Consider the following 60948-nt stretch of genomic DNA (forward strand, 5'->3'; position numbering starts at 1 on the left):
TGAGTAAAGAAACTACCTCTGACATCTGTCCTATATCTTTCACCCCTCAATTTTAAAGCTATGCCCCCTCGTGCTCGCCGTCACCATCCTAGGAAAAAGGGTCTCCCTATCCACCCTATCTAACCCCCTGATTATTTTATATGTTTCAATTAAGTCACCTCTCAACCTTCTTCTCTCTAATGAAAACAGCCTCAAGTCCCTCAGCCTTTCCTCGTAAGACCTTCCCTCCATACCAGGCAACATCCTAGTAAATCTCCTCTGCACCCTTTCCAAAGCTTCCACATCCTCCTTATAATGCGGTGACCAGAACTGTACACAATACTCCAAGTGCGGCTTCACCAGAGTTTTGTGCAGCTTCACCATAACCTCCTGGTTCTGGAACTCGATCCCTCTATTAATAAAAGCTAAAACACTGTATGCCTTCTTAACAGCCCTGTCAACCTGGGTGGCAACTTTCAAGGATCTGTGTACATGGACACCGAGATCTCTCTGCTCATCTACACTACAAAGAATCTTACCATTAGCCCTGTACTTTGCTTTCCAGTTACTCCTACCAAAGTGCATCACCTCACACTTGTCTGCATTAAACTCCATTTGCCACCTCTCAGCCCAGCTCTGCAACTTATCTATGTCTCTCTGCAACCTATAGCATCCTTCGTCACTATCTACAACTCCACCGACCTTAGTGTCATCTGCAAATTTACTAACCCATCCTTCTATGCCTTCATCCAGATCATTTTTATAAATGACAAACAACAGTGGACCCAACACTGACCCTTGCGGTACACCACTAGTAACTGCTCTCCAGGATGAAGATTTCCCATCAACGACCACCCTCTGTCTTCTTTCAGCAAGCCAATTTCCGATCCAAACTGCTATATCTCCCACAATTCCATTCCTCCGCATTTTGTACAATAGCCTATTGTGGGGAACCTTATCGAACGCCTTGCTGAAATCCATATACACCACATCAACCAGTTTGGTCACCTTCTCAAAGAACTCAATAAGGTTTGTGAGGCACGACCCTCCCTTCACAAAACCGTGCTGACTATCCCTAATCAATTTATTCTTTTCTAGATGATTATAAATCCTATCCCTTATAACCTTTTCCAACACTTTACCAACAACTGAGGTAAGGCTCACTGGTCTATAATTACCAGGGTTGTCTCTACTCCCCTTCTTGAACAGGGGAACCACATTTGCTATCCTCCAGTCATCTGGCACTACTCCTGTAAACAATGACGAGTTAAATTTCAATGCCAAAGGCTTGGCAATCTCCTCCCTGGCTTCCCAGAGGATCCGAGGATAAACCCCATCCGGCCCAGGGGACTTATCTATCTTCACACTCTGTAGGATTTCTAATACCTCTTCCTTGTGAACCTCAATCCCAACTCGTCTAGTAGCCTGTACCTCAGTATTCTCCTCGACAACATTGTCGTTTTCTAGAGTGAATACTGTTGAAAAATATTCATTTAGCACTTCCCCTATCTCATCTGACTCCACACACAACTTACCACTACTATCCTTGATTGGGCCTAATCTTACTTTCATCATTCTTTTATTCCTTAAATACCTATAGAAAGCCTTAGGGTTTACCCTGATCCTATCCGCCATCAACTTCTCATGTCTCCTCCTGGCTCTTCTGAGCTCTCTCTTTAGGTCTTTCCTGGCTACCTTGTAGCCCTCAAGTCCCCTAACTGAGCCTTCACATCTCATCCTAACATTAGCCGCCTTCTTCCTCTTGACCAGAGATTCCACCTCCTTCGTAAACCACGGCTCCCGCACTCTACAGCTTCCTCCCTGCCTGACAGGTACATACTTATCTAGGACACACAGGAGCTTTTCCTTGAATAAGCTCCACATTTCTAATGTGCCCACCCCCTGCAGTTTCCTTCCCCATCCTATGCTCCCTAAATCTTGCCTAATCTCATCGTAATTGCCTTTCCCCCAGCTATAACTCTTGCCCAGTGGTATGCACCTATCCCTTTCCATCACTAAAGTAAACATAACAGAATTGTGATCGCTATCACCAAAGTGCTCACCTACTTCCAAATCTAACACCTGGCCAGGCTCATTACCCAGAGGTTGGTGACTTGACAGAAAAAACGTACAGGAATCCACAATTAATGCAATCATTAGATGATAGACAAATGAAACAGAGTAGATGCATTAGGTTGGCAATTAGCAGAAAGTTATTAATACTAATATAAATTAGAGAAGATGGGTTTGACTATACATTAGAGGATAATCATTCTTCTTTTTTTTTGGCCAAATCTCTGTTTGATTATTGCCAGTGAAATTTGTCATTATTTGTCATTATATTTTGTTACATACACTTTCGTGTAGTTGCTATTTGTGGCACAGTTTGGCTTGATGGAGCAAATTGTAAATTTCATTCCCAACACTATCCTCGTTTTAAATTTGAAAATATTTATATTCATGAACAAAACACAGCAAATATCACAGACATTTTCTTCAGTGTCCTTTTTAAGGATTTCGAAAATTATTATAATAAATGTCCACAGCTAATGTTAAAAGCTTAAGTCAGTTGACAAAGGATGAGGAGAAATAAATGAGAGATCGTAAGGATGCTCAGAGCAAAAGGCAAAGGGAGCAGACAAAGAGTTTTTATTTTCACAGGTAATTTTTGGTGTGGCACCTTATTAAAAGCACATAAAAATTGAAATGCAATGTATTTACCAGTTTGATATTATTCACAGCTTGTTACTTTCTCAAAGATCTCCAATAAATCAGTTAAACATTATTTTGCTTTCACAAGACCATGTTGATTCTGTTTAATTGCTGTTGAATTTCTCCATGTGCCCTGTTTTAACATCTTTAAAAAGTGTCTGTCTTTCAGACAATGTCACATGTTAAACTAAGTAGCCTGTAGCTTCCTGCTTTCTTTCTCCCTTTTTGAATAAAAGAATTACATTCGTTATCTTCTCATCCAATGAAACTTTGCCTGAATTAAGGGAATTTTGGAAAATCAAAACAAACGCCTCACTAATCTCACCTAACCACTTTTTATGAGACCCAAAGACAAAGTCTGTTAGGATCCAGGATCCTATCAGCTTTTTGCTCCAACTATTTGCTGACTAATAGTTGCTGAAGGTCCAGGGGACCATAGGGTTGTTCTCTCATTAATGAGAGATGACTTGTGGTGAGCTTGAGGATCATCATGCCTTAGGCAAGGAGTGAGGTTGAGTAGGTGGGAGTCTTCATGGTGACCTCAGTGAATTGGACCTGCACTACTGGCCACACTCTGCATCGCAAACCAGCCATTCAGTCAACTGAACTAAACATTCCTGTTGTTAAGTCTCACTTATCAGGTGATTATAATTGTTTTGATTTCCTCCCTCCCTTCTATTTCAGATTTCAGCTATTTCAGGGACGATCCTTATTTGCAGCTTTTTCTGGGATATTACTTGCTTGAACTGGCATGTAACATATGTGGCACACAAATGCCAGGGAATCCCCATCTCTGCCATCTACTAGGTGCAGATTAGGCGCCAGATGGTAAAATCTTCACATGTCTGGATGAGGGCACACCAGCAGCAATGGAGACACTCCACCGTATCCAGTGCAAGATAACCCACTTGATTAACAATAATTCTACCTTTAACACCCCAATTTCATGATGCACAGCAGCAATTTAACAGACCTCTCTCAAAAAAATCTCCCAAACTGTCATCTTGTAAATCAACAGCCTAGAAGTAGCAAACACCATCCACAAATTCCCCTCCAGACCACACAACATCTTGACCTCAAATTATGTTGCTGTTGTTTCATGGTTGACAGCTCAATAATGGAACTCCCCTCCTGACAACTCTGTGGGTAACCGTACACCCCTAAGTACTGCAGCAGTTCAAAAAGGAAACTTTGACCATCACTATCTGCAATTAGAGATGGGCCATAAATGTGGGGTAATGAATGATGCTTGCCTCCTATGAAATAATTTTTTCAATTTACACAGCGAAGTCAAAGAAATAAATGACTAGATAAGTTGATCAAGACATCACAAAAACCTCTTTGCTTCTTTTCCGTGCAATCTAATGTATAGATGAGCCAAGCAGTTTTGTTAACTTGACTGAAAGATTGTCAAGATGTCCAAGGTAACATTTTCTCAATGAGCCTAAGTTTTATTTGTTAAAGTTTTACAGAGGCCTTGAACCCATGACCATGTAACTCCAAGATGAGAGTGCTACTATTAAATCTAGTTGACACCATTCTTACAGCATGTTTGGTGGTGAAATATACCCATAGAACAAAAAAACATGTTGACACTAATTTGAGTAAAATATATGATACATTCAGTTATAGACAGTAAGGGCAGAGCATGGAAGTTTGAGGGATGAGTTTTGATGATCACTTTTGTTAGTTTCAGCTTTTTGTTTCCTCCCTGATACCATAACAAGTTTCATAATCTTACACCTCTACCTTGAATGTTATTAGCATTTTCCAACTGGGCACTTTACATCCTTCTGGATTCAACATTGAGTTCAACAACTTCAGACCATGAAATATGACCTCCATTTTGAATTCACTGCATTGGAAGACTTCATGAAACTATAGGATACTGAGGAGGCCTAGATAGAGTGGAAGTGGAGAAGCTGTTTCCACTAGTAGGCAGAACTAGTAATGGGATATCCCTCATTCTGTGATTATGTCCTCTGGTCCTGGATTTAATATGCATTCAAATACATTGTAAATCATTATAGCCCAAACACTGATTCCTGTGGCACTTCACTAATTCGAGATTGCTATCATGAAAATGTCCTCTAATCCCAACTCTTGCTCTTTTATTAGTTAGCCAATCCTTTATCCATGCTAATATACTACCCCCAACACCATGGGCTCTATCTCATTAAGTAGCCTCACATCAGTACCTCATCAAACACCTTCTGAAAATCTAAAAGTTAATTCCTTGTCCTGCTTGTTACCACCTCAAAGAATTATAATCAATTTGTCAGGCATGATTTCCACTTTGTGAAACCATGTTGACTCTGCTTGATTATGTTATATATTCCTCAGTGTTCAGTATTGTATCTTTTATTGTGGCAGTAACATTTTCTCAATGACAGGTGTTAAGGCTCACAGCTGGTTGCTTGTCTTTTTTTAAAATTTTTTTTTGTCATTCGTTCATTCATGGAATGTGGTTCTCACTGTCTGAGCCAGCATTTATTGCCTATCCCTAGTTACCCTTGATAAAGTGGTTATGACCTGCCTTATTGAGTCACTACAGTCCATTTGCTGTTGGTAGACTCTCAATGCCATCGATTAGCACGTTACTGGATTTTGACCCAGAGACACTGAAGAAAAAGTGGTATATTTCCAAGTCAGGACAGTCACTGGCTTGGAGTGGATCTTGCAGGTGGTGGTGTTCCCTCAATTCTTCTGCTGTTGTCCTTCTAGATGCAAATGGTCATGTGTTTAGAAAGAACTGGCTAAGGAACCTTGGTGATTTTTTGCAATGCACCTTTATAGATGCTCCATATTGTTGATAATGAAGGGAGTGAATGTTTTTGGATGTGGTGCCTGTCAGGCAGACTGAATGGTCTTGGAAAGCAGCAAGTTTCTTGGGTGCTGTTGGAGCTGCACTCGTCAAGATAAGCTGAGTATTCCATCACATTCCTGACTTATGCCTTATAGAAGTGGACAAGCTTTGGAGAACCAGAAGTTGAGTTACTTGCTCCAGTAATTCTGGTGTATAGTCTTTTCCTGTAGTCACACTATTTATTCCTATTCAGTTTCTGGTCAGTGGTAACCCCCAAGATGTGGGGAATTCAACAATGTTAGTGCCTTGAGTGTCGAGGGGTGATGGTTAAATTCTGTCTTGATGGAAGTGGTCATTGTTTGGCAGTTATGAGATGTAAATTTGCTTACCACTTGTTCCAAATCTGGATATTGCCCAGGTCTTGCTGTATGTAGGTATGGAGTGCTTCAGTATCTGAGGAGTTGCGAATGGTGTTGAACATTGTGCAGTCATCAGCAAGCATCCCACTTCTGACTTTTATAATGGAAGTTGTTGTGTACTTATGTTAGTGTGTTGGATTGTGAATTTAAAAGTGTGATCACATCATGTCATTGACATCAAATGCCATTTTGGATGGAAAAAGCTTAGTCCAGCTTGCTCTCTTGTAGAGTGAGCACCTTGTGTAATAAAGCTCTTGTATTAAATGTGCTCCCCCAGTCCTCTTTCAAATGTTGCAGAGAGAAAATCACTGATGGAGATGGTTTAGCCAAGGACACTACTCCGAGGAACTATTGCAGAGATGTCCTTGAGCTGAGATGAAGGGTCTCCAACAGTCACAGCCGTCTTCCTTTGTGCTATGTATGTCTCCAACCAGTGGAGAGTTTTCCCTTGATTCCTGTTGAGTCCAGTTTTGCAAAAGCTCCTTTACGCTACTCTTTGTCAAGTGGGACCTTGATGTCAGAGGCTGTCACTCTCATGGCCACCTCTGGAATATAGCTATTTCATTGATCAGGAGCTGAGTGGCATGATGAAACCCAAACATAGAGCTACTGAGCAGTGATTGCTCTGTTGATGATACCTTCAATTACTTTACTGATGACAGTAAATGATGTGTGGACTAATGACAGCTTACTGCAGCAGTAAACAGTATCTATCCCCTTACTTACACTGCCATTTTCTCCTACTGCAACATTTATATTCTTTTCCCCTCATTGGAATGGCTCCATGTACCATGATGCCATGTGAGTTTGCTCATCCTCACTGATCTCATTCATACAGACTGCAAGAATGTTGTAACTGTTGGATAGTTGGAGGTGTCTAGGCTTGTCAAATGCTATACCCTGGGTCCCTATACCTGGAACACCTACAGGTACACCTCATTGCTGCTTTGAACAAAGTGTCCAGGTAGCTCATAGAATCATAGAATCTCTACAGTGTGGAAGCAGGCCATTCAGTCCATTGAGTTTACACCAACCCTGTGAAGAGTATCCCACTTTTCCCATTGGCTAATCCATGTAGCTTGCATGTTCCTGGACACTATGAACAATTTATCATGATCAATCCGTCTAAATTATATATCTTTGGACTGTGGAAGGAAAACCCAGAGGACACCCATGCATTCACAGGGTGAATGTATAAACTCTACACAGTCCCCTGAGGCTGGAATTGAACCTGGGTTTTGTGCTGTGGGGCAGCAGTGCTAACCACTGAGTCACTGTGCTGCCTAAACTCACCCCTTCTATGTTGTGTAATTTCTGCTGCTCAGACATCAGCTGCTTGACTTGTGTCGGAATAAGTTTGGGCCACAAGCAGTAACTACACATCTGCATGTTCTTGATCACTTTAGTACCCAGCAGCTCCCCCACATACTACAGTAGTAATACATGTTGTGTCATGTCATCACCATTGTATTTAATTTAATAATTATTTGCTCTGGTATCACTGGTCTTTACCATTGAAGGCTCCCCTGCTCTTTACTTTTCATTGTAATTATTTTATTTACACCAGTATCAATCTTAGACTTAAACTATATTTAAGGGAGTAGAAAAAAGTGGCTAGAGATGTAAATACAGATTAAAGACCCGCCTTTTACTATATAACTAGAAATACTCACCAAGCACACTTGCACCTTCTTATGGTTCATGCTGTTGTCTAGCACTGGCCTCAGGCCAGGTAGACCTCTTGATCTGCATTTTTTTTACCCTTCCCATCTCACTTGCTTGAGTGTTAAGGATTGAAACACCTCTTTTTCTCTTCCTCCGCTTCCCCTCCTGAAGTGCTTAACTCCAGCACCTATTCTAAACTGCACTTTCAAGTGCTAAATTGCACTCAATTAACTACTTGTATATGCTCTAAGATTAAAGCCCTACTTGAGTCACTTAATGAGAATCCAGGCTCAGTGTATTCTTAATCAAGCATCCCTTTCACTGGATAACTTGAACAAATTTAGGTCAACAAATGATAAATACCTAGAGTTAAAATTAAAAGTAACCAGTTTCTACATGTCACTTCCTATATGTATTTCAAGTCTATTTGATAAAGCCTGTTAATGGTTGCGCAATTGAGCGTGACCTCATTTTATAAGCAGTTTTTTTTGGAAAGTCATGCACAAGTAAAATGGTTACCTGGCAATTGAGACAATGTGACTAGGTCTATATACAAGTCCCTGAATGTTTCTTCAACGAGATATTCCTTGCAACTATGGTCCTTATCAAAAGTGTTATAATACAAGCTTAAACTCCAAGGAGATGTGAGCAGAGCAACTTAGGCACTCATTTTAAGAATAAGTTCCTTCCCTCCCAGTCCTTGTTTTAGTGTATAATTTTATGATAAATGCTATTGGCAAAATTCATTCATATTATGCATGTTAACATCACTGGACATTTTTGAAGTAAGTTAATCTGGAAAAGACTCCCAATTGGAGAACAGGCTTCTTAAAAGAGATCATTAATTCAAGCATACAAGTATAATTGTTTACCAATATGGCATTAAAATATGTAGCGTCACATTCCTAATGCATTCTTTCACTTACTGATTATCAGTTCTACTAAGCGTGCTCAAAGCCTTGAAGTTGAGAGATTGGGGTTCAAAAACTGTTTTAGGATTGGAACACAATGTCGATTGGTACTTCACTGGAGTTATGGAGTAATTTTAAAAAGGCTCAATAAACTCATTTTATTTCTTTACTGTGGGGATTTGAACATTGGGGTCAAATTCATAATTAGAATTTTTAATCCACGAGAACGAGTCACACAGTTGTAATAATGAGATTACAAGGTGTAGAGCTGGATGAACGCAACAGGCCAAGTAGCATCAGAGGAGCAAGAAGGCTGACGTTTTGGGCTTAGACCCTTCTTCATGGTCTAGGCCCAAAACGTCAGCCTTCCTGGCCCTCTGATGCTGCTTAGCCAGCTGTGCTCATCCAGCTCTACACCTTATTATCTCAGATTCTCCAGCATCTGCAGTTCCTACTATCTCTGACGCATCTGTAATATTTATTTTGTCTCTTTCATTGATCACTCTTGATTTTGCCTGATTTTTATTGATACTGGGGTGGCTTGGTAATGCAAGTTTCAACTTGAAATGCATGCAGGAAGTGACATGTAGAAACTGACTACTTTTAGTTTAACCCCGACAGGAATATACCATTTCTAGAATTGAATTCGCTCAAGCTTGTGGTTCCACATGCATAAAAAGGCAAGAGTTTAAAAGAAAAACTTGGCATAAATTGCTGTAGAATTACTCTTGAGAAAATCAATCAAGTTTCCAAGACCTGGCCTATCCATCAAAGAATGTGCATTTTTTTCTAAATGTTGTCATGACATGAAGACTTGAAACAAATTGCTGGCTTTAAGAATAGCTGATGGATAACATTTACTTTGAATCCTTTATAAGATTATCCAGTGTAACTTCTTAAAATTGTAGTCATCATAGGGTCACTGATAGGAAACATTTAAAACTTGTTCAGAAAATTAGCAAATTTTTATTCACCTATTTTACTTGTGCTAAAATCTCACTCCAAGCTATTTGAAAAAACTATCCTGAAATGTTTTTTGTGTAAATTTTATTGTATTATTCTATAAACTATTTGTATCGTGCCTTTGTGCTGCAAATTTTAACTTGTGGCAAGATGTAAATGCAGGGGATTAAATCATCTGTACACATCGTTATAAGATTTGAGATACTTTAACTCCTGGACATTGTTTAAATTGCCCATAACTTCTGCCAGAAACTGACAGGCAGGACTCTAAATTGATTGGTGGGAGGCTGATGGGTGTACCTCTGGCATCTGGGAGATTTATCAAATGTTTCCAGCAAGGTAATTCATAAATGGAACAGCTAGGGAAATCTGAGGTTGATTCAATGGAGGAAACCTATTTTGTGAAGCTACAGAATCCAGCCCCTCCCCCAACCTCCATTTCCTGGACACCAAAAGCTCTTAAAGTAGGGCTTGGAAATGTTTGTATGCATCTTCTCTAATCTGGAAGATTCCTGCTAGCACTTTGCAGTTAAGATAAAGACTTTGTGAATCTTAAGCCAGTGATTGCAATAACATCTATGTTCTGCCAATATCAACGCGATGCAGACGTAGGAATTAACGTGGGCCAATGCTCATTTGGGTTAGCAGTCATGTTGTGTATGAATTCAGCTTAGTTAAAATCGGTGGGTCTTGTGGGAGATCTTTGTACAAAATTCCACAACAACCGCCCCTTCATTTTGGTCCCACATGCACCTTACAAGAGGAAGACGAGCAGTTTTCTAAAAAAAAAGCCCCCTTCCATTTGCCCAAATTCCAAAAGTTAACAATCAATGGCAATTCCTGCATCCAAATCCAGGAACAGCGTGCATTTTCCTATGTTTGTTCGAAGTGATGCAGGCAGCATACAGAGGCTACACATTGTGCTACTTTAAGTGATAGCGATGAAAGCACTGCAGAGTGATTGCACGAACTATAGTAAAGTATACAGCCACTTAAACTTGTTTCGACTATTTAAAGACATGACTTGAGTAATTAAAGACATGATGCATTCTGGTTACAGTAGAAGCTGAAGTGGAAAACTTAGTGCAACAACAGGCCAGAGAGGACCAAGGGTTTTAGATGCTTCGCAGGATAACAACAAGAGGAGAGAGCTGTCCTTTCCTCTTGAGATTAGGAGGCCCTACAAAAATATACGAGAAAGGTGTGGAAGAGAATGGAAGAGGCCTTGTCGTAGTCAGTGCCCTCAATCAAGCCGCAGAAGTTTAACGATGTCATACAAGTAGTCGAGGGCAATCTTGCATACCATATCTCAGCCAATTGGTTTTCCAGCATAATCTACTGTTCCTGGCTTAGATAAAGGTGGAACTGCTCCCTAATGTCTTTAGGCGGGTAAGCTGTCACGCTGGGGGCTTCTGTTCTCTGTACCCAATTTCCTCCTCCTTTGAAATGCTTATCTTTTTTGCACCTGCTCCATCTCCTGTCTGCAGCCTGAGGGGAGCTGCAGTTGAAACCGCTATGACTAAGTGGTGTGCACAGAGCCTTTGCTGTGGCTCAAGCTGCCATTTTTCTCCTAAATTAGCACTGCCAAATTTTACAACAAAATGTTTGGGTACTATTAAACATATTTGGATTTAAATAGAATTTTGGTTTTAACACAATGTATGCCTCCATATCAGAGATAATGGCGACTGCAGATGCTGGAGAATCCAAGATGACAAAGTGTGAAGCTCGATGAACACAGCAGGCCATGCGGGATCTCAGGAGCACAAAAGTTGACTCTGATGAAGGGTCTAGGCCTGAAACATCAGTTTTTGTGCTCCTGAGACACTGCTTGGCCTCATGTATGTCTCCATATGGTTGGTATTGGCGTTGGCTTGGTTTGTTGTTCAAAAGTAAATTGGTTTTGGTAGATGGATATAAAAGATGATTTAGATTCCGAAAATGTAAAACCAAACTCGAGTGGTAAAATTTCACTGAAATAGAAATAATTTATAATTTCGCGAAAACCTTGAATAGAGTATCACGTTTATAGAATAGCTAAATAGAAACAAACATTGGATTGCACTGCATTCCCAATCGATCTGACAATGTATTATGCAGGGCGTAAAAGAAGGGAAGGGAACTTTGGCGAGTTTGCAGTTTTGTTTTATGCAAAGAGCATGTTTTGTTTCTGAGCAAAACGAAAGTTGCTATGCCTGAATGGAAAGTAGCACATCATGCCAGAACAGCCAATCAAGTACACTGTAACATAGAAGCACTCACCCTGTAAGCAGTTAGAGGCAGTTTATTGCAACTTCCAAGTGATCAACCAGAGTTTTGTGGAAATCCACGTGCAAAAATGAGGGGCACTGGAATGCCAAGTAACATTAGAATTGTATTCAAAGCACACGGAGATGACGGATCCTTTGCACAGGTCAGTCATGTATCCTCCCTTCCTTCAATTAATTTGGTTTCAGATTTTTTTAAAGCAGAAAGATTTCTGGAAGGGATTTAATAAAGATTTACGGAGAAATAACTCACATTACCGTGACGAGATTTTTTTGGTAAAAATTTATACAGTAGTTTTTCTTTGCAGCTCTCTTTTATGTTTAAAATTGTGCAACAATTACCTTGAGCTGTATTTCCAGTTTTTCTTTAAGCAGTCCTTGTTGTTTTGCAACCATGGGCTTAAAATGAGGATAAAGAGATCATCTGTGTGAACTGTAGATTTTAAAAGTGCTATGTAAATTTAGCTCTTTCTGTATACTTCTAAACAAAAGTCATCTGCTTTCTTAACTTGATGCACTATAGTAACTTAATTTTTAATAATTACAGCGTTGTTTTTGTGTTGAGGCCTCTGCCTATGCATTATCAATATTTACTTAGATGTAAAGAATCCCTGAATGCCTTTCCATGAAAAAAGAAGTGTGTCTGATCTGTTGTTAGAAATTGATTTAAGTAAAATTATGTATTCACCATTTAATAACTTGTATTATTTCTGATGTAATAAAATCAAATGATATCGTATCGTGCATCCTTTCAAATATTTAAATCCTGTTGTTACTCTGTCTACAAATATATGGAATGAATCTTTTTTTGTGAATGTTGGTTGCATCCCGACTTTGGTCACAAAGAAGACGTAGGTATTGACTGTCATTTACATAAATTCAGTGGTGGAAACTACCTGGAAAATTCATAAATCTTCCTTTGGATTTAGAGCATTAAATTTTGTCTAATTTTCTTCACTTGTTGCTTATTAATGCAGTCTTATTAAGCTCTGTAATCTCGTTTAATTGTCAATCTCTGAGAAATTGAACTGGGTGTGTTAGCAAGCGAGTTGGTGATCATGCTAAGCCTAAAGACTGTTTGGCTGACAACAGTTTAAAGCATACTGCCACAGAATTGATGGATAGTAGTCAGAACAGAGTCGGTTTTCCTTTGAGGACACTTGAGGATAGGGAATTTTGAAAAATTCCTCAAATATTGTAATTATTTTACAGATCATCACCATTGAGGAAGCAAAACGACGCCAGAGTGTTGGGAGTTTTTACGAAGAAGAGGCAGAAGATCTGCAGCCTGTTCTTACAGACCCTAGTGAACTGTTGGAGAGTTTCCACATTGAACAGGTATATGAACACACTATAGTGGCTGTAGTGTTTTGTGTATAGAGAAATCCACTAATGAAATCTTTTCCTCTCATCAGCTATCACAACACCTTCCTGCAAGAACACAGGGATATGCCTGGCGACTTACATACAGTACAGCAGTTCACGGAACGAGCTTAAGGACACTTTACCGGAGTTTGGCTGTTATTGATACTCCTGTCCTCCTTGTTGTCAAAGATATGGATAACCAGGTAAATAAATTATTATCCATCTATTTATGGAAGTAAGCAAGTAAATATAATTGATGGAACAAATAGTTTATACGTTTGATCAGTTCCATATTTTAATCATGGAATAAATACATTCCTAAACCCAAGATTGCATTCTCTTTGCAGATATTTGGAGCATTGGCATCGCATCCTTTCAGAATAAGTGACCACTGTTTTGGTACAGGTGAAACCTTTCTCTACACATTCAATCCACAGTTGAAGGTAAGCTGCAGCATGTAAACATTTTAGAGTGTTTGGGTAGTTGAGAGAAGTTCTGACAAAATCACTTCTAAAATGAACCCCTCCTTTAAATTTCGAAAGTTGTTGAAAAATTCACTGGATTTATACCATGTTTTGTTAAATGTCATCTATTCAACTTAAAGGTTCTGAAAATAAACTTGGTGTTACTGTTTTGTACATTTTTTTTGAATGAAGAGAGGAATTCTTACAGGCATTAGGGAAAGGATCAGAACTCTTTTATTAAGTTCTTATCGTGTTAACATAGTATGAATTATGCAGGAACAGAAAACATTTAGCTGGGTAGCTAATGATAGGCATATCATTAGCCTTGTCTGTGTCTTGTGTATTCCGAGAACAACTGCGTGTTTCCAAATTCAATTCTCCAGTATAACGTGTTTCTGACTGAAACATTTGCAGTTTGTATTGTGCAATAACTTCACATTTTGGAATTTCTAAACAGCTTTAACTAGTGAATAATTGCAAGTACATTTTGCAGTATTGCCTCACTATTAGTACCATGAATATAAATTTAATATATTTAATTCAATAGATATTCAGATGGAGTGGAGAAAACTCTTACTTCATTAAAGGAGACCGAGATTCTTTAGAACTAGGTGGAGGCAGGTATGTATCCACTGGCTACACTAATCTTATTATTTTAATTACTAAAGCTTATTTTTAATTTATTCATGGAATGCAAATGATGCTGGCTAGGCCTTCTTGAAGGGTAGGGTGCAGAGAGGACAGTAGGTGATAATCATCACATGGTTTCTTTGCCCATGTTTGACTTAACATCATGGGACTCTGGTGGCCAAAATCCATGTTGAGGATTCCCAGGACAACTCCCTGTTGACTGTATGTCACTGTGCTACCAACTGTAGCGGGAGTAATGGTGATGGTAGTGTCTGGCACATAGTCATTGTCACAGAGTAGGCTCCTATGACAGCTCTCCTCATTTCAGCCTAAGTGCCCTGATATTAAGAAAGAGAATTTTTGTTTTTTCCAGTGGTCCTCCCACTTTCCCTCATTTTAGCCAGTTTTGTTCAATACAACTGATTGGTTGCTTAGCCATTTCAGAGAGCTTGTAAGAGTCAGCCACATTCCTGTAGTTCTGGAGCCCACATGTAGGCTAGACCAAATGAGGATGGCAGATTTTTGCTCCCTGCAGGACATTTGTGAGCTGTATGATTTTAACGAATCCATTAGATTAACTTTTAATTCCAGATTTAATCACTGAATTCAAATTTCACAATTTACTATGTTGGGGTTGGAATCCATGACACCGATTATTAGCCTAGCCCCTCTGGATTAGTAATCCAATGATATTATCATTGTGCCACTGTTACTTATAAACACATCTGGAAGTGTCCAATATAAACTTGAGACTGAATATTATTATTATGTTTAAAGTTTTTTTGAAACAAATGATGCAACCACAATATTGCTGTTGATGGTTTTAACTAAAAATGAATCACCTCATGATATGGTAACAATTTAACATCAGTAGTTGCGCAGTATGGAGGCTTGAATATCTTTTTTAATGAGCCCCATCACTGCTTTACACCACATTAATTTTAGAGTGTATTTTATTGGCCATTTGATAAGCTGGAATTCTCCAAAAGTGAAGGAATTTGATTTTTTGGGAAGACCGTTAGTAAGAGGATTTTATAAAGGGAAAAAATTGTACCAAAATATGTTAAGAATTCCTCAGTTATGGAATGTGGGATGAGTTTTGTCCTTATCAAAGTACAACAGAATTGTTGCCACTTTTTAAAGCTTTTTACCGTCCAAGCTTAATATGCTCCTCCAAAAGCCAGTGTTGATGTCTCCTCTCCTACAATCCCTAAGCATCAGTGCATTCACAAAATCTTCCACTTTTATACATTTAGTGTCACTGTGAAAATCCTTGAAAATTTTGCACCTTGTAACTGGATAGTTAACTTTGTAATCAATTCATAGTTACAGCTGCACGGAATGTTATCCGTTACGATACAATATTTTTATTCCTTCAAAGCTTTGCTCATAATATTTTATCTTCTAATTCCAATTATCTTTAATTTCGCTATCTGAAAACTTGAATGTGAAGGGATGAAATGCCTTTAATTCCTCGTTTCCAGTCTTAACAATAATTCATTGTAATTGGCTAATAACCTTATGAATCATGGCTGCTGTACATCTGTATATATGATATTGGGAAAGAAAATACATACCGAAGAGGTCAGTGTGAGCAAAAATCAAAAGAACTGCAGATGCTGTAAATCAGGAACAAAAACAAAGTTGTTGGAAAAGCTCAGCAGGTCTGGCAGCATCTGTGGAGGAGAAAATAGAGTTAACGTTTCGGATCCGGTGACCCTTCCTCAGAAGCCTGAGGAAGGGTCAGCAGACCCAAAACATTAACTCTGTTTTCTCCTTCACAAATACTGCCAGACCTGCTGAGCTTTTCCAGCTTATCATTGCGAACAGTTTTCTTAAATCAATATTGAGCACTATTTTGGAGCTGAAGGAACACAGCAGGCCACGCAGCATCAGAGGTGCATGAAAATTGATATTTTGGGTTGGGACCCTTCTTCAGAAATGTTTTGGAGCTCACCATGAAGTCCAGCTCAATGCTATGAATAAACACACACAATTAACACAAAATTTACTGTAAACAATTTTTATGATCCTAATTTTTTAATAATCTCCATTTCAGTGGCCATTTTGGCTTATGGCTTGATGCAGATTTATATCACGGACGAAGCAACCCATGTAGTACATTTAACAATGAAACACTGTCAAAAAAAGAAGACTTCATTGTGCAAGATTTGGAAGTGTGGACATTTGTATAAATTTGCTAACTTTTTACCTGTGCCACCTTGATTCTGCTGTTCAGCTCACTAGCTGCCTTATATTGCGTCCAGTGCTCTCAACATACTGTAAAGGAGCATGTATCTGAATGCTTAAGCTGCAATTTAAAGCGGAGCTATAAAGGAGGTTACAGGCCACAGCTTTCGAGCAAGTTGATCTTTGCACTGCAACTTGTTTGAGATTCTTACATCTGCATTCCATCATGTGCTAGAAGAAGACAGTTAAGTCTGTGGAGTCATCTGATGGTTTTTCAGTGTGAAAGAGGAACAAAAGAAGACTTACCTTCCAAATGCTGTGCGCTAGCCAGAGTGGCTTGCTGTAAAGTACAAGTACGACCAAAGCCATGGTGCAAGATGGTGCTTTTCAATTTAAGGGAATAGTTAATACAAAGCAGTTTATGACTGCACAATGCATGTTGACGGCACATCTTTCAGTACTAGTATATTAGTTTAGTCTTTTTAATTGTTTAATGTCGTTACTTAAAGTCGTAACTGGAATGTTTAATATTCTCTAGAAATGCTTATTTGTTTTCCAGCAAATTGAAGTGAATATGTTGAAAAAGTGATAATCCTGGGACAGAGAGAAAATATTGTAATTATGCCAGGATCATTCCTATATTATCGTACAGTACTTTAATGTAACTTTTATATTTGTTTTTGGTTGCATTAAATGTTTTATGCCCTGTACTTAGGGTTGGTTTTGTATCGGTGCAGGCACTGAACGCCATGTTTCAAATTTTTGTTTACACTTAGAAAAATGATTATGTAAAATAGTTGTTTCTTGTGTATGTACTTTTGCATTTGTTTAAACATTCCAATGTCTTAAGGGTATAAAGGGAACTGGTAAGCGCACACAAGGAATATCAAAGCACTTTGAAAGAAATGGCAGGAGCTTTTGGCACCATATACAGCTGGAATTGTAAATAGTCAAGACTATTCATACATTATTTTCCCTTCATTTTAGTCAATTAAAGTGCATTTTGTGCAACAAAGTATGGTGCAAAAAAAGTTTTGATTTCTGGATCATTTTGGTATTAAGTAGTTGAACAGATTGTAAAGAAACGTCATCAAACTTTTCAAGATGCTTAGAATATTTCAAATGCATGTTTGTAGGGTTTTTCCTTCTGGATCAGATATTGAAACATTAATATTAAAATACCGTTTCTACTTCTGATCAATAAAAATTCTGGAACAAGAACTAACTAAAGAAACATTTCAATATGAGTTAAAGTCCTAGGTTTTTAGCAGTTGTTTTCACATATTTGGCTGTTGCGAAGGTCTTTACGAATATCTGAATAGAACATTAAATGTTTCATCAGTTTGTTTTTTAATAAGTTTAGCATTTGATATGTTAAACAATAGCTTACAAATCATATATTTAATACATTATACCTAGTATTATGAAAACAAACAAATTGTATCTGAATTCTGTACCTGTGAATGTCATTATTAAGAATGTGTACTGTAACAGTGTTGCAGTAAACCAAATAAATCTATGTACTTGAGACCATCTTAGAATGGATGATTTGTATCCAAAGGAAATAAGTTGATTACTTCTATTTCTCGAGTATGAACACATATTGGTTTAAAAATGCTATCTATTGAAAACTTTGTTTTTGAACTCCCAACAACCTATATTTCGATTTTTGAGATTTTCTCCAGTCCAGCCATTCCCGAATGCAGATTTCATATCCTGCACAGTCAGATTACTTTACTTTATCTTGCCTAATATCTGGGCAAGAGACACCAAGATCCTGGTTTATAGAATGCAGCACTTGTAACTCTGCAAACCATTGACTTCAGGGAATCAAACATACTGCATTTGGTTACCCTGTAGTGGACTTGATGCTCACTTTGACTGGGTCAACCCATGGGCTCTAAACCACTGAGTGATTTTATTTTCATGAGAATGATGAAAGGACAGGAAATGTGTAAATTCACAAGCTTAAATAAAATGATCACACTTCTCACATTATTTCTCAACTATAATTTTAAAACAAGCTGTTTTAATGTGCAGCAAACTATTTTAAACATTGTTTACAACCCTCTTAATAATTTTGTCATGCCTCAAATAAAGTTGATAGTTATTGAATTAAAGAGACAATACCAACTTCCATTTGTACAATCTCTTCAATGATAAAATGCTGCAAACTTCTTAACAGCATTATGATAAAGCAAAATATTAATGTGGAAAACTAAGGTCAGAGGGTGGCAGGAAGGAATGCAAAGAAATAGCCTAACAAAGTACCAGTGGTCAAGACTAGGTGCCACAAAGAGAACAAGCTTAATAAAGGCTCTGTATCTGAATGTATGTAACATATATAATAGTAAATTAATAGTGCACATTGAAATGAATAAATGTAATCTGATAGCTGTAACAAAGACATGGCTGCAGAATTGGGATTTGGTGTTAAATATTGAGGTGCATATGACATTAGAGAATAATAGGGAGCTAGGTAAAGAATGAGGTATAGTACTTTCAAACAGATGGTATTGATGCAATAGTTAGAAATAACTTTAGTTCAGGAGATCATACTGTAGAATCTGCGTAGGTGGAGACAAGGAGTAGTAGTTGCGGGGGGGGGGGGGGGGGGGGGGGAGAGAAAAGTCACTTGGAGTAATGTACAGACCTCTCAAACAGTAGCCAGCAGGAAGAATAATTCTTTGTGTTGGGTGCTTGTGATAAAGTAATGGTAATAATAATGATTGAGTTTAATCCATACGCACACTGGTAAAATAAGATGGATAATACTCCAGTGGAGTTCATAGAATGCTTTTGATAGTTTCTTAAAGCAGCATATTCTGGAACCAACCAGGGAGCAGTCTAGGCCCGAAATGTCAGCCTTCCTGCTTCTCTGATGCTGATTGGCCTGCTGTGTTCATCCAGCTCTACACCTTGTTATCTCAGAGAACAAGTTATATTGGACTTGGTATTGCGCAAGAGGCAGGATTAATTATTGACTTCAGAGTGAAGGCATCTCGGTAGCAGCATAATCAACATGATTAAATTTTACATCCCATTTGAAAGGGAGAAGAGTCAGTCCAAGGCTAATATTTTAATATTAAGGGGTAATTATGTGGACATGACTGCTGAGCTGTGATATTAGGCTCTGAGATGAATTAGGAAAGAAACAGAGGCAGATATGCAAAGGTGTTAGGTTTGTTTTCGGAGACCTTCATAGACTTGCTGCAACAACAAGACACTGACCTTGTTTAGAAAAACACAAATCCTTTATTACAATACAAGTACAAGCTGTGGAGGATCACTACTTAGCCTGGCACAAGAGTGCAGAGTTTCGTAAGCAATCCTCCCTGAGCAGCGGACAGTCCCCGCTTTTTATACCTTATCAAGTGCATAATACATAAAGCAATTTTACATCTCACAATGGCATGATATATGAAACAATCACTACAACAGACAATGGCATGATAAAAAACAATTACTACATCAAAAACATAGAGAGCAGGATATAGTATCGATCGTTCATGAAGTGACTGCTAATGACAGGAAGCGATTTCAAGTTGCCGAAGTAGCAGAATGTAATTTCAAGCTGCCGAAGTGTCTGACTTGAACAAAAGTCAGGGCCCTGGCTCCTTTGTCAGAAACAGAAGTTACATACTTCAGAAGTCTCACACCTTTACCAAAGCTTCTCACTTAACCTTATTTGAGATAGTTTCTACATACCCCCGTGCAGGAAGATAAAGATTTGCACAGTTTATCTCTATTCAGGCAGGAAGCTTAAGGCAGAGTCTGCATACCTATGTGTAGGAAGATAAGGATTTAAAAAGTTTTACACCTCATTCTAGTTGGGCAGGAAGTTTTAAGGCAGTGTCTGCATAACTCTGTGTAAGCAGATAAAGGACAATGATTTATAGAAATATAGAAATCAATGGGATGTTATCCCAATAACATCTCAAAGGGATATTTCACAATATTCAAAGTAAGTACATTCCTGCTATTAAGAAAATTTGCAAGTGGAGGACCCACCATTCCTGGTTAACTAAACAAGTTAAGGAGACATGAAACTTAAGAAAAAATATAATTGCACAAAGGTGAGTGGTTGGTCAGATTATTGATCAGTATATAGAGAACAACAGAAAGTAACTAAAAGGTTAATCAGGCCAAAAAAAAGTAAGAATCAGCTAGAAATTTTAAAATAGGTTGTAAGAGCCTAGATATTATTGAATGGTGGAACAGACTTGATGGGCAAATTGCATTCTCCTATTCCTATTTCTTATGGTCTTGTGGTCTATGGGTATCTGAAAAGGAATAGAATAGGAAAAGTAATAAAAAGAGCAAGAAAAGTGAGCAGTCCTCTAAAGAAGGTGAGAGTGTGGAATTAGTAGTGGATAATAAATGGCAGATATAATGAACAAGTATTTTCCTCCAATTTTCTCTATACAGAATAAACACATCTCAGTAATATGTGAACTTCGGGAGGTTTGAGGAAGAGAGGAGCCATGAAATTATTACTCGAGAAAAGTGTTAAGCAAACTGATGAAGCTGCAGATTGATAAGTCTCCAGGTGCTGATGGACTCCACCCTAGAGCCCTAAAAGAGATTGCTAATGAGGTATTCAACGCATTATCCTCCGACACTTCTGCCATTTACAATCCGACCCCACCACCCAAGACATTTTTCCATCCCCTCCCCTGTCAGCTTTCCGGAGAGACCACTCTCTCCGTGACTCCCTTGTTCGCTCCACACTGCCCTCCAACCCCACCACACCCGGCACCTTCCCCTGCAACCGCAGGAAATGCTACACCTGTCCCCACACCTCCTCCCTCACCCCCATCCCAGGCCCCAAGATGACATTCCACATTAAGCAGAGGTTCACCTGCACATCTGCCAATGTGGTATACTGCATCCACTGTACCCGGTGCGGCTTCCTCTACATTGGGGAAACCAAGCGGAGGCTTGGGGACCGCTTTGCAGAACACCTCCGCTCAGTTCGCAACAAACAACTGCACCTCCCAGTCGCAAACCATTTCCACTCCCCCTCCCATTCTCTAGATGACATGTCCATCATGGGCCTCCTGCAGTGCCACAATGATGCCACCCGAAGGTTGCAGGAATAGCAACTCATATTCCGCCTGGGAACCCTGCAGCCATATGGTATCAATGTGGACTTCACCAGTTTCAAAATCTCCCCTTCCCCTACTGCATCCCTAAACCAGCCCAGTTCATCCCCTCCCCCCACTGCACCACACAACCAGCCCAGCTCTTCCCCCCTACCCACTGCATCCCAAAACCAGTCCAACCTGTCTCTGCCTCCCTAACCGGTTCTTCCTCTCACCCATCCCTTCCACCCACCCCAAGCCGCACCCCCAGCTACCTACTAACCTCATCCCACCTCCTTGACCTGTCCGTCTTCCCTGGACTGACCTATCCCCTCCCTACCTCCCCACCTACACTCTCTCCACCTATCTTCTTTACTCTCCATCTTCGGTCCGCCTCCCCCTCTCTCCCTATTTATTCCAGTTCCCTCTCCCCATCCCCCTCTCTGATGAAGGGTCTAGGCCCGAAACGTCAGCTTTTGTGCTCCTGAGATGCTGCTTGGCCTGCTGTGTTCATCCAGCCTCACATTTTATTATCTTGGAATTCTCCAGCATCTGCAGTTCCCATTATCTCTTTGCTAATGAGGTAGATGTGTTGATGTTAATTTCCTAAAATGTGTGGAATTCTGGAAAGGTTTCATTAGGATGGAAAGTCGCAAATATAGCCATTGTACTTCTGCAAGAAGGGCAGGAGAAAACAAGCCAATTAGTTTGACATCCAATTTAGGGAAGGTTTTAGAATTGATCAATTAAATAGGATACAACTGAGCATTTGGAAAACCTCAAGGTAATAGAGAAGAGTCAGCATGGTATTGTGAAGGAGAAATCATATTTTACAAATCTACTGAAATTCTTTGAAGGGATAACATGCTGTGGATAATAGGGAGCCTCGTCATGTACAATAAAATACTGGCGCAGCCTACGATGTCCACATCCTCTAAACAAATTTAAAAAGAAAAATCTAAATCTAGGAGATGCTATTTAAAACTTGGGGTTGCCCTTCCACGATAGATGAGGGAAAATATTTTCATTCAAAGAAATGTGCAATGATGACACTCTGCCTCAGAAATTGGTGGCATTGGGGTCACTTCGTATTTTTAAGGTGGTACTGGTCGATTCTTGTTAGGTCAAGGAATGAAAGGTTAGTAGGCATAGCTATGAATATGGAATTCAAAACACATGCCCGCCTTCTCTCCTGAATCATATGGTCATATCAAGCAAAACTGACATTGAGCCACACAGGGACTGTAAGGGTTGATCATGATTTTAAGTGGTTAAATGCTATCATATCTGCTGATCATTTCCAACATTTTCTGGTTTAATTTTACAGAGCATCTTAAAAGAAGTAAAAAGGAGCAGGGAAGAATGTTTATGGCCTACAGCTGAAAGTCATGCAAAGGTCTTCCCTGTGTCTAGTTGGATTCATGGGCTGCTGCTGAAAATCTCATTCATGTCTTTGTTCATAGAATCTCATAATGATACAATAAGATAGAAAGTCATTTGGCCCTTGGTGCCAGTACCAACATATTGGTAGAGGAATCCAATTGATTCTACTCCCCTTGTCTTGCCTCTTTGCATACAGTATCAGATTAAAATAAGTCCACTGATATCAATCAGCATTTCATTTGGTATATATGGGCCATACGGTTTACTCCTCCTATTTCTTATGTTAAATTGAAGTTACTGGGAATTGGTGTTGGTGAGGGGGAGGTAAGGGGAGTGCGGTGAAGCTCAACATTATTTGGGGTCATACCAGTAAAAAGAAAGATGACTGTGGTTATTGGAGGTCAATCAAATTGCCTCAAATGTTCTTTAAGGTAGTGTCCCATGCCCAATCATCTTCAACTATTTCATTATTGATTTTCCCTCTATTATCAGGTCTGAAATAGGAATGTTCACTGACTATTACAGCATTAGGCTCAGTTTTGCAAATCTGGACAACATTCAGGCTTGAGCTGATAAATGTCAAGTAATATTCATGCCACACAAGTGCTAAGAAAATGAACACTGTCAATAAGAGAAAACCTGCTTCTTGACAAACAACGATATTGCAATTCTTGAATCCTTCATCATCAACATCCTGTGGGCTTACATTGACCAAAAAGGCACACGCCAGGAGTGGGATGAAAGACTATCCACTTGGAGCACATCTCCAATGGCATTCATTAATCTCAACAGCATCTTTGTTAAATAACCAGGCTTTATCATCAATCCATCCATCACCTCAAACATTCACGCCCTCCACCACCCTGCACAGTGTGCCATAGTGCCACAGGAGTGTGCATTAAACAAAAGGTGCACTGCAGCAACTCATTGAGTCACCTTTGACAGTACCTTTCAAACACGCAACTTCAAGAAGGATAAGGGCAGCATGCATTTGGGTACACAATCACCTGCAAGTTCTCCTGGAAGTCCTTCACCATCTTGATTTGAAATTACCATGGCATCCCTCCAAAGTTGGAATAGAAACAGGACTCTGGATGTTCCTACACCAGATAGAGCTGTAGTGATTCAAGAAGGCAGCCCATTACCACCGTCAAGAACCATTAGGGATGGGCAACATATTTTTGCTGAATCAACAATGCTAACATCCATGAAAAATAAGTAATAATAGCCCATGCCAGTGTTTATGCTCCATGTGCGCCTTCCATTTTCCTTATCTAAATCTAGCAATGTAATTCTGAACAATCTTCTTGCTTATATGTTAGCCTAGACTCCCTTTAAATGTTTATATACTATTTGCTTCAACCACTCACTGCTTTAGTGAATTCCATAATCTATTTGGACTTCTTGGTGATTATTTCACATTAACGATATCTATACTCTTTCCCACAAGTCGGATCATTTTTTCCGAATCCATGTGATCAAAACATTTTGTAATTTTGAAGAGCTAAATTACAACAACACCCATCTTCTTTGTTTCCTACCTATGTATACTTTCACATTTCTGACATCATTCTTGTAAACATCCTCTGCAATGCCCTGAATGCCATTCTATCCTTTTTATAAGGTGACTCGAACTTCACATGGTTCAACTCTTCAACGGGTTTAAACAAACATTGGTACACTTTGTGAACCATTTCTCTACTTTTCAATTCTGTCTTACTAGAAATAAACCACAATATTTGGTTTACTTTTTTTAAACAGTCTTACTAACCTGTGGGACAAAACCTTTAATGATTGGTATGTTTATAGTCCAAAAATTGCTTTGTTCTTCTAACCCCAGCTAGACTTGCACCTTCCAAGTAAGGTGACCTCTCTATTCTTCCCACTAAAAACTTACTGCTTCACATTTACTTGTGTTTAATTTTAGTTTGTCAATTTTGAAATCTGCCAATCATTACAATGGAATTATGAAAATAGGTCAGTTGAATAGTTTTGTCTCAGTAAGTCCAATACAACTTAAGCTGATTGAAATCGCAAAGACCAAAATTAGTCAGAAACCATACAGCACTGGGACTGACATAGGTGTTCTAGTCTAACATATTTAATGCACCACGTCGTTTCTTTCATCTGCATGATCTTCCTTTTGTGACAATTTCAAGTCATTTCATTTATTATAAATTTCTGTGGCCACATTAGCAACTGTAATATTGATGCAAGCTCATCTTATAAATACAGTATTTGCCAATGGTGAGTTTACATTTCCCTAAAAATCATGTAAAATAAATTTCTGAAATATTAGTTTATCAACAACTGAAAGATATAATTTTCCAAAACAAAGTTTTCAGGAAAAAAGTTGATTCACAAATAAATGATTAATATTAGCCATTGAATTTTCCCCTTGAATCCTGTAATTTCTTACTTAATCTTTACTTGGAAATTTTGGCCATTCTTAAAATCCTGAGCATGTATTACATTTTTTTTTCCCAGACTGAAGACTCTGTGAGATAAATGGCGACAGTGTAGTCTGAGTATGTGCATTGCATCCAGTTTCATTGATCCTGCCAAGTCAATGAACTGCTTATACTATTTCCTACTGGTTGTTTGCCAAAATTGTTTAAACAAAAATAAGACTTCAAATTCTGAAAACTTTATTCCTTTACAGTTGATGCTGAGTCTGTTTCTTCAAGAATAATTATGTGCAATTTGTCTAACAGAGAAACAATCTGTGTATGCATTTTTGGTGTCTGAGGGAGAAACAGAAAATACTAACCTCCTTGCCCTCTGCTGCCCAGTTCAGTTTGCAAATAAATTAGAATATAATTTACAGACTGAACTGCATCAATTTGTTGAGCATAGATATTTGTCTTCCCAAGGTGGAGCATAAATTTAAGTCAAGAAACAGTGTAACAGCCACCTGAACTCTAATAAAACTGCAGAAGTTGTTGTATTTACATTAGTGGAGATCTTGGTTGCAGCACTTCAATAGAGAGATTGTAGCTACTGATATCCTGGGAGATTACATGACATATGCTACAAATACGTTCCTGAACAACCACATGCCACAGCGCTGTAATCCTTGGTAAGTCTTCTAATACCTCATATAACTACTTCAGCAAAGCATGTCTCTTTCTCCTTGCATTTCAGTTATCCTTCTCAGAATTGAAAGGACTTGCCCTCTAACAGTTCTCTCCACTCACTTGTATCTGTTGTTGCTCATCAGTACTGGGTTTTCTCCATTCTATCTCACTTCTTAATCCAACTGGGACACAATTATCTATGCTACCTCCTAATACTGATGGCTTGATATTGCTGTGTTGTAAAGATTCTCCTTGTCTGCATTGTCTTCTTCGGAGAGACAGCGATCGATCAGATGGAATTGGAGGAAACAGAAAAATATAAGGCAAGCTTTAGGAAGCTGGACAAAAGCAGGTGACAGGCATTGGAATGCAACTTCCTGTAGTCAAACTGGCTGACTGTGGGATTTTTAGTGGTCCATCAAGATATAAAATCATAACCAGAGGATTTGTTCCAGCCTAAAATCTTGCATTCTGATAGTTCTGTTTTGTGCTTCAGAGACAGACAGAGAGGTAGAGAGAAAGGAAAAGGAAGATGATTACTGATTACTGTCCCTTGGATAAAGGAGAGTGCTGAGGTATGCACTGATGCTGAAAGGGAGAAGGAGTAAAAGACAACCAAGATGGGATGTTGTTAAATTGAAAGCTGGAATTTAACGAGAACGAGTGTTGGGAAAAAGGTGATGGTACAAGAGCTGGCAAATGAGAAGATAATTGTCCTTGTAGCTGCTGGGTTGAGAACAAAAATGTTTTGAGTTATAAAGAAAGGCAGGATAAGCTGCACCATAAAAGATTGAGAAGCGACCTTACAGAAGTTTATAAATTAGTGAGGGGTATTGATAGGGTTAATAGTAATTGTTCTTTTCCCTAGGACTGGGGATTTCAAGACTTTGGGCACATTTTTAAGGTGAGTGGAGAGAGATTTTAAAAAGACATGAGGGGCAAATTTTTTACACAGAGGATGGCTTGTGTGTGGAATGAACTTTCTGAGGAAGTGGTGGATCTGGGTACAATTACAACATTTAAAAGACATTTGGATAAGTGCATGAATAGGAAAGCTTTGGTGGGATTTGGGCCAGGAGCAGACAGGTGGGGCTAGTTTAGTTTGGGATTATGTTCAGTCTGAACTGGCTGGACTGAAGGGTCTGTTTCTGTGCTCTATGACTCAATGACTGTATGATATGAGTCTCTCACACATTATCTAAGGTGAATATGTGTTTACAAAGAGAAATATTGCTGAAAGATGTATTTGAGAAAATAGAATTCTGGTGGAGAAGGAGGTAGATTTCACAAATTGTTATTCAATGGAAAAATAAACAGTTGCTACTCTTGAGAAATTATTGAAGCTATTCCTGCACTGAACATAGATCCTGGGATAATAGCCTTGGATCCAACAAATTGTCAATGCTTCTCCACTTCAGATGAGTTTGGATTTTCTGGATTCACATGCCACTGGCTGAAATGATAACTACATCCTTTACACTAACCTGTTAAAGCAACATTTCAAGGAAGTCTGAGAGAACCTGAAATGGGTGAGGGGCATGTCTATGATTAATTTATATGAAATTTACTTACCCAGAAATGAAAATGCAATATTCAGCAGAATGAGGTGAATTCTTGCTTTAAGTAGATCTGTGAGGTATAGGGAGTGGCTTTTTTTAATGTCAATTTATGGGCTATGAAAATTTTCTGTGAGATTTTTATGCAGAACATGAGTTAAATACCCTGATTCTGTTTGTTAGGGACATGGTCGAGTTCACAGTCAGTTTTAATTTTTTCGAAATTCATCCTGCTACCTAACTTTCTGAAATGTGCTGAGGTTAAGTACATGCAGGGGAATTACTTTTTAGCCCTCAAACAAATTACTACAGGCATGAGAATATTAGTAGTTTAATGGATGCAGTATCTTATTTAAAAAACAAGTGGGTAGTTTCGACCTGAGTGCCATATTGCTTATAACAGCTGCATATTATAATGTTCATGAATCAGAACAATGTTAATTCAGTATCTGACATATCTGCCAGGGATAATCTAAGAAAAGATTAATTTCTGAGAGAAGATTGGCAAAATCCTGATTGCTGAATGATGGGCATTATCCAAGTATGAAGAAAGAGTCAGCCAAGAACTCCTGGTCCAGAAATGAAGCAGATAGACTTATGAAATACTTGAATGATGCTCATCCAATTTGAAATAGACAAGAGAAGAGCATAGACATGCAATAAGGTTAAGAAATTGACACTAAAAAATTTAATGTCTTAATTGTTATTACTATGTTTGCCAGAAATGCAATCATTTATTGTTTCTGCAACTTGCTGGTTGTTATTTTACGGGATCTGGAGAGTAGGAAAATGTGGAACCAGAAATGAGAGGCAAGAATCCTACCACTCCAACTCATGCAGCAATCCATGCCAGCTGGCTAAGAAACAGCCAGCAGGTTAGCTTTGAGACAGCAGCTGCAGCATCCATGATGCAAAAGGAAGTGATGGTGAGGTTGTTGACTTGCTCGCTGACCTGACCTTTTCTTCGTTCAGACGTTTTGTGACCATGCTAGGTAACTTCATCAGTGAGGCCTCTGATGAAACAATGTTGTTCTACTCTACTTGGAATTTATACTGTCTGGTCTGTTGTGGTGAGTTGCATCATTTCCAGTTTCGTTCTATATGGGTTTGTATATGGGGTCCAATTCAATATGTTTGTTGATTGCATTATGGGTGGAAAACCATGCCTCTAGGAATTCCCGTGCATGTCTGCTTGGCTTGGACTACTATGGTTACATTGTCCCAATTAAACTTATGGCCTTCATTGTCCCAGTGTACTGATATTAAGGATCATTCATCATGTCTTTTTGCTGTTGGTTAATGTTCATGTATTCTCATGGCTAGTTTCCTTCCCGTATGTCCGATGTAATGTTTGTGGCAGTCGTTGCATGGTATTTTGTAAACTACGTTGGTTCTGCATGTTGTGAGATTGGGGTCTTTAATCCTTGTGAGTGTTTGCTGCAGAGTAGCTGCAGGCTTGTGTGACACCATGGCTCCTATTGGCCTTCAGAGTCTCGTTGTCAGTTCTGATATGTTCTTGATGTATGGTAGTGTGGCCTGTGTGTTAGGGCGTACTGTGTCTTCCTATTGTTGTCTATTTAACAGGCACTTGTGGATGAAGTTGCGGGTATTTTGTATGTGTGCTCTTCCTCTTTCCTGAGTAGTTCTGGAGTGTTGCAATAAGTGGTGGCCCATTTAAATAGAGTCCTAATATATCTTTGTTTGTGGGCTTTGGGGTGGTTCCTGTGGAAATTGAGGATTTGGTCAGTGTGGGTTGCTTTCCCGTGTACTGAGGTTTGGAACTCCCCGTTGGTCGCACATTCAACTCTGACATCCAGAAATGGAAACTGATTGTTGTTTTCTTCTTCTCTTTGTGAATTTAATCTCCGCAAAGACATTGTTGATGAGGTGGTCAGTCTCTTCTAGTTTGTTGTGTTTAATAATGACAAATGTGTATTTACATACCGGATCCACGGTTTAGGTTGAATGTGGGGGATAGCGGTGTGTTCTACTGTTTGCATGACTGCCCCTGCAAAGAATCCTGAGGTAGGTGACCCCATTGGTGTACTGTTGATCTATTTATATACTTGACCATTAAAGATGAAGTGAGTGGTAAGGCACAGATCTAGTAGTTTGAGTATGTAGTCATTGCTGATGGAGCTGTTGGTCTGCGTTTCTGCTTCCTCTAGTGATGTGGCCAGTGTTTCTTTGGCTAGTGGGATGTTGATTGATGTGAATAAAGATGCGACGTCAAAGGATACAATAATCTTGTCGTCACTGATTCATAAGTTCTTGAGGGTATCGAGGGATTGTTTGGGTAAGTGAATGGAATGGGCTGATCTGTCAACTAGGTGTTTCAATCTCTGTTGTAGGCCCTTGGCCAGTTTGTGGGAAGGTGTGAGTGATAATGGGAACTGCAGATGCTGGAGAATCCAAGATAATAAAATGTGAGGCTGGATGAACACAGCAGGCCCAGCAGCATCTCGGGAGCACAAAAGCTGACGTTTCGGGCCTAGACCCTTCATCAGAGCCCTCTCTTACTGTGGGAAGGTGTGCCTGGTAGGGAGACAATGGGTCTGAGGGGTTGTGTGGTTTGTGTACGTTAGGAAATCGATAGATGCAGGGGGTGTTTGGGCCTTCTGGTTTCATTCTCATGTAGTCTGTCTTGGTTATCTGTCCTGCATCCTTTAGTCTCTTCAGAGTCTGGGTGATCCTATTACCTAGCTGCAGTGGTGGGTCTATCGCCACCTGTTGGTAAGTGGTTATATCTGTGAGCAGTGCCTGTGCTTTCTTAACGTAATCCAGTTTGTTCACAATAATGGTCATGCATCCTTTGTCTGCTGGTAAGATTGTAATGTTAGAGATAATGGGAACTGCAGATGCTGGAGATTCCAAGATAATAAAATGTGAGGCTGGATGAACACAGCAGGCCAAGTCCTGGAAACTACGTTAAAAAACAACAGACTCATGGACGAAACACAACAAGCCATCCATCAAACTGTAATCCCGAAACTACACCAAAGGAACAAATGAGACACCCTGAACACATACACCCTCTGCACCTATACAAAATCTTTGCTATGAAGGGATATCCTCATAACTTCATCCGCAGGTGTCTACTAAACAGACAACAACAAGAGGACAAAATGTGAGGCTGGATGAACACAGCAGGCCAAGCAGCATCTCAGGAGCACAAAAGCTGACGTTTCGGGCCTAGACCCTTCATCAGAGAGGGGGATGGGGTGAGGGTTCTGGAATAAATAGGGAGAGAGGGGGAGGCGGACCGAAGATGGAGAGAAAAGAAGATAGGTGGAGAGGAGAGTATAGGTGGGGAGGTAGGGAGGGGTTAGGTCAGTCCAGGGAAGACGGACAGGTCAAGGAGGTGGGATGAGGTTAGTAGGTAGATGGGGGTGCGGCTTGGGGTGGGAGGAAGGGATGGGTGAGAGGAAGAACAGGTTAGGGAGGTGGAGACAGGTTGGACTGGTTTTGGGATGCAGTGGGTGGAAGGGAAGAGCTGGGCTGGTTGTGTGGTGCAGTGGGGGGAGGGGACGAACTGGGCTGGTTTAGTGATGCAGTTGGGGAAGGGGAGATTTTAAAACTGGTGAAGTCCACATTGATACCATTAGGCTGCAGGGTTCCCAGGCGGAATATGAGTTGCTGTTCCTGCAACCTTCGGGTGGCATCATTGTGGCACTGCAGGAGGCCCATGATGGACATGTCATCTAAAGAATGGGAGGGGGAGTGGAAATGGTTTGCGACTGGGAGGTGCAGTAGTTTGTTGCGAACTGAGCGGAGGTGTTCTGCAAAGTGGTCTCCAAGCCTCCGCTTGGTTTCCCCAATGTAGAGGAAGCCACACTGGGTACAGTGGATGCAGTATACCACATTGGCAGATGTGCAGGTGAACCTCTGCTTATTGTGGAATGTCATCTTGGGGCCTGGGATAGGGATGAGGGGGGAGGTGTGGGGGCAAGTGTAGCATTTCCCGCGGTTGCAGGGGAAGGTGCCGGGTGTGGTGAGGTTGGAGGGCAGTGTGGAGCGAACAAGGGAGTCACGGAGAGAGTGGTCTCTCCGGAAAGCAGACGGGGTGGGGATGGAAAAATGTCTTGGGTGGTGGGGTCGGATTGTAGATGGCGGAAGTGTCGGAGGATGATGCGTTGTATCCGGAGGTTGGTGGGGTGGTGTGTGAGAACGAGGGGGATCCTCTTTGGGTGGTTGTGGTGGGGGTGGGGTGTGAGGGACGTGTTGCGGGAAATGCGGGAGACGCGGTCGAGGGCGTTCTCGATCACTGTGGGGGGAAAGTTGCGGTCCTTGAAGAATTTGGACATCTGGGATGTGCGGGAGTGGAATGTCTTGTCGTGGGAGCAGATGCGGCGGAGGCGGAGGAATTGGGAATAGGGGATGGAATCGCCCCAAACCCCACCTCTTCCTCCGGTAAACCTACACAGGCCCCAAACCCCACCTCTTCCTCCGGTAACCTACACAGGCCCCAAACCCCACCTCTTCCTCCGGTAATCCCACTTCCTACAGACTAAGGGGGTGGCCATGGGCACACGCATGGGCCCCAGCTATGCCTGCCTCTTTGCAGGTTACGTGGAACAGTCCCTCTTCCGCACCTACAGAGGCCCCAAACCCCACCTCTTCCTCCGGTACATTGATGACTGTATTGGCGCCGCCTCTTGCTCCCCAGAGGAGCTCGAACAGTTCATCCACTTCACCAACACCTTGCACCCCAACCTTCAGTTCACCTGGGCCATCTCCAGCACATCCCTCACCTTCCTGGACCTCTCAGTCTCCATCTCGGGCAACCAGCTTGTAACTGATGTCCATTTCAAGCCCACCGACTCCCACAGCTACCTAGAATACACCTCCTCCCACCCACCCTCCTGCAAAAATTCCATCCCCCATTCCCAATTCCTCCGCCTCCGCCGCATCTGCTCCCACGACAAGACATTCCACTCCCGCACATCCCAGATGTCCAAGTTCTTCAAGGACCGCAACTTTCCCCCCACAGTGATCGAGAACGCCCTCGACCGCGTCTCCTGTATTTCCCGCAACACGTCCCTCACACCCCGCCCCCGCCACAACCGCCCCAAGAGGATCCCCCTCGTTCTCACACACCACCCTACCAACCTCCGGATACAACGCATTATCCTCCGACACTTCCGCCATTTACAATCCGACCCCACCACCCAAGACATTTTTCCATCCCCTCCCCTGTCTGCTTTCCGGAGAGACCACTCTCTCCGTGACTCCCTTGTTCGCTCCACACTGCCCTCCAACCCCACCACACCCGGCACCTTCCCCTGCAACCGCAGGAAATGCTACACTTGTCCCCACACCTCCTCCCTCACCCCCATCCCAGGCCCCAAGATGACATTCCACATCAAGCAGAGGTTCACCTGCACATCTGCCAATGTGGTATACTGCATCCACTGTACCCGGTGCGGCTTCCTCTACATTGGGGAAACCAAGTGGAGGCTTGGGGACCGCTTTGCAGAACACCTCCGCTCAGTTCGCAACAAACAACTGCACCTCCCAGTCGCAAACCATTTCCACTCCCCCTCCCATTCTCTTGATGACATGTCCATCATGGGCCTCCTGCACTGCCACAATGATGCCACTCGAAGGTTGCAGGAACAGCAACTCATATTCCGCCTGGGAACCCTGCAGCCATATGGTATCAATGTGGACTTCACCAGTTTCAAAATCTCCCCTTCCCCTACTGCATCCCTAAACCAGCCCAGTTCATCCCCTCCCCCCACTGCACCACACAACCAGCCCAGCTCTTCCCCCCTACCCACTGCGTCCCAAAACCAGTCCAACCTGTCTCTGCCTCCCTAACCGGTTCTTCCTCTCACCCATCCCTTCCTCCCACCCCAAGCCGCACCCCCAGCTACCTACTAACCTCATCCCACCTCCTTGACCTGTCCGTGTTCCCTGGACTGCCCTATCCCCTCCCTACCTCCCCAACTACACTCTCTCCACCTATCTTCTTTACTCTCCATCTTCGGTCCGCCTCCCCCTCTCTCCCTATTTATTCCAGTTCCCTCCCCCCATCCCCCTCTCTGATGAAGGGTCTAGGCCCGAAACGTCAGCTTTTGTGCTCCTGAGATGCTGCTTGGCCTGCTGTGTTCATCCAGCCTCACATTTTATTATCAAGCAAGTGCTGGTGTCATTTTTAAAAGACAATCAATGTCTAAGCCTCAAACATCCTTTGCATTAGCAATATTTCCAGCAACTATCTGGAAGAAGTCCATTTGGGCCATGGCATAGACAAGGGAGAATCCAGTGATGGTGCTAAGCCCTACTGAATCTTTGAGCCTGACTGTCTGCATCAATTTGGTAATGTATACACTGGCTGGTGCTTCTGAAGACAGCATCGGTCACCACCTTGATGCAGTGATGTGCAGCTGACTGAAGAAGCCATACATTTCATTTGTGACCTCCTAAGGAGTGAATCTGAGGCATAGAATATAAGGGACCTGCTGAATTTGATGACAACAGAATTGATATCCATTAACATAGCAGAGTTGCCTCCTCAACTACTATGGCACATAGATCAGTCATGCCTCTCAGGAGAGGCCAGTCTTTAGAGACATCGCAGATATTTTATCTTTTGTCGTTACATCTGGGTCACATGGTACCATTGTCTCTGCACTGGTTTCTGCTTTTGTTCTCCTCCACTGCCTTATGCCACTTTTCCCTCATGAGCCTCCCTGTTCAGATAGCCATGGGCTTGCTGATGACCTGATCTGTGTGCTCAGACCTTTCCCACTTTCAAGCTCTCCCTCCACGCTGGAGGACCATTCCTGACAATGAATGGCCAGCTGGCCTGGTGTTCCTAAGCTGTACTGCTGATAGATGCTGCTGCAAGGCTGCCTCCCCCTCACTTCCTCAGGCCCTTTCCAGGTTTGCGTGCAAGACCACGCATTTGACTCCTGTTTGAAAAAAATCATCATTTCACATGAGTGGTCAAGGTCAGCGAATTCAAGGAATCAGTTAAAGTTTAAAGCTTTAGTCATATTGTCAGTAACAGCAAAGCTATCAAAGCAAGCGGGAACCACAGATGTACAAAGAATGCCTATGAATGACAGGAAAACTGCAGATAATGTAAAGCATTATCTGTGGACCGAGAAGTGTGGGAATCTTAACATGTGTTCTAATATTTTGTATAAAGACTGGAGGTTTCTGTAACCTCCCAGAGTGAGTTTTACACTTCACAGTCATAAGACCTAGGTATCCCTGCATATGCACAAAATAAATGATCATGTTTTACTAGCCAGTCAAAACAGTTTGCAAGTCAGCAAAGCCACTTCACATCAGCTCCGACGAAGAGTCTTCAAGACTCGAAACATGACCTTGCTCTCTCCCCACGGATGCTGCTATTTTTTGTTTTCAGTACAGTTCTTAAGTTGCTGATCAGCAGTTCACAGGTCAATGAATAACAGTTTGACAGTCCTTTTTAGTCATAGAGGGACAGCTGTGGAAGAAGGTAACTCAATAGTGTTTACTGCTGCTACTTACTCTGACCGACTGGGGCTTGTCAAAGTAGGAGCCACTCTGGTTCTGAACTATTGGAGTTCAGAAGAAATTCCAGCAGCTGAGAGCTCGGTTCAAGGAAGCCTCTGCAAAGCTTTACTTCATGCAACTCAGGAAACCGATGTTTGACGAAACACAGGGCAATGCCAACTGCCCTGAATTGTTTACTTTATGTAGCTGGGGCGCAGACTCACGCATCAAGTGGGGCAGTCTTCAGAGGAGAGACTGAGCAGCTGTGGGATGAATTGTTGCTGAGCTATTAGAAGATTGAGTCTTGTTTCTTGACAATTATAGAATACTGAAAGCCCTGGAAAGAGTGGATATGGAGATGTTTCCAGTAGTAGGAGAGACTAGCACCAGAGGGCACAGCCTCAGAATGAAGGGATGGCCTTTTAGAACTGTGATGAGGAGGAATTTCTTCACCCAGAGGGTGCTGAATCTGTGGAACTCATTGCCACAGAGGGCTGTACAGGGCAGGTCATTGAGTGTATTTAAGACGGAGATAGATGGGTTCTTGATTAGTAAAGGCATCAAACGTTCTGGGGAGAGGGGAGGAGAATGGTGTTGAGAAACACGTCAACCATGATTGAATGATGGAGCATACTCAATAGGTTGAATAACATACTTCCGTTCCTTTACCTTATGATCTATTGTCTAATTAGCTGCAGGCCATAGAATAAGCAGGATGGCCTGCATAGCAAACAGAAGTTGTTGTTGAGGAAATTCTGATGCTAGGCCTTTGCAATTGAAGAACTGACAACCCTTGTGAAGGTGGCAAGTTTTGAATCAGGAACAAAAACAGAAGTTGCTGGAAAAGCTCAGCAGGTCTGGTAGTATTTGTGAAGACAAGTCAGAGTTAACATTTTGAGTACAGTGACCCTTCCTCAGAACTGAAATGTTAATTCTGATTTTGATTCTCAGATGCTGCAGACCTGCTGAGCCTTTCTAGCAAATTCTGTTTTTGTTCTTGATATACAGCATCTGCACTTCTTTCGGTTTTTATTTCGGGTTTGAATCAGATTTGGTGAACCACAGTGTACTAACATCTGGATTAGATGATGAGAAATCTATGGGACCTCGCATCTGCATCATGATGTGCCCTGCAGGTATTTCACAAGTTAGTCTACTAACCTATATTTACCTCAATATTTCTAATTATTCAAGTATAAATAAGTCATGTTAGACCAAATTGAATTGCTTGAAGAGGTGGCCAGGTATGTAGATGTGGGCGAGGAATTCGATGTGGTCTAATCAGACTTTATCTCAGCTTTTATTAAGATCCTACAAGAGAGACTGTTAGCAAAGGTAAAAGGCCATGGATCCAAAGAAATTTGGCTAATTGGATCTAGAATTGATTGAGTGGCAGGAAGCAGAGGGTGATATTCGAGGGGTGTCTTTTGACAAAGTCCTGCATGGTAGGCTAGTCAGTTGGGTTAGATCATATAAGGTCCGGGAGAGATGGTAAATTGGATACAAAATTGGCTTGATGGTAGAAGACAGAGTGTGGTGGTAGAGGGCTGTTATTCGGACTGAGGCCGATGACCAGCAGTATACTGCAACAATCAATTTCTGGGTTCACGGTTACCATTTATATCAACAACTTGGACGAGAATATAGGAGGTATGGTTAGTAGATTGTAATGACACCAAAATTGATGGTATTGTGGTCAGTGAAGAACGTTATCTAAGAGTACAATGAGATATTGATCAGATGGGCCAACGGGCCAAGAAGTGGCAGATGGATTTAAATGTAGATAAATGCAAGGTGTTTGGTAAGGCAAACCAGGAAAGGACTTTACAGAGTTAATGGTAGGGCCCTGGGAAGTGTTGTTGAGCTGGAGGACCTAGGGATGCAAGTTCATAGTTCCTTGAAAGTGGCATCGCAGGTAGACAGGCTGGTGAAGAAGGCGTTTGGCACGATTGGTCAGAACATTGAGTACAGGAGTTTGAACATCATGTTGCAGCGGTACAAGACATTAGTTCAGCCACTTTTAGAAAACTGCATACAATTCTGGTCACCCTGCCAAAGGAAGGATGTTGTTGAACTGGAAGGGTGCAGAAAAAATTACAAAGATATTGCCAGGACTGGAGGGTTTGAGTTATAGCGAGAGATGGGATAGGTAGGGACTTTTTTCCCTGAAGCTTTGAAGACTGAGAGCTGACCTTTCAGAAGTTTATAAAATCATGAGGGGCATAGATAAGGTGAATATCCAAGGTCTTTCCTTGAAGGTAGGGAAGTCAAAACTGTAGGCCATAGGTTTAAGGTGAGGGGGAAAGATTAAAAGAGACCTGAGGGGCAGCTTTTTAACGCTGAGGGTGGTGCGTATATGGAATGAGCTGCCAGAAGATATGATATAATTACAACATTTAAAAGCCATTTGGACAGGTACCTGAACGGGAAAGGATTAGAGGGATATGGGCCAAATGCAGACAAATGGGATTAGTTCAATTTGTGATACCTCATGGAGTTGGACTGAAGGGTCTGTTTCCATGTTGTGTGATTCTGTGGCTCTAATAGAAAGGAAGGTCAGAATAACATTGGGCTGGCTCTGGGACGAAGGCTCTCCACTCTTTTGCTCTCAAGTACATTTGTGCTTTATCTCCATCCATCCTTAACATGTAAGAATTATTAGATGTGGGTGTATTGAATGTTAGAGGTTTGAGTGTCAATTCATAGTTGTCTGCTTGGATGGCTGCTTCTCTGGCTTTTGAAACGCTTTGTTCCACTACTTGAGTTTTAAGGCTGTACAGAAAGTAACGTTTTTAACTCCTCCAACAGGACTGCTTCTTTTAGTCCTTCAAACTGTGGTGTTATATTTGAGCACTTCCATCCATTGATCAAATGTGTGTTGTTAAATTTTTTCTCAGCTCAGCAAGGTTCAAGTGGGTTTTTTGTGAGTGTTCCTCAATGAGTGGCAGTAGGCTTCTGCTAATAGCTCAACAGTCAAGATAACAGTTATTGTCTTCTTATCATCTGAAGAGCAGAAATAAACCTTGCAGACTTTTGCTGTTAACTAGTTCTGAAGCAAGAGTGCCTTCATTAATGGAACTTGAGCTTGGAGTTCTAGCGCTATTCTCCACTTTTCCAGGCAATTTCTTACCAAGGTGTCCTGATCTGTTTCAGGTACCGCGTATTGTGTCTGTTCCAGTTATAGGGCAAAGGAAGACTGTTCAACCTCGGTCGTTAATGCACCTACCAATATATGCTACAGCTGAGGTGAAAGCAACTAAAATCCCTGCCCCCGAGGCCCGAAACGTCAGCCTTCCTGCTCCTCTGATGCTGCTTGTCCTGCTGTGTTCATAGACATATGTTAAATTCCTAACAAATGCCTTACTCCTCACTCTCGCTCTGAGCAAATAGCCTTCAGCAAGCAACATGTGATAACTGCTAACACTTGATGAATGTAAAGATCTCAGTGATGCATTGTGCAGGTATCTTTGTAATATTTAGACCATGTGTGTGCACCTGGACCAACACAATTCTTGCCTAATGGAAAAGTGCTCTGAGCATTCCCACAACAATCTAATCTTAACTTGTATCCCTAATCAAGAGATCCTTAGAAGATGCTAGTCTGGGCCCAAGACCTTCTTATTAAGGTTTTACAGCATTCATATCATTGTATTTGCTACACTACAACTTGACCGAAATGCTGTGAAATCAAGTCATCAGGCCCCTCCTGACTAAAAAAAATTGTTGATGATTTCTCTTTACCAGTAAAACCATTAGGCAAATGCGTCTGAGATATAATCTCAATTCATTTCCAAAGGACCTACATATGTTTTCTTAAAACTACTTCGCAGTATTTGGCATTCAAAGAAATTGCAACTTTAATGTAAGTGAAAGATCACCGATTATCCAATCTATACATGCAAATGTAGAATTTTTATCACAAAGATCACATAACAAAGTGATCACTTAAGCCTAGTTATTTATTCCAATGTGCCAACAAGGTGAAATCAAACACTTGTAATGTTGCATAAATTGTTGCATATTTACTATTTTACTTTAATATCTGTCCATCCCTCTGTCAAGTTTTGGAAGTCCTGTGATAGTACCTTGGATCTGGAAGACGCTCCTTCATTTTCAAAACATCCTCATTTTGCTGGTAGGGAACAGTGACACACACATAGGGAACAGCTCATTTGAACTCAGTGCTGACTTAAACAGATCTCACGTTTATTGGAATATTGTCCGTTTCTCACAGTGTGTGACTTACAATTTTGAAGAGATGACATAAAATGCAGGTAGTCTATGAAACTGCCAAGCTGATAAGTTATTTAAATCCCTTGTCTTTTATGTTTTGAAATTAAAGGCTCCTGTGCCATTAGTTTAAAGAAATTGATGCTTTCAGTTTCAGTAAGAAGAGCACCACAAACAAGTTCCCCTTCAACACGCACACTGTGCTGATTAGAACTATATCATTGTTCCTTCAATAAATGGATTTTGCCAGCAATGCTGATATTCTAGGAATGAATAATTAAATTAAGCTATTTGTTCATATAACCTTAAGGATTATCGTTACATAATTACTATTGCTTGTCTGCTTCCACAATCACACATAAATATGGTCTTTAGGTGGGCCTATAAACTTGGTTCAAAGAAGGAATCGAGGGATTAGCAATCTTTGATGTTAATGACTACAAATGTCTGTTTTTATAAGGTATTAGTTACTAGAGGGGATATAAATATGTTGATTAGGCAAAAGCCAGAGATACAGACCTCTACATTGCTGAGGCCAGACGCCAACTCTCCCACACCTCCTCCTACTGCCCCCGGATCATGTCGCCCACCGCCAAGAACCAAACCATCATCTCCCAAACCATCCACAACCTCATTACCTCAGGTGACCTCCCACCCACAGCCACCAACCTCATTGTTCCCCAACCCCACACTGCCTGCTTCTATCTCCTTCCCAAAATCGACAAACCTGCCTGCCCTGGTTGACCTATTGTCTCCACCTGCTCCTGCCCCACTGAACTCATCTCCACCTATCTGGACTCCATTTCTCCCCCTTGATCCAGGAACTCCCCACCTATATCCGTGAAACCACCCATGCCCTCCATCTCCTCCAGAACTTCCAATTCCCCAGACACCAACACCTCATTTTCACCATGGATGTCCAGTCCCTATACACCTGCATTCCCCATACAGATGGCCTTAAGGCCCTCCACTTCTTCCTGTCCCACAGACCCAACCAGTGCCCCTCCACTGACACCCTCATCCGCCTAGCTGAACTCGTCCTCACCCTCAACAAGTTCTCTTTCGATTCCTCCCACTTTCAACAGACAAAGAGGGTGGCCATGAGTACCCACATGGGCCCAAGCTATGCCTGCCTCTTGTAGGTTACGTGGAACAGTCCCTCTTCCACACCTACACTGGTCCTAAACCACACTTCTTTCTCTGTTACATTGATGACTGTATCGGCGCGTCTCGTGCTCCCACGAGGAGCTCGAACAGTTCATCCACTTCACTAACACCTTCCACCCCAACCTCAAGTTCACCTGGGCCATCTCCAACACATCCCTCACCTTCCTGGACCTCTCTGTCTCCACCTAGAAACTGATAGCCATTTCAAGCCCACCGTCTCCCACAGCTACCTAGAATACACCTCCTCCCACCCACCTTCCTGCAAAAATTCCCTATTCCCTAGCCTCCACTGCATCTGCTCCCAGCATGAGGCATTCCACTCCCGTACATCCCAGATGTCCTCGTTCTTCAAGGACCGCAACCTCTGCCCCCCAACAGTGGTCGAGAATACCCTCGACCATGTCTCCTGCATTTCCTGCAACTCATCCCTCACACCCTGTCCCCGCAATAACCGCCAAAAGAGAATCCCCGTTTTCCGCATATACCACCACACCAACCTCCGGATACAATGCATCATCCTCCGACACTTCCGCCATCCACAATCCGACCCCACAAACAAAGACATTTTTCCATCCCCACCCTTGTCTGCCTTCCGGAGAGACCACTCTCTCTGGGACTCCCTTGTCTGCTCCACACTCCCCTCCAACCCCACCACACCCGGCACTTTTCCCTGCAACCGTAGGAAGTGCTACACTTGCCCCCACACCTCCTCCCTGACCCATATTCACCTGCCCATCTGCCAATGTGGTATACTGCATTCATTGTACCAGTTGTGACTCCCTCTACATTGGGGAAACCAAGCGGAGGCTTGTTTCGCAATGAACAACTGCACCTCCCACTCGCGAACCATTTCATTTTCTTCTGACGGTTGTACGTCTTTGGAATTCTCTGTCTCAGAAAATTGTGGTTGGAAAAGTAGGAATTCAAAACACAAACAGATCAGCCTTGGCCCTCAAGCAGGCTGGAGGGACCAAATTGTCTACTTCTGCTCCAAAATGATATATCTGTATTCTCGCAAATTATGCTGAACTTGCTCCAAGGCTATAATATTGTTTCTAATGCTCACAGTCCTTCAGGTGAGGTCTAAGCATGGCCTTGACCAGCCAATGCATGACTTGTATTCTGTTGTATTCTAGATCTGTAGTTATAAAGGTGAGTATTTTATGCACCTTTTTAAATAGTATTTTACTGTATTGGTTCACAGAATTTCAATGCTGCATATTCCCGGGTCCCTGAGGCTCTTTGGGCCCTCACATTCTAACATTTCAACTTTTAGAAAGTGTATTCTTTAGGTCCACAGTAAACAACCCTCATGTCTGGGTCTTTGCCCTCCAGGATTTAGAAGTGTAAAGCCTGAGGCCGGAATCGAACCCAGGTCCCTAGCACTGTGAGGCTGCACTGAGCCACCATGGCACCCAATAAGTCATAAGAGCTGAAATAATGAGACACTTCTTCACTCAGAGGGTAACCAAGTGTGAAGCTGGATGAACACAGCAGGCCAAGCAGCATCTCAGGAGCACAAAAGCTGACGTTTTGGGCCTAGACCCTTCATCAGAGGATGGTGACTTTGTTTGTGATTCTCTGCCCCAGAAAAGGCTAATGTCAGCACCTCCGCTTGGTTCACAATAAACAACTGCACCTCCTAGTCGCGAACCATTTTAACTCCCCCTCCCATTCCTCAAACATGTCCATCCTGGGCCTCCTGCAGTGCCATAACGATGCAACCCGAAGATTGCAGGAACAGCAACTCATATTCCGCTTGGGAACCCTGCAGCCCAATGGTATCGATGTGGATTTCACCAGCTTCAAAATCTCCCCTTCCCCCACTGCATCCCAAAACCAGCCCAGCCTGTCTCTGCTTCCCAACCTGTTCTTCCTCTCACCCATCCCTTCCTCCCAACTCAAGTCGCACCTCCATTTCCTACCTACTAACCTCATCCCACCTCCTTGACCTGTCCATTTTCCCTGGACTGACCTATCCCCTCCCTACCTCCCCACCTATACTCTCCTCCCCACCTACCTTCTTTTCTCTCCATCTTCGGTCCGCATCCCCCTCTCTCCCTATTTATTCCAGAACCCTCTCCCCATCCCCCTCTCTGATGAAGGATCTAGGCCCGAAACGTCAGCTTTTGTGCTCCTGAGATGCTGCCTGGCCTGCTGTGTTCATTCAGCTCCACACTTTGTTATCAGGACAGCTGGCTCGGGATCGACGTTCTCTGGGCTCCATTGGTCGGTCCTGATCGGAGTTCTCTGAGTTCCATTGGTGGGGGTGGATCGGTGTTGCCTGGGCTCCGTTGGTGGGGTCTGTCTCCATGGCGGCGGTGAGGGTTGAAGAGGATAGGGACACTGCGGCTCCGACTGAGACCGGAGGAGTGTCCGAGGCTCAGGCCGGGAGATCGGGAGAGGCCTATCCGGAGTTTAATAGGAAATGCATCTTTTGTAGAATCGGGAACAGAGAGGAGTCGGTGGATCTGCTGCATTGGGTGAGGAGGCGGAGGTGGTTGAAACATTTATTTCCTGTGTCTGTCAAACTTTTGTGAAAAACAAAATTTGTTTGTGGATTTGACTGTGGCATGGCCTTGCCAACGTCTCGGCAGTTTTACTGAAGACTTGTGCTCCAGAGCTTGCCGCTCCCCTAGTCAAGCTGTTCGAGTACAGTTACAATATCTAACAATGTGGAAAATTGCCCTGTTATATTCTTTACATAAAAATTTTCCTTTATACAAGCTATAACTCCATCAGTGGAAAGTTTTTTTTTTCTCCTTCCCACTGACTCCAGTTGGGGTAGGGCTCCTTGTTGCCCCACTTGGTCAAATGCTGCTGTGATGTTAAGGGCAACCACTTCTACCTCACCTCTGGAGTTCACATCTTTTGCACATGTTTGGCCCAAAGCTGTAAAGAAGTCAGGAGCTGAGTGGTGCTGAAGCCAAAACTGAGAATCAACAGATTATTGTTTAGTGCTGCTTAATAGCACAGTGGATGACCCTTTCCATCATTTTGCTGATGACCAAGACTTGACTGATTGGCGTGGTAATTGGCTGGTTGAATTTGTCCTCCTTTGTTTGGACAACAATATCACATAATTAGTGTCAGAATTGCAGTATTGTGAAGGCACTGAAGGAGACTATTCACGTCATTGTGACTGCACCATTTTAGTTTAGTGCCAATTTTCCTTCTCCATGTAATCCTTCACATGTCTTTGTATTAAAATAATCATCCCTCCTAAGTACCACAATTAAATTTGCCCTCACATCTAGGCAGTGCATTCCATACCTTAATGGTTTTTTTTCTGGGAAAGAAGTGCTTTCTCATCTTGCATTTACTTCTTTCACAAAAACACTAAATCTGATCCTCTTACGAGCAAGAATAGTTTCTCCAACATTATTAGCAATTAATCTGATTAAACTTTCAACTAAAAGAATTTACAGTTACATTTAGAATATTTACAAATCATCAGGCAACATTTTACATTGTGTGGAAGCCACACTTTCAAAACGTTAGGCTTTGAAAGGGAAGATGCCCAAGTTGAAGGGGAAGCCAAGGAGGGAAGAAAAGCAGTCAAAACTATATGGAGGATTTTGAAATTGAAGAGGATTGGAGTCGGGGTGTTTAGGATCCAAAAGAACAGCTGCTAATGATGGAAATGAAAGAGTAGACAAGGAAATAGCTTATATGAGGGTGCATTGGTGGTGTAGATTGGAAAAGTGAGGCTCAAATGGAGAGATTTAACACTCCATTTATACTCAGTGCAGCATCTTTCGGAAGCAAATTAGCTCATCAGCAATGCTAAAGTTATAGTAGAATCAGGGTCCAACCTGACACTGGAATAAAGTGGAAAGAGGGAGTTTGAAAGAGAGATTTTTATTTTGCCTCACCAAGATTTCAGTTAATGCTTTGTTTACACTACGTGACTTTGGTATGAGTGCAAGGTTGAAGTCCTAACCACTAAATTTTTTGAGTTGAAGATTCACTTTTATGCATGAGTGAGTACAAATTGCTCAGTTTGCTAGATCCAGGGAATTCAGCAAGTGCAGGAAATTGAGTTTGGAGAAGACCAAGTTAGAACTTGAGAATTCTGTGAACTTGATAATTCCAGTAACTCATTTCCTCACTTTCCAATGCAACAGTACCATTTACAAAATACAACAGGAGTGTGATTTTAATACTTTCCACTCAACTAGATGAGTTCAGCTCCAACAACACTTGGGAAGCTTGACATCATCCAGGACAGAACATGATTGGCACCTGATCTACAGCTTTAAATATTCGCTTCCTATAATGCCAGTGCCCGCTGACCACTACATTATAGCAGCTTGCCAAGAAACCTTTGAAAACACCTTCCAAACCTGCAACCTCTATTACCTAGAGGAACAACAGCCTGAGATACTACCAACTGCAAATTATCCTCCAAGGAGCTCACAATCTTGACTTGAAACTGTATTCTTTATATTTGCTGGACCGAAATCCCAGAATCCCCTCCCTCTGTCATGTGGTTGCAGCAGTTCAGAAAGGTACCTCTCTACCACTTTAAGGACACTTAGGGGTGGACATTAATAATTGGCCTTGCCACTGACACCTACATCCCATGAATGGATAAAAGAAAATCTCTGCTATAATGCCAGACCTACCTACTTCCAGCACTTTCATTTCTGAATTCAGATCTTCAATGTATGGAGAGTTTTGCTTTTGTATTTTTAACCTGCTGTATTAAATAGATATACAGCCGAGAAATTAAAAATAATTATGAAAATGGCTGTCCACAGACACGTTCCTGGTCTAATCAGTATTTTGAACAAAAGACTACTTTTTATTTCTTAATTGTCATAACGTTTATTAAGTAAGTCATCAGAGATATTAAAATGCTGAATTGTTTTTGTGTAGGATGACCAGTTTGCTTGCTTTAGGGACATTCGACCTGGTGCGCCCCATCATTATCTCGTTGTACCAAGAAAACACATTGCAAATTGCAAATCTCTGAAGAAGGAGCATATATCAGTAGGTGAGATTGCATTTGCTTTGTTGTTCAGATCATATTACAACACTTACAGTTCAATGAAAGACAATGCAGTGCTTGTAAAGGCTATACAAATATATTTCATTAAGCTTTAAAAATACAACTCTTTGGATGAATTTTGATAGACCAAAGACCAAGTTTAAATGCATTAGATACACTAAGTATTAATTATAAATGATTCATTTGGTGAAATGATTGCCTTGTGGTCACATCTTTAAGTTGTGTATATATTTTAAAAATTTCCAAGATGGTGAGTGGCTCGGAAGGCAAATTGCAGTTGGTGGTGTTCCCATTGTATCTGCTGCCTTTGTCCTTCTAAATGGAAATGGTAGTGGGTTTAGTGGTGGAAGGTGTTGTTGAAGGATATTTGGTGAAATTCTGCAGTGTATCTTGTAGATAGTACACACTGCTGCTACGGAGCATTAGCAATGGAGGAAGTGGTTGCTAGTGGATAGAGTGCCAATCAAGTGGGCTGCTTTGTCTGGGATGGTGGTAAGCTTCTTAATTATTGTTGGAGCAGCACTCATCCTGGCAGGTGGGGCGTATTCCATTATACTCTTGACCTGTGCCTTGTAGGTGGTGGACAGGCTTTAGGGAGTCGGGAGGTAAGTTACTGACCACAGTATTCCTAGCCTCTGACGTACTCTTACAGTGATTGTGTTTATGTGGTGAGTCAAGTTGAGTTTCTGGTCAATGGTAACCTTAAGTACGTTGATAGTGGGGGATTCGTTCATTAATGGCAACGCTAATGCATGTCAGGGGGCAGTGGTTAGATTGTCTCTTACTGGAAATAGTCATTGTGAATATTACTTGCCATTTATTAGCCCAAGTCTGGATATTGTCCAGATCTTGTTGTGTTTGAACTTCGTAGAATCATAATCCCTACAGTGTGGTAGCAGGCCATTTCAGCTCAACAAGTCCACACCGACTCTCCAAAGCGCATCTCACCCACACCCATCCCCATACCATTTACCTGTTATTTACACACCCCTGAACACTATGGGCGATTTAACATGGCCAATCCACCTAACCTGCACATCCTTGGACTGTGGGAGGAAACTGGATTGTCTGGCAGAAACCCACGCAGACAGCCAGTCAAGGGTGAAATTGAACCTGGGTCCCTGGCCTTGTGAGGCAGCAGTGCTAATCACTGTGCTGCCCAATCTATATACAACATTGGGGAGAGGGGGACTGGAGGTATCCCTGACCCGGCCCTAGCTTCCTTCATGGCTTGTCATGTGAGGAGCGATTGCTTCAGTATCTGAGGAGTTACAAATGGTTCTGAAGTACTATCAACTATGAGCATCTCCATTTCTGACCTTATGATGGAAGGAAGGCCATTGTTGAAATGGCTAAAGATGGTTAGGCCCAGTATACCACCCTGAGGAATTCTTGCAGAGATATCCTGGAGCTGAGATGACTGATTTCCAATGTGTCAGGTCTGAAATCATCCGGTGGAGAGTTTGCCCCCTATACTCATCGATTCCAGTTTTGCTTGGGTTCCTTGATGCCGCACTGAGTTGCATGTGGCCTTGATGTCAAGGGCTATCATTGTCATCTCACCTCTGGAATTACGCTGTTTTGTTCCTTTTTGAACCAAGGCTGTAATGATGTCAGGATCTGAATGGTCCTGGTAGAACCCAAACATAGCCTGGCTGAGTAGTTGCTGCTTGATAGCGCTGTTGGTGTCATCTTTCATCACTTTACTGATGCTCAAGAGTAGACTGACAGGGTGGCAGTTGGCTGGGTTTGATTTGCCCTGCTTTTTGTACACAGGATGTACCTGTGCAATTTTCCACATTCTTATTTAAAATACAAAACAGACTTGTATATTCCTTTGAATGCAATGTTAATTTTCTCCTGGTTGGTTTTGTGATGTTTTGCTGCCATGACTGGTGTACGCTCTGTGCTACAAATTAAGAGGAAAAGATGATTAGTGCTTTGTCAGTTTAACCCATGGGCTAATATTGCCAATACTAGGTACTACCTTTACTTGTGAGCTGCTTAATTTTACCAGAGTTCTGTTGGTAGGAATGAGATATGGTAAGATGCCTTATTGACCTACTACCTGCATGTGCTCAGAAAGCAATTGAACAGCTGGCTGTTAAAATAGGGAAGGGCTATATTCTGAATTATAAAATCTGAATTGTAGTTTTACACTATTTGTTTTTATTCTATGTACTGCTTCTAGTGTACATGATTTATCGTTGTGTTATGCTCTAACTAATTGCAAAATTATATTTTAATGAATAGTTCAAAAGATGGTGAACATCGGAAAAAATGCACTTCAACAAAATGGTATTGATGATCTGGCAGATGTAAGGTATGTACAGTACTGCAGAAATAAAAGGATGCTTGATAACAGAATATGATTTTGAAGAAGTTATGTTATGACAATTATTTGATACCTAACTATGGCCTTTTTAAGTAATCTTCTAAAAAGGCATGCACAAAGCTCAAACCAATTAAAAATAATAAACTATGATTTAGTGAACATTTAAGTGAATTATGTGAAGCAACATTCTGTGAAATCTGTTGGTAGCTCACCTTGTAGCTGAGCAAATTACATTGCCAGAGGAAGCTAGCAGTTACTGTGAGTGCTGTAATCGAAGTACAAGCTTGATGCAGGCATGTGCTGTGACATTGTAATCTACTGAATTCCTCTAATTATATATTCTAAAAGGAACTGCAAATGTTAATATAAAAATGGTATTAAAATTACACCCAGCAGAGTAACATCTCTTCACTTTTAATTTTATTGTGAACATTTTGATATTTCCTATAACTTTGGTTGAATTATTTTCACAAGTTTAGTATTTAAGTTACACAGAAGATACTTTCTTTTACAGTGAATAAACTTCATATTTTTGTATGAACTTAATTGTCTTAGTTTTATTTTGAAGCTTTATGCTGTGATTTTTGTACTGTCCCAGAGTGTCATCAAAATAGTTACCGAAGTATTGGACTTGTTTACAGGCTGGGCTTTCACTTGCCCCCATTCTGTACAATAACTCATTTGCACTTGCATGTACTGGCTCCAGCCAGTCAGATGGGATTTATATCAAGAATGGTTTACCGAGTTAATTCCTACTGGTTTATTACAGTAAGTATATTGTTTCTATTAATCAGTTGTATGATAGGCGAAAATGTAAGCCAATTTGCACTGATCTTGCATGATTTTGTTGAAATATGCACTTTCTAATGTTAATGAACAATCAGTTTCAATCATTGGCCTGTCTGTAATGGCATTGGAGGAATAGTTCTTGTTTTTAGAAGCTAAGGCATGGAATGAAAGCAAGGTTATGGAGGACACACAATAGAGACTAATTGAGACCACAGTCGAATCAGCCATGATCTTTTGATTGATGGAACAGGATAGCAAGCCTCAATGGCCATCTCCTAATTTTCAGATAGATTTTTATTCTCAATTATTATTGCATGATATCTTCTGTCGATACTGAGAAAGGCTGTTAATCAAAATTTCTGGTAATTTGTTTTTATATTTTGAAGTTAAATGGTTCTATACTTTTGAGAAGCCACCTGCCTTTAATCTTCTAGAAAATTGCCAAAAGAAACAGAACAATGAGTTGTTTTATACTGCATATTTTAGAAACTGAATTGAAATTGCCCAAATACATTTTGCATGGAATCCATATAGGCAGTAGGGAGAGGAAACTATCATGTGATCAATGTCAGCTACGTTTTAAGATAATCTTCTGAAAGATTCAACAAAGATCACACTGCTTCACTCAATCTCAATTATAGATTGTGCTTTGCACACATTTAACCTGACTCACCACACTATAGGATTTTTTTCTCTACTTAAAGGTTGATCAGTTGATTGAAAATCTAAAATCTCTTCCGGATGAGTGAATGATGGTAGCTGCTACATTCATACAGTTAAGTACTACTGCAGATACTTCCAGAAAACATCAAGACTGAAGTTACTGTTTGAATTAGATTTAATCAACAAGAACTAATTTGTTCCCATCAGAATTGAACAAGAAATCCATTTCGTGGGTTTCTGATTTTTTCAAATTCATAACTTTTCATTTGGGAAGTAAAGATCTACACCTGTTCTATAAACTGTTTAACAAAGACTATGAAATTTACATGCGTGTAAGTCAAAGATAATGGTTTGTTAAACTTGCCAGAATGCAGTTATTGGCACACAATTGGTAAGGTTCGCTGGATCTAAAATTGGAAAGACTGAAGAACTTTAATTACATAATGTTCTTATGTATGTTTTGTCTGAAATACCATTAGAAATATTTAATTACATCAACATTAAAGTAAGACATCTTACTATGTGTGTAAATATGCTCCATGTGCAATAAAATATCTTGTATCTGGAAGGTTGTTTGTAATTACTCATGCTTTAGTATAGATTAGGATTTTTGGATATTATAACAAATTGATGTTCTCAATTAATGGAACGAATATGAGGACACTAAATCATTTTTGAATGTAATTCAGAAAATGTATAATGTGTTCTTACAGATGGATCATAAAAATGAGTCACTCTTGTATTGAATTGCTTGTTCTAACATAACGGCTGTTATAGATTCCATTAACTTGAATATTAATCAAAATAGAATCATTATACAATTGATATCCAAGAGAATAATCCAAGCCATTGCTTATAAGTGCATAACAGTTTGAATTAAATGTGTTCTTTGTGCCATGCCCACCTGATGCTCTTATATTGCAGCACTCACTGACTTACCGTACTGCATTTTCTGAAGTGTGTTAACAGTGAAATCTGATTTACAGCTCAGAACTATGAGATGTTGGCACCTCCTAAAATGCTGGAAATTCCATTTTGTGTTTTATCTTTAATGTCTTAAACACTGGCAACCAACAATTCTTTAAGAATTAGTGTGTTGCATTGGGTGTCTGTGGATAGTGAAACATGGGAGGCCAGCCTGGGTAACATTTGCATTTTTTGGGCAGTGTAACATAAAAGCAGTGTGCAAATAAAACATTGAGCTGCAACCTGAAAACCAAAATATGTTTTCACGAGGTACATTTTTGCCATTTATAGGTTGCCCCTTAAGGTCATGAGGGTGTTCTGTTGTGCATATTTGGTTTCTATTTTGAACTATTAGATATTGGAATAAGCATATGTAAAAGTGAGATGCTCAGACCGCGTGTGGATGTGACAGCATCACTGTTCTCAATGACTACTAGAGCAGAAATTGGTGAGATTACCTTCTGCCAATATGAATCAGGTGTAGTTCAAATATAGTTGTTTTTCACTTTCCTGACCTAGAATTACTGGTTCGTGAGTTAAGACTCGAGAAATGTGCCAGTTGATACCAAAACAAAACTTGTGTTTTCTCTGCCAAGTCAAGCTTGTCAGACATTACTTCTTGTTGCATGATGTCTTGACGATCACTTATTATGTCATTCAAGATGCAAAAATGTATAATAATGAAGAGCATCTCCTATGTGTGTTTTGTGCTTTTTACAGATCTTAATTTGAGGCATAAAGTTGAATTCTTTATTCAGCACATTAACGTGATACATGATCTGTTTAAAACAAATGATCAGCCGTTCTTTTCATTCTTGTTCTTATGATCACTAATCTAAAAATTGATCCCTGGATGTGCAAAGCTTCAATTTCAAAGTTTTCAAATTCTTTCATGGCCTGCCACCACCCCACTATCCAGTTCATCTCCATAACTTTTCTTAAAGATGCTATTAAAAATAATGTCAGGTACTGCTTTACAATGTTGTTGGTTTTTGATTGTAATTCTTTAATTTCATAAGTAAATTGTAACAGCCTTTCTAAAACAAATCCTAAAATATTAACAGTAGTAGGTAACATAGCGTGCACTTGCCAATGAAACTCCATCATGCAGTTTACATTTTGGTTTTCCCCTTGAATTCTTGTGAAATATCCTAATCAGCATAAGGCAAAAATCCTGAGCAAAATTTGTCTTTTTTTGTGTAATACTAAAGTCTTTCTGTGAATATACCTATTGAAAGAGTAATCCTCAGGAAGTGATTAATTCATAGTTTGATTAAATACTTGACCTTTTGCATGTAACTTTTCCATTGAAATCATCCCTAAAAACAAAATACTGCAGATGGCAGAGATCTGAAAACAAAGTGCTGGAGAAACCCAACAGATTGGGAAGCATGTATGGAGTGAGCAACAGAGTTATGCTTTCAAGAACAGTGTAACACTTCTTTGAACAGAGAATGGGTAGAAATAGTATAGGTTTTATACGGTTGATAACATTGAGGAGGGGCAAGTGAAACAATTAGGCACTGACTGGAGGTGTTCCCCAAACAATCACCTAGACTGTGTTTAGTCTCGTAATGTAGAGGAGACTGTTAGAAAGAAGTGATTTACTTATGCTAAATACAACTTTCAGTTGAGAAAGCACCTTTGATAGCGAGGAGTGAGGTGATAAAAAGGCAAGTGTTGCATTTCCTGCAATTCCATGGGAAGGCGCCATGGAAGGGCATGACATGTATGGTAGAGAGAACTGTACCTTCAGAACTCTGGGAGGTCGGGGAAGATGTGTTTGATGGTGGCTTATGCTAGAGGTAGTGAAAATGGGGAAGGATGATATTTTGAATGTGTAGGCTGCCAAGAGAAACCCTATTGTGGTTCTTGGAGGTAGGAGAAGGTATGAAATTGGGTGTGCCAGAAATGGGAATGGGCAAGGTTGATGATCCTGTCCACTACAGTCCATTACAGTGTAGGAGGTCCTACTGGAGAAAGAAGAAAGATATGTCAGAAACGCCTCTGTGGGTGACATCATCAGAACAAACATGACGACAGATGTGTAGAAACTGGGAGAATAGAATTCGTACAGGAAGCAGGGATTAACCTGGTATCTGAAACCACCAGCGAGAAGTTCAATACTGCAAATGATAAAGGTCGTGCTATATCTACTAATTCTCCCCATAAACTATGCCAGGACAGTGGAACCCATAGGATTTCACAGCCCTATTGTTTCAATTGATTTCCAGTTTTATTCATTAACTTAGAATTATATGCTTTATGGGTCATATATTTTTGTTTTGAACTACAAAAAGTAATATTTCCAGTTTTATCATTGCCCACTTATTGTAAAGTGAGTATATACTTGTGAGTTTGCTGTGTCAGATATCGTATTTCCACAAAGATTTCCTATAGGTAAGTGAAACGGTAGCTTCATTCATAATGGTCCCAGTCCACTTACGTTTCCCCCGTGGCGTCACGTCACAATGTATTTTGCATAACCTTATCAGCTGATCTGTTTTACGTTATATGATTAAGAAGGGAATTCTTGCTTCTTCCCAATCTTTTCCACTTTAGGAAGCAGGTGTCTGCTTCAACTTGAATGTGATCTGTCCATACAGTCAGTTTGAAGAATAAAACTTGGTATGGTTTCCACTACAATGTTTATTAGAAATGCAAGGATTTTTTTGCTACTGAATAACACTGCTTAAATAGAAGAACAGTTCTGAGATGATCTATATGACAAGGGTAAACAACAAGTGCAGGACAAATTGGTAATGAGTCGGATCTGTTACAGAAAAGATACATCCATCAAATGACATGACAGATCTGTTACACTTGCTGGGTGCAAGCCCTGTTGAGTGACAAGGACAGCTGAGCACTGGCTTTCTAACAGGACAAAAACTGTTTCTGAGACAGGGTCATTAAATGTTATTTTTATATAATTTTCAAAACCTATCATCTCTCAGGATATCTATACAGGCCTACATTTGATACTGACTATAATTCAGCATTCAGTGAAGTACCTGATTCAGTCATCAGTCTGTGTTGTGTTAGTTGACCTTTAACAGAGGGCTTGGGTCTGTAAAAGTTACCCTCAGCCCTATAGCTGAAAGACAGCAGGGGGCAAATATCCAGGATTCTCATCACTGACTATGATTTGGTATTCCTAGTGAATTATGTTTCTGTGTAGACATTGGATAGGGGAAGAATTGAGCTTCTTTTCCAAATCCCTATGTTTGATGACCTGTCAATATTCATAATCTGGTGTTCCTGCATGAATCATAAATATGAGTTGAGGTACAGCTTGTGCAGATGCCACAATATGAATCAATGCATTCAGTAGTGAAACAGTGAAAATTAGGCAAACTAGGGTTTCAAAAACTTGAGGGGCACAGGTCATTGTAGATGTTTGTGCTGTGACAGCACAACTTGAGGAAATAAGTCTAAAAGTGGCAACTGAGATGTGACAAAAATAAAACTTTTTTTAAAATTTATGGAATAATGGGATATTTGGTACCACATGCTAGCAAAGATAGTTAAAGATAGAAGTTGGTAACTTTGTTAATTGAAGTAAGGTAAATATCTATTTAGCAGTAGGGTTCAAATAATTAGAAATTTGCAGCTTAGGTTAATCAACTCATGATTAACATGAGTTAACATGATGCCATTTCAGTTGGAAAGTCATTTGTGACTTTCATTTATGGTAGTTATTCTGATGTTCTATCAAATTCATCATGGGATTTCAAAGAGCAGTTCTGTGGCAGTATCTTTCAGGAGAAAGTTAGGCTGGATCAAAACTAAAATGACACAATTTGTACAAAGATTATGGAGTGAATGGACTGGATGGGGTAAAAAGCTTTTGATGTCACAAACATGTTTATATTCACTTCAGAGTTTGTGTCATTGTTCCTTTCTCCTTGTAGTTTTGTGCGACAGCCTATAGTTTGAGGTTTTAGATCCCTAGATCATAGACCCCTACAGTGTGCTATTCATTTCACTTGTTGTTACAATTTTGTTTTCTTCTTCCAGTGGTGCATTTTATTTTCCATGAAGTTCATCGGTAGAGTGTTCAGCAAAGAAGCTTTAGTTCCCATCCTGATTATGTAGACATGACACAAACAGAATATTACCAAAGGTGACGTAAATGCTGGAGGCTAGGAAAGGCAGGAAAGCAAAAATGTCAAAATGATCCTAATTATGAAAAACAATATACTTGTAAATTCTTATTAGTTAGATATTTTCACAGTGATATAAAAAAAATTGTTGTTGATGCAAAATTTAGTTTTAACAAACAGGACCGAATGCAACATGTCAAATTGTTTGTTCTTTCCACTGAAACTGTTAAAGTTAGTTAATGCACAGAAAGAATGAGTTAATTGTGACCTAGACTCATGAACAGTTTGGCGAACATTAACAATTGGACAATTCCATAAGCTAACTGCAGTTTTGAATCCCAGTCAACTCCTGGGAAGAAGGGAAGACACATGAATACATGATCAATGCTGTGAGCTAAGCACCCATCACTACGAGAGAAGCCATGTCATCTTTCTTCTGTATAAAGAACAGGAATTTTCCCTTACAGTGCAATTCTATAGCTCAGGAGATTTAAAGGCCGAGATAAAAGGTTGTGAGAGACTAGGTGATCCTGCAGTTTGTTAACTGAATATAGTTCTGAGGCCTGTGCATAATAGTGTGACTGGGATACTACAAGAAAGGACACTGTTGAAGCATCAGGACTGTTATCTCCAGACTCAGGAATTAACAATCAGGCTGTGCATGACACTAAGTTTCATTCAAATCATATGGAGGTTTGCCTCATAGTTTTGTTGGTTTAAGGAACTGAAAAATTTAAGGTTCACCCAAAATGTGTTTGTCACAAGTATTTTGTTTTTTCACTTCTGGGGTCCAAAAATGATTTTAATGAGGAAGGGAATGGAATCCCTCACACCACAGATGCTGTACAATCTATTGAGCATTTTCAACATTTGTAATTTTTGGTGTTGGTGTCAATTGAAGCAGACCTTGTATAGATTATAATTCTGATTTCTTTCCAAAGTCCAAAGATATGCAGGATAGGTGGATTGGCTATGTGAAGTTGTCCATGGTGTCCAGGGATGTGCAGGCTAGGTGGGTTAGCCACAGGAAATGCAGGGGTATAGGATGGGATGGGAGGGCTGGGGTGAATTGGGTCTGGGTGGGCTGCTCTTCAGAGGGTTAGTGTGGAATATATGAGTTGAATGGCCTGCTTCGGTTATAGGGATTATGTAATTTTAGCTTTGCTATAATTTCTACCTCAACTAAAACAATGGAACGTCAAGGACATTTTTAATCAGCCCTTATCCTACCATTTGAAAAGGTTCATGTGTTATATTGTGAAAATGAATGTAAATTTTGGAGAAGTATACATGCAGAAATCAGAAAATGATCAATTTGTACCTGGGTCTTCAGTATCCTGTCATTACCATTTGCTCTCAGTGGTATGTTTTTCACTGGAGCCTAGGAGGTTGAGGAGTGACCTTAGAGGTTTATAAAATCATGAGGGGCATAGTCTTTTCCCAAGGGTGGGGGGTGTTCAAAGCTAAAGGGCATATTTTAAGGTAAGTGGAGCAAGTTTTAAAAACAACATAAGAGGCACTTTTTTTTTAAAAAAACAGAGTGGTTTGTGTGTGCGCAATGAACTGCCAGAGGATACAGCGTTTAAATGACATTTGGATAAGTACATAAATAGGAAAGATTTGGAAGGATATGAGCTAAATGCTGGCAAGTGGGACTAGTTTAATTTGGGAACATGGTCAGTGTGGACTAGTTGGACTGAAGAATCTGTTTCCATGCTGTATGACTGTATGGAAGCATACTGATATGTCCAAAGAGTCAGTTTGAGTTGAGGTCAGGAACAAGAAAGGAGCAGTCACTTTGTTGGTTTTTTTTTAAAACAGACCCCCTAATTGTTGCAGAGAAGTGGAGGAGCGGATTGGGAGGCAGATACTGGAAAAGTGCACAAGTCACAGGGTTGTAATCATGGGTGACTTCAAACTTCCAAATATTGATTGGAAACTTTTTAGTTATAATATTTTAGATGAAGCAAATTTTGTCCAGTGTGTTCAGAAAGGATTCTTGACACAGTATGTAGATAGACCAAAACGAGGAGAGGCCACTTTGGATTTGGTGCTTGGCAATAAACTGGGCCAAGTGTTAGACCTGTTGGTGGGAGAGCATTTTGGCGGTAGCGATCGTAACTCTCTGTTACTTTTACAATAGTCATGGAAATGGATAGGTACATACAGCATGGTAAGGTTTATAATTGGGGGAAGGGTAATTACAATTCTGTTAGGCAAGAACTGGTCAACATAAAATGGGAACAGATGCTGTCAGGGAAGAGCATTATTGAAATGCGTGTGCTCTATATGTTTGTCCCTGGCATGCTGGGAATATGCGGTCGAGTGAGGGAGCCTTAGTTCTTGAGAGAGGTTGAATGACTGGTTAAGAGGAAGAACGATGCTTATATAAGGTTTAGGAAGCAAGGAACGGAAAAGGCTCTACAGGGATACAAGTTATCCAGGAAGGAGCTGAAGAAAGGGCTTAAGAGAGCTAGAAGGGGTATGAGAAAACCTTGGCAGATAGGATCAAGGAAAATTCCAAAGCTTTTTTCCACATACTTGAGGAATAAGAGAATGACTAGAGAAAGGGTAGGGCCAATCAAAGATTGTAAAGTGAATTTGTGCATGGAGCCAAAAGGGTTAGGAGAGGTCCTTAATGAATACTTTTCTTCGGTATTCACAACCGAGAGGGGCCTAGATGTAGAGGAGGACTGTGAGAAACAGGCTGATGGGCTGGATGAGGTTGATGTTAGTAGGAAGATCTAGTTGGAATTTTGAGGAACTTGAATGTAGGTAAGTCCCCCAGGCCTGATGGGATTTATCCAAGGTTTTGAATGGAAGCAAGAGAAGAGATCGCAGGGCCATTGGCGATGATCTTTTCATCTTCACTGTCCTCGGGTATAGTGCTGGAAGATTGGAGAGAGGCAAGTGTCATTCCCTTGTTCAAGAAAGGGAATAGGGATAACCCACATAACCCCAGAAATTACAGTCTTCTGTCAGTGGTGGGCAAATTATTGGAAAGGGTTCAGAGATGAGATTTATGATCACTTGGAAAGGCACAGTTTGATTCATGATAGCATGGATTTGAGAGGGGTAGATCATGCCTCATAAACCTTATTGAATTCTTTGTAGAGGTAAGCAAACACATGGATGAAGGTAGAGCAGTGGATATGGTATACATGGATTTAAGTAAAGTGTTTGATAAGTTTCCCCATGGTAGGGTCATGCAGAAGGTAAGGAGGCATTGGATCGGGGGAATGTGGCAGATTGGATTCAGAATTGGCTGACCCTCAAGACAAAGGGTGGTAGTGGATGGAAAGTATTCAACATGGTACTCAGTTATAAGTGGTGTATCACAAGGATCTGTTCTGAGTCATCTTATATTTGTAATTTTTGTAAATGATTTGGATGAAGGAGTGGAAGGGTGGATTAGTAAGTTTGTGGATGATCCAAAGGTGGGTCAAGTTGTGGATAGTGTGTGGATAGTTGGGGCTCTCTAGGTTACAAAGGCACAATGATAGGGTACAGAGGTGGGCTGAGAAGTGGCAGATGGAGTTTAACCTTAAAGTGTGAGTTGATTCATTTTGGAAGGACAAACTTGGGAGCAGAATACAGGGTTAACGGAAAGATTCTTGGCAATGTAGAGGAGCAGAGGGATCTTGGGGTTCATGTCCACTGTTCCCTAAAAGCTGCCACCCAGGTGGATACAGTTGTTAAGAAGGCGAACGGTGAATTAGCTTTCATTAATAGAGGGATTGAGTTCAAGAGCCATGAGGTTACGCTCCAGCTATACAAAAACCTGAGATAGTAGGAACTGCTGATGCTGGAGAATCTGAGATAACACGGTGATAACACAGAAAAACTTTCTGAAGAGGGATCCCAACCTGAAACGTCAAGCTTTCCTGCTCCTCTGATGCTGCTTGGCCTGCTGTGTTCATCCAGCCTCTCACTATTATTTTATACAAAAGCCTGGTTTGGCCACATCTGGAGTATTGTGTCTAGTTCTGGTCGTCTCACTACAGGAAAGGTGTGGAAGTGTTGGAAAAGGTGCAGAGGAGATTTACCAGGATGTTACCTGAAATGGAGGGAAGGTCTTACGAAGAAAGGTTGAGACAGCAAGGGCTTTTCTCTTTAGAACGACAAAGGATGACAGGTGACTTGATAGAAGTGTACAAAATGATCAGCGGTATAGATAGATTGGACAGCCAGAAACTTTCTCCCAGGTTGGAGGTAGCTATTACGAGGGGGCATAGTTTTAAAGTGAGTGGAGGTAGATATAGGGGAGACATTAGACGTAGGTTCTTTACTCAGAGTGGCTGGGGCATGGAATGCATTGCTAGACAGGGTAATGGAGTCAGCCTCATGAGGGGCATTTAAGTGGCTAATAGATAGGCATATGGATGAGAATATAAGGTACGGGTGGAGGTTAGATAAACCTTAGGATTAGTGTAAAAGTTAGGCCCTTTGGCCCACAATGTTGTGCCTGTACTGTTTTATGTTCTTTACCTGAAAAATAATAGAAACTGAAATTCTCCACTAATTTAAAAAAGGTGTCAGGATAATGCATCTCAAATTTTGGATCTGCAGGCCTCCAGATCAAATGTTGGGTAGTGGGATTAGGCTGGGTGGCTTTTTTTGATTACAAAAATAGTGGATTTTTGTTGGTGCCCTGAACCTTTCTTGATTCTATGCAGTTCTGCCGGCAAGTTTTAGCAACCCTTACAAGGTCATTCACCTGAAGCATTCACTATTTCTTTTTCATTGATACTCCCAATCCCCGCCCCGGTTGTTTACAGCATTTTGTTTGTTTTAGCAGCATTGTAACACATATTTAGTACATCGTCGAAAGTATTTGCAATAACGTGTTTGTTTCTATTGCTGTAGGTCTAAATGCAATCAAATTTTGATGTTGACGACGTTTTTCAATAAAGGCTTAAAATATGCGTTGCTTCACTGCAGTGCAACCATAATCAAAAGATGTAACTTCACAAATTGCTCAGTCTTATTTACCGCAAATCTAACTTCACTCAAGCAGCGTGATGACAGTGCGATCATCCCTTCCTTGCCAAAGCATTTCCCCTTCAAAGTGAACCAGACCGTGTTTTCTCGCTCGCAGCAGGATTCCCACCACTTTATTGGAAATTGTCACGTAGGCATCAAACAATCTCCCAAAAGTTATATATATATTCCCGTCTGGCCCAGTTTCTCCGCACCTTCTAATAACATAAAGCAACTCTTCGACTTCTTTTCCGACATGGGTGTGTGCATCTTTACCTCTCTGGTCTGTTTTGGATCCCTTTTTGGGTCGCCCGTATTCTTCATCCCCTCTCTGCAACCGCAAAGTCATCGCATGGGAGCCACTAAAAGGATTGTACCTCTGGTACTGCTTGTGGTCGTCGGCCCATTGCTGCCACTTCTGCCTCAGGCTTGTTGTTCCGTCCGGTCCTGGCACTTGGCGATTGCTACCACTCTCTGCCATTTTTATTCCAGTATATTACCAGGATCCACGAATGCAAGTTGTCGCAGCCATTTCCGTCCCTCTAACAATCAGCAGCAGTAAAGTTTACTAATTAAAGCTTTTAATGTGACCATCCACATGTCGCTGCTCACTTGCATTGAAGATTTTTCAAGCTGCTTTTGTTGTTTAAAACCCCACGCCAGGCTGCGGCTTTGAACATGCTCGTGTCTGTCAGAATCGGCTGGGATTATTAAGATTGACGGGTTAAAGAACCGATAGGAGAAATATACCATCTGGGCACCAATAGGGATGAGCCGAGGGTGGAAGTGCCGCCTTTCCATTGGACAATGCAACTTATTGCAATCTATTCGTCACTAGCTCTAAATAATAGTCACCCCAAGTTGTGAATGAAATATTCACCAGTCTTTTTTCTAATATACTCTGAAGTGCCACTACGTACAAATGAGTGACCTTCTCACTACAAAATCATGGTGGCATTTTTGTTTTAAAACTAATAACCATCACGCCAACAAACCCACTCGTGTGGCAATTCAACAGTTACATACAAAACTTGTTATAATCAATGCAAAGACATCAAAAATTAGGGGGAGAGAGAAGAGTCCAAATCGAAATGCAGTTGGGGGTTGGGAATAAAAACTGTACCCCCGCGGTGCTGAACCCTCTCTAAAACTCTAGTCGCTTTTGAGATAACTTGCAACGCAACTGTGCTGAGAGATAAGTAAGTTTCAGTTAAGTTTCGAACTAGTTAAAGGAAAAGGTTTTTTTTACATTTATATAGTGCCTGCTATGACAACAAGGACCTCCCAAAACGAAAATAAATACTTTTAAATGCAGTCATGATTGGACTGCTGGGCTGCAGATAAATTAGACAACTTCTAGAGACCACTGTCAAGGATAAAATCAAAATGTGGATCAAAGAACAGGTGTTAAATGCAAATATGCCTGACGACCCTTGGTGAATTATTTGAAGTAACATAGAGAGGTGATTAAGAATGTTAAACTCTTATTTACCAACGTATGAAAAGACATTCAATAAAGAGCATATACACATATCAACTGAGGGTGTCGTGACCCATCCGATTCCAGCAGTTTAGGAAGATTGCTCACTACCACCTTATCAACTAATGATGGACCACAGTCGCTGGAACAGCCAGGCGAGCCCGCATTCCCCGAATGAATTTAGAAAACAGACACAGTTAGTACGAAATGACCATGGTGACCTGGATAGATAATTGTCTAAGAAAAAGCCACTTTGTAGTAA

The 60948-nt window shown here is 40.9% G+C and overlaps 3 protein-coding genes across 11 annotated transcripts in view; 2 read left to right on the forward strand and 1 right to left on the reverse strand.

Moving 5' to 3' along the window:
- LOC125452606 (nuclear receptor coactivator 7-like) overlaps nucleotides 1-17899 on the forward strand; it is a 113793-nt gene extending 95894 nt beyond the window's left edge. For all 8 annotated transcript variants that reach the window (XM_048531237.2, XM_048531242.2, XM_048531239.2 and 5 more), the window contains 5 exons: nucleotides 12935-13060; nucleotides 13138-13290; nucleotides 13435-13530; nucleotides 14099-14172; nucleotides 16241-17899. In XM_048531237.2, the coding sequence (XP_048387194.1) occupies nucleotides 12935-13060; nucleotides 13138-13290; nucleotides 13435-13530; nucleotides 14099-14172; nucleotides 16241-16376 (585 nt within the window). In that variant the 3' untranslated portion in view covers nucleotides 16377-17899. The remainder of the gene's footprint in view (nucleotides 1-12934; nucleotides 13061-13137; nucleotides 13291-13434; nucleotides 13531-14098; nucleotides 14173-16240) is intronic.
- A 24769-nt stretch (nucleotides 17900-42668) lies between these two features.
- On the forward strand, nucleotides 42669-50379 carry hint3 (histidine triad nucleotide binding protein 3). The gene is made up of 5 exons (XM_048531131.2): nucleotides 42669-42839; nucleotides 45238-45355; nucleotides 47624-47693; nucleotides 48347-48473; nucleotides 49199-50379. The coding sequence occupies exons 1-5, from the start codon at nucleotides 42669-42671 to the stop codon at nucleotides 49241-49243; spliced, it is 531 nt and encodes a 176-aa protein (XP_048387088.2). The 3' UTR covers nucleotides 49244-50379.
- On the reverse strand, nucleotides 45143-59903 carry si:dkey-29b11.3 (actin-binding Rho-activating protein-like). 2 transcript variants are annotated; one of them, XM_048531134.2, is made up of 2 exons: nucleotides 59219-59903; nucleotides 45143-47279 (listed from the first exon to the last, which is right to left on the reverse strand). In XM_048531134.2, exon 1 carries the CDS (start codon nucleotides 59685-59687, stop codon nucleotides 59232-59234), a length of 456 nt encoding a protein of 151 aa, XP_048387091.1. In that variant the 5' UTR covers nucleotides 59688-59903; the 3' UTR covers nucleotides 45143-47279; nucleotides 59219-59231. The 2 variants fall into 2 exon arrangements, with proteins under 2 accessions (XP_048387091.1, XP_048387089.1); XM_048531132.2 differs by lacking the exon at nucleotides 45143-47279 and adding an exon at nucleotides 50831-54265.
- Between the last annotated feature and the right edge of the window lie 1045 nt (nucleotides 59904-60948).

Source organism: Stegostoma tigrinum, chromosome 4, assembly GCF_030684315.1.
Source record: "Stegostoma tigrinum isolate sSteTig4 chromosome 4, sSteTig4.hap1, whole genome shotgun sequence".
Lineage (NCBI taxonomy): Eukaryota > Metazoa > Chordata > Chondrichthyes > Orectolobiformes > Stegostomatidae > Stegostoma > Stegostoma tigrinum.

Bases quoted from the DNA above. Each gene is read 5' to 3' on its own strand.
- hint3 (XM_048531131.2), top strand. From the start codon at position 42,669: ATGGCGGCGGTGAGGGTTGAAGAGGATAGGGACACTGCGGCTCCGACT. The intron at 42,840-45,237 runs GTGAGGAGGCGG...GTTTTTGTGTAG, and splicing joins CGGTGGATCTGCTGCATTGG to GATGACCAGTTTGCTTGCTT. The intron at 45,356-47,623 runs GTGAGATTGCAT...TTTAATGAATAG, and splicing joins GAAGGAGCATATATCAGTAG to TTCAAAAGATGGTGAACATC.
- si:dkey-29b11.3 (XM_048531134.2), bottom strand. From the start codon at position 59,687: ATGGCAGAGAGTGGTAGCAATCGCCAAGTGCCAGGACCGGACGGAACA.